The sequence below is a fragment of the Pollicipes pollicipes genome, unplaced genomic scaffold (assembly GCF_011947565.3).
Source record: "Pollicipes pollicipes isolate AB1234 unplaced genomic scaffold, Ppol_2.1 Scaffold_1600;HRSCAF=1878_pilon_pilon_pilon, whole genome shotgun sequence".
Lineage (NCBI taxonomy): Eukaryota > Metazoa > Arthropoda > Thecostraca > Pollicipedomorpha > Pollicipedidae > Pollicipes > Pollicipes pollicipes.
Window position 1 is genome coordinate 12,591,957 of NW_023595962.1, and position 71,907 is coordinate 12,663,863.

Sequence of the window (71,907 nt, forward strand, 5' to 3'; positions counted from 1 at the left end):
TTGCTGCGCCGTCCGAATGAGCGTGGTAGTTCTCCATTTCAGCGGCCGTTGGTGGTGGAACCCCTCAGCTGTGAAACGAGGCCAGTCAATGTTGAATGATTGAATCGATTGCTTGCAACATTTAAGCAAGCGACTATTCAGCTCGGCGTTCAATCTTTGACAAATTAAACACTGTTCGGTGGACACCTTGCATGCGAACTTCTTCCTGGTTCGGACGTCCAACCTTTAAAAACAGCCTGACCTGCCTTAGAGCGTGTGGCCAATTAGATACCGCAAATAATACTCATAACCCTAGCGTATAATAATTGCTTCCGTGTACCATGGCGATGAATGTCGGATCGACAGGAAACCCAAGGAGCATCAGCAAGCCGCATTCCTCCGTCAATGTAGGCTTTCAAGCAGCAGATGGCGGCACAATTGTATTGCTAGATGTCGCTAGGTGCGTAATATCAGTCCACCAGACAATCCTCTGCCGCATTGATCGAACTGCATCGCTCGAGAAGCGAAAGTTGCATGTCATGGATAACTGTAGAAATCTGCCATGGTAAGACTAGCCGCAATAGAACAAAAAGTCTAGTCTGCTTGGCCATAAACAGTCCTTGCCTTCACGCCACTGCAACGCGTCTTCACAGCTATTTGTTCCGGCAAATTTTCTTCTTTTTTAAGGATTTAATCCGAGCCTTTTGCATGGGTCGATTTCTGGGATGAGGGCTCACTTAAGCAGTGCTTGCTGCATGAGCCCTGACCCCTACCATTTGATCGCACAATGTCGGGCAACGGCAGAATTTAGTGGCGAAAGCTTAACATGCCGCAATGCTCGGCACGGTCCGTCCTGCCCTTTGACGTCACCTGACCTTTCGCGCGGCCGCTGCCACCGGCCGCAGGCCATATCTGTCAAAGATAACAGCGAGCGCCTAAAGCGACTCGAGCCCGCCCTGCCACGGATGGGTGGGTCGGAGTGCAGGCGCGCTGACCAACCGAGCCACCGGGACGGACAAATGACCATACAATCTGAAATCTGCTCCTCTATTCTCACTCACCGCCTCGTCCCAAATCCTCGTCAGGTCCGTCTCACCGGGCTGCCTGTGGTGGCAAGCTTCAAGCCACCCTCACGGATATCCTGGCGCAAGCCCCGCACCATGTATCTTTATGTCATAAGCATATCATGGCACATATCATCACGTATCATGTGTAGTGTATCTTATCATATCATATGTCGTGTGTCGTATCATCCCATGTATCGTGCATCCCATCACATCCGGCGTCGCTTAGCTCATCATATCACGTGTCGTGTGTCTCGCCGTATGTATGTAAACGAACATTATCATACTATCCGCAGACATAATCGTACTATATCCTATGATATTATCCACTCATTCACAATATCCCAGAGCATGGGCCCCATGCGGGGTAAGGCAACGTGGTGATCTCCCACCATGGCCAAAATCTTGTCCGATCACGCATCTCTGCTTAATCGGAAAACCACAAAATAGGAATTGCTAGTCGAAGGGGCTCACATCCAAACCAAGCCAAACCAGGCAGGCGCCCAGCTGTGTAATTCACTTTATCACGGCGTGGTGGTTGAATAACCGATCGAGAGATTAATTAGATAAACGCTAGCGGATCGTATCTTAGTTTCATAAAACGATCAGCTATCTTGACAAGCAGGCATATCAAGGTGGTAAAAACCTTAGGTGGCTGCCTTTTTCCCGTAAATGTCATAATTAGCACGCAATAAGGTTTCCGATGCGCTGTGATGCTAATGAGCACTTTTTGCACGGTAAGTCAACGCAATTCTAATAGAAATAGTTATCCAACTCTGACATACTAACACACATAGCTAGCGCAAAGTATCTGTGGTTCAAGGATATGATTCTTGGACTATTATATTGTAAGAATATAATGGTACCACGAGTGACGAAAGTTCAAATCGTACCCTAGAACGTGAGCTAGTATTTTCTCATTGCTGCACCTATTACTGTAACGCCAAACTGAACATTAAAATGCTTTTATTAAACACTCAGCAGTTCTGACTGGAAGCTATTGAGGTGAAGCACGTGGCTGCCGTGGTTCTAGAGACAGCATACAGTCCTCTACCTTCCGTATTCGGTGCCGCCGTCTCAACGCTGCACATCGTGATACCTTATCAGCCATTTATACATAGTTTATTGTACATTTGTACAGGTTATTGGCAGCCGTAATACAAAACACCAATGTCCTCCACTGGACAGAGATACAGACATTGGATAGATCACACTCAATAGGAAATGTATGGAAAATTATTACAGTATTCGAGGGCAAATAACATGTCCAACACAGGGTTTTAAATGCAGTCACAGCGACGAAACCATCATAGATAGGTACAGAATGCTATGCAGGTAAATCAGGAACCAAACAAACATCCCATCAGTTGGGACGGAAAAATGACATCAACACTCGAGGGACACTTGACTCCAAGAAGATAACACATTGGCCACTCTTAACACTATGCTTTCGTGTTCATGCTCCGCTCAAAGGATGACCTCGCTGTACATAAACGATGCATTCATTTCCATCAGCAAAAGCACATTTAGCGGGTACACATACCTGTACACTTCGTCTTCGCTCTTCCTTTTCTCCATCATTGCGTGCATGTGAACTACAACTCTCATACCCTGGTGAGACAACGTATATTCCTGCGTTGAGGGCGGCTGTGCCGCTGTTGACACCTCTCCCTCGCTCGTTTGGTTGTTCTAGGCATGCCTAGGTGAAGGCATGAGCCCCTTCTTGCTTCACCAGCCCAAAACAGCAGCAGAAGAGCTCGGTCTCAGCACGGAGCTCTTTACTGATGGCCTATTCAGTGGGCGAATCTGTGGAAAATAGATGCGTGAAAGAGGGATTAAAGGCGACATGCTAGGTACTCCTGTGCAGTGACACCATACAACAACGGTACAAATAAACTCGTTTTAATCCATTATTTTCCATTTAGGTCGGGCAAATTTTATGGTTGAAACTAATCTTGAGCACTGCCTACATTTGCCGTAGGCTCAAACTGTCACAAGCATTCATCGCAGAAGTACAACATTCCCAGCTATATGTACGGATCATGCTCCACTAGATGCCCCGGCACCACCACACACTAGCTCCTCCCCAAGCGTACATCGACACCAAACCGAACTGAACTCCGGCATGCCTTCTGGACAGGAGGCTACTCATCTCAACCATGCCCTAGCCGGGCTACAGCCGGATACGCATACCACTGCAACTGAGGGCAACGTCAGAAGGAAGCCGCAGATCCAGACCACGAAAAACGTGCTATTCACGGTGAAGGAGAACGCCCAGGCAGACGTCCACGAGGAAGCAAGCAAAAGTGCTGCAGCATGGACCCCGCCACTGGCCTGAGCCGTGCGTCGGTGTTCTGTGGTCCTGCCTTTGTACGGCAGCTTCGTCATGATCTTGATCTTGATAGTGCATCGAACTAACGCCGGCAGCTTCTCGACGTAACCATGGTTTCTTGATGCATGTTGACTTGCTTATGATTCAGCACCTTGTACATACCTGCACAGTGTGTCCATATGTGAATGGAGTCAAAACCCACCTTTGTCCCAAATTAGCCAAGGAACCATTCGGCATTTGAGTACTTGGACCATTCTTCTGACCACCGGCCATTCTGGGCGAAGGCGCGTAGGCGTCTCGTCTGTGTTCGCTCCGGTTCCGGTAAAACTAGACTAGTTTCCCTCTCAGGCCCATCCCAACGTCAGCACCGTCTCCGTTTCTATCCATGTCAAGTCTGTTGCCCGTCTGACGCCCGCGCGCAACCTGCTTTAACTGTTAACTGCGCAGAAACTGCGCAGAAACTGCGCAGAAACGATTTCACGCGTGGAAACGTGACAAAACACTCGTCATTTACCCCGCCTCCCTTAAGCATGAAACAGTTCAAATATCGTGCAGCCAGCCTCGCGAGGGCCTTTGCTAGTCTTTGGCGTTTGACGGTACGATCGGCGGCTGCAAAGATCAAGCTTTTCGAGTTTCCCTCACTTTTCAACAAGCCTTTTCAAAGCCTTTCCTTGTCGGCTCATCCGTAGCCTTACAACCACACAGATTTTCCACTTGCTGACGTTAAGACTAGCTCAGGCCGTTATGAGACTCGTAACTAGAGACATAGAGACTAGGATAACTAACCTCATAGTTCTAACTGACACAAAGCAGCTAGCTGAGCCCTCCCGACTCGAACTGATCCCAGTACCAGCGTTCCATCTATCCAGAGTATGGCATGCAGTCAACTTGACCTCAACCAACAACAACTGGTGACCCAGTATACCAGTACTGCGATCACGTCAGGCAGCATGGGTCTACTGAACTGCAATACATCGGTCATTCCAGCCACCGAATGAAAAAAAAAACATTCCGGCCACCTCTCAGCGGGTCATTCCAGCCTCCCCTAAAAATAGTTGCAGTCACCGTTCAGCAAGTCATTCCAGTCAGTCAGCTTTTGAGGATTCATTCCGTCATTCCAGTCACCTCACAGTCATTCCCGCATGTCGCAAGTCATTCGCATGTCCTCCCCGGCATGCCCAGCGTCTGCAGCGCGGTCACAGCCCACATCTTGAAATCTAGCATGGCGGCGTTGGCAGGGGACCATGGCCTACTAAATTTCGTGAAAGTTTCACGTTAACACTGGCGATGCATGCCGGGAATATCTTTCAACTGAAATTTGACCGGACTAGTTTGGGGACATGCCTAACCGCTGGACCTTTGTAAACGGTTCACAGCTTAAGTACAGGTTATATCAAGATCTGAGAAATCTTTGGACATCAAGATGGTTTTATCTACTTTTCGGCAATGCGCACTCTTCTTTTACCTGGCTTTGGGTTCCCCTGGCTGCGTCCCCGGCTGCACGAGTCCGTCCTCAGTCATCCCTCCCGGCCCCGCCTCAGGGCGCATGCGATACTCCTCCATCTAAGACTCTGCGCATGCGCAGTTACCTGCCTGGCAGCCAACGCGACCAGTAGACGTTTCGCTTGCGACTCTGTTTCGCTGGCTGCCCACCAGGTGGCAGGTAATTGCTGTCCAGCGCGGCCGACTCGAGCAGCGCCGACGCTGATTGATCATCGACCAGTGACGTCACCGTTGTCGTTCCACTGTCCTGTGACATCGCCTGTTGGGCGCGTCCCTCGGCGGCTGTGACTGACCTCTCCGGGTTCTGGTAGCTGTATCCAGCCGTCGAGGCCGCGGCAATAGCCTCGGGCGGCGGCTCGGTGCGAACCAGCTCCAGGGTGAGGAGGCCGTCCGGCGTGACAGTCATGCCGTCCACGAGGAAGGCGCCACCACGCAGCGCATCCAGCTCGGGGCTGTCGAGGTCGCCGGAGGGGCGCAGCGCCGCGCCGCCGGCCGTCGCCGCCTCGATGCTCGACTCGACCGACTCGCGGATCGAGGCGTCGTCGAAGCTGGCGCCGAGCAGACTCGCCAGTCCGGCGTCGGGCCCGCTCTGAGACTCGGAAACGCCAAACGCGCTGTCCAGCGCTCCTTGCACGCCGTCAGACGAGGTCGACGTCGGGGCGGCGTCGGTGGTCGTCAGGAAGTTGTTGGAAGTGGAGCTGGGGCCGGCACTGGAGCTGACACTGGACAGAGTGCTGGTGTGGAGGCTTGACTCGGAATTGGAACCTACGCTGAGCAAGCTAGAAGCGAAGCCTAAGTCTGAGTTCTCAGCCTGTCTGAAGGCGTTGTCCGAACTCAAACTGGGGATAGTGCTGGAACTAACGCCAGAGCTTGTACTGTACGCGGTACTGGACCCTGCGCTGCTGCCAGCGCTAGTGCCGAAGCCAGAACTCGTGGTGGATGCTATGCTGGTCCCCGCGCTGGATCCAGTGCTGGTGCTGAAGCTGGACTCAGTGCTGGACCTGGTACTCGACCCCACGGTCGAAGTCGAAGTTGAGCCCTGACTCGAGCCGACGCCCGTCGTTGAGTAGGAGACGGTCGTCCGGAAGCCGCCACCCTCCGTCGTCGACTCGGGCCGCGCGGAGGTCGTGGCCCCCGCGACGGACTGGACGGACACTGAGGTACTGCCGGAGGACGGCCGGGATCCGGGAGAAACGCCCGGAGAAGTTTGGGCGAATTCAGCGCCATCTGTGCTCGCTGTGCTCGTTGGAAGCGAATCTTGGCGGGTTGACTGGAAAGTTTTTGGGGACGAAGCACCTCCCGCCTTTTGTCCTTGATTCCGGGCTCCGAAGGCCAGCGCGTTCGTTCCGGAGCCCTGCCCCGGGGCTCCACCCGGGCCTCCGTAGGTCCTAAGGCTCTGCGCAGAGCTAAGCTCGCCTGCCGGCGCGCCGTACCCCTGGTCCGGGCTGTACGTCTGAGCGAACGCCGGCTGCGACGCGACGGGCTGCACCGGCCCTAGCCGGTCGCCGGTTTGCCCCGGGGCGCCGTAAGTTGACCCCGGCTGGCCACCGCCGAGCTGAGCACCTGCCGGTGATGAAGTGTAGCCCAAACCCGCCGAGCCGGCCTGTCCGGTACCGCTACCACTCAGGGATGCAAAGTTCTGACTGGTTGTTACAGGAGCCCCGTAGTCCTGATTGACTGTTGGCTGTGTGCCAAAATCCTGATTGGAGGTTGCCGGAGCCCCGTAGTTCTGAATGACTGCAGATGGTGCACCAAAGCTCTGACTGGATGTACCGAAGTTCTGACTGGTTGTAGCAGGAGCCCCGTAGTCTTGATTGGCTGTTGGTTGTGTACCAAAGTTCTGACTGGATGCTGCCGGAGCCCCATAGTTCTGATTGACTGCAGGTAGTGTACCAAAGTTCTGGCTGGATACTGCCGGTGCCCCGTAGTTCAGATTGGCTGTAGCTGGTGTACCAAAGCTCTGACTGGTTGTAGCAGGAGCCCCGTAGTTCTGATTGACTGCAGATAGTGTACCAAAGTTCTGACTGGATACTGCCGGAGCTCCGTAGTTCTGATTGGCTGTAGCTGGTGTACCGAAGCTCTGACTGGTTGTTACGGGAGCCCCGTAGTCCTGATTGACTGCTGGTTGTGTACCAAAGTTCTGACTGGAGGCTGCCGGAGCCCTGTAGTTCTGAATGCCTGCAGATGGTGCACCAAGGTTCTGACTAGATGTACCGAAGTTCTGAATGGTCGTTACAGGAGCCCCGTAGTTCTGATTGGCTGTAACTGGTGTACCAAAGTCCTGACTGGATGCTACAGGAGCTCCGTAGTCCTGATTGGCTGTTGGCTGTGTACCGAAGTTCTGACTGGATAGTACCGGAGCCCCGTAGTTCTGATTGGCTGTAGCTGGTGTACCGAAGCTCTGACTGGTTGTTACAGGGGCTCCGTAGTCCTGATTGGCTGTGGGTTGTGTACCGAAATTCTGAGTGGATACCGCCGGAACCCCGTAGTTCTGGTTGGCTGTAGCTGGTGTACCGAAGTTCTGACTGGATGTTGCCGGAGCCCCGTAGCTTTGGCTGGCTGCAAGCGGCACACCGTAGTTCTGGTTGGGTGGAGGTGATACGGAAATCCCCTGACCCTGGCTGAAACTTGTTGAATAGATAGGTTTGAAGGAGTTCGTTGTGAGTGCGGGTGCAATGAATGACGCGGGCTGGGTCATGGTGCGCATTGCCCTAAGGGTACTAGGGAACCGGGACGTTGGCGTGCCGTAGGAAATGGCCGGCTGCGCTGGCCCGCCAGATCCGAATGATTGTCCGGACCCGGCAAAGGATCCGCGGATTGATGACCCAGGGAGCGTCGCAAAGGACGAGTGCGAGACTGTGTTCGACTGTGAGTTTGAATTCGTACCATACGAGCTATAGCTGGAGATACCCGGACCTCCGCCGCCTCCGCCCGATGAGTGGCCGGATCCTCCGCCTCCGCCGGAGTATCCGGATCCTCCACCTCCACCGGAGTATCCGGATCCTCCACCGCCGCCCGACGAGTGGCCAGATCCTCCACCTCCGCCGGAGTACCCGGATCCTCCACTGCCGCCTGAGTATCCGGATCCTCCACCTCCACCGAAGTATCCGGATCCTCCACTGCCGCCTGACGAGTGCCCGGATCCTCCACCTCCACCAGAATATCCGGATCCTCCACCGCCGCCCGACGAGGGGCCGGATCCTCCACCTCCGCCGGAGTACCCGGATCCTCCACTGCCGCCTGAGTATCCGGATCCTCCACCTCCACCGGAGTATCCGGATCCTCCACCTCCACCGGAGTATCCGGATCCTCCACTGCCGCCCGAAAAGTGTCCAGATCCTCCGCCGCCACTGGAGTACCCGGATCCTCCACCTCCACTGGAGTGTCCGGATCCTCCTCCACCCCCGTGTCCTTGAAATAAGAAGACGAGATTTAAGCATGCATGTGAAGTCTGCTGCCTCCTGATTGACTTTCTTAAAAGAATGCAACGCATTAGCCCACAAATAAATGAATAAATTAAGGAATGAATGAAATGATGAATGAACTAATGAATGATATTGTACGATAAAGTTAGGAGTTGAATGCAGCCAAGTTCTTCACAATCCACGTGCTGCGACAGATGCGCGTGATCGGACACCTTAGACGAGATGTGACCAACATGGCTGCCATAGGCCATCAGCCCTAGCCTAGGCGTTGAAGGATATTTAAATTAACATAGATGACATCAAATGGTGCGAACGCATCAACGTGTCATCTCAGTAAAGTGCATTGAACAATCGAAAGGTCATTCCGGACAAACCTTCGGAGCCTCGGATCCCCAGTTCTGGGGAAATGACCTTCCCGCCAGGCGAAACATCTTTACACATTTGGACATAGAAGTTGAACTTATTTTGACAAGCATGCAGTTGTATCAGCTCAAGGAAATCTCTAAATTCTGGAGTGATTCGACCTTTTTCGCCACATGATAAAAAGAAGCAATGATAGCCTTACAACGAAACATGGCCCAACCCCGACCAAGAGCGCAGTCACTGGTGCTCGCAAGGGCCACTTTGGCCTGATGCAAATTTTTCTTCTTGATTTGTCAATCGTGCCTGTCAAGAGTTTTCATCATTTATCATCCTCATTCGGATGCTGATCATGAGTTATCATTTGTCATGTCATCACCTCCGCTGGATGGCGCGCCATATCCAGAGTTGGGTGTTGATGGCGCGCCGTATCCAGAGTTGGGTCTTGAAGGCGCCCCATATCCGGAACTGGGCCTCGATGGCGCTCCATATGAAGAACTCGGCTGTACAGAAATAAAGCCACCATCTGTGGAAGAAACACGAAATATGACAGCCGCACGACTTGCTTACTTCGAAGGAAAAAACACAACCCACGGATGATGTACGGTATCCTCACACCTACTTTCCCCAAATCATAACGGAAGGCACCCATGTCATCAATACAATGCTCCCCCTCCCCAAACACGCGTTTTGCCAGACCAGAGTTTCTCGACGTTTCAGAAACAGAGTTTCAGAGTTCCTGCTATGCAACCCGCGTCCCACAGCCGTGATGAAGCTCCGCCGTACACCCATGAACGGGCCCGCGAGCTGACGCCGACCGCATGTCTCGCTTGATTTAGCGGCCTGTTTTCAATTCCCTCCGCCCCTCTGCGCCGGATAGGCCGCCCGTTTGTTTGTCTCCCATGCCCGTGTGCCGCCCGGGCGCTTCCATAACTCAGCCGAACAGCAGGCGCGCGCGCTGCACAAAAGGCGGATGCGAGGAGATGGGCATAGGCAACTCCTGTACCGCCAGCCAGAGCCCTGCATCACGTGACAGATGCTCGTCCCAACAAAACCCTGCGTCTTGTGACAGATGCCCATCTCACCAAAACCCTGCGTCGCGTGACAGATGCCAGTCCCACCAAACCCCTGCGTCTCGTGACAGATGCCAGTCCCACCAAACGCCTGCGTCTCGTGACAGATGCCAGTCACACCAAACCCCTGCGTCTCGTGACAGATGCCAGTCCCACCAAACCCCTGCGTCTCGTGACAGATGCCAGTCCCACCAAACCCCTGCGTCTCGTGACAGAGGCGAGTGCAGAGCGAGGTTCATGTGACGGCTAAACGGCCCAAGGCGCCTCCTCCGTGGGGTTCAAAAACGTCAGCATGAAGAAGTATGCCCGCCTACTGCCGAGCCAATCAAGTATGAAAGCTAAACACATCCCCATGCCACCAGCCGAGCTGGTTTGCTCACCGCGTGCATAGTGAATGCTATTAACACGTGTGACTGTAAGCGATCCGACGAGAACCGATGTTCTTTCGCCTTCCGACTTACGACCGGTGCTTTAGCGATAAAGCGCTGCCACAGACGTAACGCAAAGCCGCGTGAACGGAGCGCCGAGCCTAGTTTCGTCCGGCGCGCATTTCCAAACTCTCTCACAATCTTATGCACGCGTACGCGGGTCGTCTGCATTGTCTGGCGCGCGGCCGGAGCGTAATGTCTGGACGCGCCGGCCCGGGGTCGGCGACCCCCGTAGTAATGAGGCGGCCCCCGCCCCCCGCCGCGGGCGCACGCGCAGCCGCCGCCGCCCGCACGCAGAAAGCGAAAGGGCGTTCGTCTCCGCAGTCGGCGGCGCTCCGGCGCGGGGGCAAAGGTCAATGTCGGCAACTGAAAGGCGACCGCCGCCGACCCGTGGTTAACGGGCTGGGGGGGGGGGGGGGGGGGGGGGGGGGGGGTAGGCGCACGCGCCGGTGTTTTCGTCGTGCGGCGAGGAACTGCCGCCGGCCATCGAGGCCGAGGTGGCGTGATGACCAGTGTCGGCCGCCCCTGGAGGCTGGGGTGGGAAGTGGAGCAGACCTGGGGCACTGGGGAGGTGCTACGCAATGGGACGATCAATGTGTCATGCATATTCTTCCGCTCATGGGCACGGCTTTGTCTTTCAGTGGGATCCAATTGAATGTCGCGGGCACTCTAATCATAGGCGCCCGGACGAGGGGATGGGGAGGGGAAGTTACGCAAGAAAGGCGCACCGCGCCAAACCGTCAAACGGGGTTTATATTGTCAAGGTGAAAGGTGATCTTCATGACGTAGCTGAAGCACCCGCCGATTGATTGAAGAATGGTTTGCAGGTCAAACCATGATGCACTTACTGCCGCCACCGTATCCTCCACCACCTCCTCCTCCGTGACCACCTCCGTGACCTCCCCCTCCTCCGTGACCTCCGTGACCTCCTCCATAGCCACCGCCGCCGCCGCCGCCCTTGTTAAACTTGCTCTTCAGCTGCTGGGCGAGGCTGATTAGCTTGTTGCCCTTGCTGGTCAGAATATTGCCTGCGATAAATCATAATTTGTAAGAACACTGGGTTCAGTGATGGCGAGGTGGTTGTGTGTCGGATGAGGAACTATCGGACAGTCGTCACCAGGCACTTTGACAGCAGCTGTCAATTGTACGGAGCTTGAATCCTAGACGATAGGAGTCCGCGCATTTCCGGCCCTGCTTCCCTTCTCCGACTGTTCTCAAAAGACGACCGTGACAGAAATGTGTTTAAGAAAAATGTTCCTTAGGGCACATGACTCATCCATGGGCGCGATGCATGTCAACTAAAGCGGCATTTCAAAGGCCAATGAACAACGTTAACATGCAGTACCGTGAACTTTTGCAATGCTGATGACACCTTAATTGGCATGTTGCAAACAAGCAATGTCCGGCCACGCTGTAGCTCATCTTTGAAGCCATGCCAACAACTTTTTGCCCCCAAAATTTACTAGCTGTTAATGGGCAAATAATATAACCTTTGAAGACGATATCAGGACATAATAATGGTTTACGACCGTGGCAGTTTTGATGCGGTAATTAAGTTTTCCGGGATTATAGACGTCAATGATGAGCAATGAGTGGTCAATCAGTGCTCGATCAGTGCCAGAGGCTGCGGAAAGATCGATTTAAATGCAACGTAGACCTTAGTCGGTAGAGAATGCTTCCAGCAATAAGTATAAAATCTCAGTTGAAGGCGTTGCAAATGAAAACCGTTTTCACGCTATTCTTACCGTACAATTCGAACAAAATCCTTTGAATTACGCAAAAAGTATCATAAGCAAAAGAGCAACCCTACTGTTTGTCGTCAGGCATATTAAAAGATGTCGTACATTTTGGATGTGTAATCGTTTTTAGGTCGTCATCATGTGTCTATCAATCATTTTACGTTTGCTAATTTGGTGCGGTGGCTATGGGACCGAATCAGAAACACCAAAAACATGAAATGTCGAAAAATATTTTTAAGGTGCGATAGAGACCAGATACAAAACATAGTCCGAATTCTGGTGACCCAGAAAAATAAATTTGGTCGGTAAAGGAGTAAAGTTGTGACACGCATATGACTGAAAGTTGAACACAATTCCTTCCTCCTCAAGACTCAGCAAAACCTGATGACGGCCGAATAATAAGCTGGCCGAAGCGTTGGATGCATAGTAATACACTGATGAGGACGATAATACGAACAATTATTTCATCCGTAGCAATGCAAAGTGTATGATGAAATACAAACGATAGAACACAAATATTTAAAAGTCAAATAATCAACTTAATGGAGCAGGGTTTACAGGTTACAGATTCGACCACATTTTCTGGAACTCCTGGGCTCTTGTTTATCCTGTTTTTTTTGGGGGGACGGGGCACTTCAGATTTGATACCAGATTAGGTTGCCGTTATATCAATCCTGCCATAAGAAGAGCTACAGTAAAACACACAAAACAAAAACATCCTTTTCACAGAGATCCAGGACAGCAATGAAATAATTTAGGATAAATACTCAAGTTTCACCATTAAAAGAGGAATGATACCAATTGTGGCGCGCCTTAGTCATCTCCCACGCGGACGACAGATAGCATGTCAGTCCACCTTTCAACAGAACCCACCTCCAGCCTTCAGCAACTGTCCCTTGATTCGGAGGAACGGCGCCTTGACCGAGGCGAGCACCCCGCCCAGCTTCTGCTTGATGCCGCTGAAGAGCCGCTTTTTCTTGGCGAAGATGGCCCCGATGTCGAAGCCCTTCTTGCCGCCACCGCCACCGCCGCCATAGCTGTGATGCCCGCCACCGCCACCTCCGCCGTGGCTGTGGTGTCCGCCGTGGCCACCGCCGCCACCACCACCGCCCTGAGAACACCCCCCGAGCGTCGTCAGAACGTGACCTGGATCCAGAGCGCTGTTAGGAAGTGATCTGGATTCAGAGCGCCGTCAGGAAGTAATCTGGATTCAGAACGATGTCAGGACGAGATTTGGACTCAAAACGCTGTCAGGACGTGATTTGAAATGAAAACGCTGTCAGGACGCGCTCTGAATTCAGAGCAATCAGGACGTGATCTGGATTCAGAGCGCTGTTGGCACGTGATCTGGACTCAGAGCCCTGTATAATGCTGATCTGGATCTGATAAAGAGATGGCTGTTGGTAGCCTCGCTGGTTTTCTAGTTTGCATGTCTGTATTTTTCTCCCCCGTCTTCGACATCAGCGATAGATCTGACAAAGACGGCCTATGGCCTATGTGGTCTATATGGCCTATATGGTCGTCCGTCGTACCGTATGGCATGTTATGGCCAGGTCCGTTTTGGTCACTCGGCTCGTTCGAAGCTCTAGAAACCCCCTGTATTTCTCTAGAGTGACGAGCCAAGCCACAACATGTGTTCGTGCACGCACGGACAAAACTCCAAAAACCCCCCGCATTTCTCCAGGGTGACGAGCCAAGCCGCAACATGTGTTCGTGCACGCACGGGCAAAACTCTAGAAAACCCCCGCATTTCTCTAGAGTGACGAGCCGAGCCACCCTGTGCTCGTGCACGGGCGGACAAAGGACTCCTAGCGCCTCCCGGTCCGGACTCTCCGGCGAGAGCCTACGCGCGGGGGGGGGGGGCACAACGACTTCCTGCACGCCAGAAGAATACCGCGGTCGTGAACACCCATGGTGCAATCGATGTCGTGTCGGACACCAGGGAAAGCAGTCTTAACAACGAACCAACAGAATACGGCGTTGCGTGCACGTGGCGACGACTCACGACAGTGTTCTTGTGTCGTAAGGCGTAAAAAGATGCCGCATGTTCCTGTGGTGATCAGACTTTTATGTCATCTTGCGATCAGCAAGTGGCGCTTCATGTTCAATGGGGCATTTGGTCACGTCTGGCGAATTAGGAGCCTGCAGTAAATACCGTAATTTATTGCCTAATGTTTCCCACTCTCGCGCTTGCTGCGGGGATTGCAAATGCTTGGAGCGGAGAAAGATGAGTCTTCACAGGTGGTGCACCAGAGCGTCTCTCTCTTTCTCACCCTTTGTCGATTCCCTCCATCGCCACCAACCACTTTCGTCCCTTCGCTTTCTCTTGTTTTTTTCTCTATCTCGCTCTCTACATGCCCACATTGAACAACTTAAATTTGATATATTTGTCTTCTTATATAACCTTCCTTCATTTTGAATCCAGTGCAGTCAACTAGCTATTTTCTGTACCTCCTAAAAATACCCTTGATACTTTGCCCGACCATAATCACCAACACACCAACTCGATGTCCGTGTGACACCAATCGGCACCATGGCGGTCATACAATGTCACCGCATATCCTCCACAACAGCCTGGGAGCAGCAGCTCTTCGAGAGCCTTCGATGCTAGAACAAGTCACCAGCAGCTGGGCAGCTGCTGTGAAGTTGCGCCCTCTCCACGCATGCTCCTACCGCAAACCGGCGCCTTCCGTGCGGCACGCATCCGGCTCTTTCACTGACGCTCACGCATCACTTTTGGGTTGTGCGCGTGTGTGTGTGTGTGTGTGTGTGTGTGTGTGTGTGTGTAAGTCGGCGCGTAACTCCGCTTAAGATCAAGGAAAACGCTTGTCGTGTAGCCACACCAGAGACGGCTCTAGTTTCAGACGGCACGGCGACAATAAGAGCCACATTAAATCCATGTTTTCGACATGCAGATGAGCCCACGATTCTCGGAAGATGGCCACATTGTTTGTTTATTATATCCTAGTTATCGGTCTGAACTGCGTGCCTCTTCTTTCATGTATCCTATCCAGAGGTAAACAAGGCTGTACAAATAATTAAATGAGACGTATATAGGTAGGCAGGAATTCAACAATTATGTCTAGTTCGCTTGAAACCTTTTTGTCATGCTGCTGAACATTTTGTGCTAATATTGACGCCTGGATCAAGTGGAGCATGAGTCCTACGTCCAAAACAAAACGCTACCCACGTGAGCTTGCAGAATCCTTTGGAAAACTCATTATGTGACAGGATACAGAATCTGGGTATATTTCATAATGGCGATAGAGCTTTAAAAACGCCGGTTTGGCCGAGCCCAAGGCGTAAAACGGAACAAGGGAGCTAGATGTGGCATACAGTGCTGGATTAAAAGCCACTCCCACACCATTTAACGAGACTGACGTTTCGTTTCTGTCGGCACTGGCATGCCTCCACATTTGAGTTGCGTCGTCTGGCATTCCGGCCAGGCCTTCGGTGCATGTACCAGCTGTCTACCAGCAACAATCATGCCAGATTCTGTAGTTTGCACTTGAAACTAGCTCACTGAGCGAGACTGAACTTGGCGAAGTTCTGGATACACCATCAGCACGGGACCCAAGTTAGTCACCCACAGTCAGTTAGGTTTAGTAACCATCGGTCAGTTTAATTCGGACCACGGTCAGTTAGGTCCGTCACTACTGTCTACCGCGTCGAGAAGGTTATTTGAAGGATGCTTTGAACCTATTATTGCAAGATTCTACTTGAGACTTTGCCATGACGACGGTGCCTTGATGCCTTGTCATGACAAAGTCAAAATTTTCTTTTGGATTATTTCAGCTAGATTCTTGATACCTATGGATTGGATCGTGCCTGGCTCCTATAAGTGCACGGCGAACGAACTTCCATATAACAGAAGGCTCTCCTGCAATCATTGACTATGACTCCATAATGGCCGTGTGAGCCACATACACCGGAGTGACCGCATGCGCAACAGCGCGTGCGCGACAGGCCCGTCACCTGTGAACGGTGACGGTGGCGTGGGGCGACCCTTGACCTCACGTGACCTCGGCCGACACTGTCCGGGAGGGCGCGCACGACCCTGACCCCGACGACCGGGCCCGGGACCGGCCACCACGACCGATGTAGCCGGGTCGGTGGTGATCTGCTCATTTATCGGACACGGGTCACAGCGCCCCGCCATCGGCCGCAAGCACCGGCACAATTAAACAATTATTTACAAGCGTTGTTGTCAGCTGAACGGTTGACCTCTCTCCGGTCATCAGCTGCGTGAGCCGATGACTTGCGGTCGCCACACGTGGAGAACGCCATGTATCTGAAGCTTGTCCCTTCCGGGACCACAAGAATAAAGCAAAGGTCATCTTTATCTGTTCTAATCTAAGTGTTTTTACCTGCAGTCCAGCGGAATGTTGTTTAACAATGCAGTCCAAGGACGTGCTGCTTTCTTACGTTTCTGTTTGTCGGCGTCGGAAATTGGCCTCATGGTCACGCCCTCCGGCCGGGTGACATACTACGGCGCGTCCTCGTCAGCCAAGGGTGGCTCGTCAAGAAGGGGTCACGCAGCGACGTGTCCGAGACACGGAGCACTCCGCTGGACACCGCGACACTCCTGGACGCTCCGCTGGCCGCGCCCACGCCGCGCCGTCCTGCGAGTGCCCGGCGGCATTGTCAAGCATGACTGATGACGTAATCGTCCCGAGGGGAGCGGACGCCATTGGCCCACCAGCGCCTCCGCCCCAATGCGGTCTATGAAACGGCGAGCGTATGTCGGCGCGACACCTCCACCTACAGTGTTGCGGTGGTGATCTGTATTCAGGGCTCCGGCTAATTAACGGCAGCGCCGGTTGGCCTCCTCGCGAGGGTGGCGGACCAGCACCGGTCGGCAGAGGAGGGCGGCAGGACCGACCTCGAGACGGTGGCGACGGGGACGGCGCGGGTCGCCGGCGGACGGCTTCACCAGCCCGTGACGGCAAGGCCGCTGCTCTGATGATGACGTCAGTGAACGGCAGGCGCGGCTGGCCGTCACGTCCGCGGAAGGATCGCGGCTCAAGAGGCGCGCTCCTTAAGGAACGTTCCTCGGGGAGAGCGTTCCTCAGGGAGAGCATGAGGCACGCTGGCTACTCTGTCCTGGCTTTCGGTGACTTTCGGTGGTTTTGGACGGTATGGTGTGGGATATCATCAGCTGGCAAACGTTGACTGGCGTCTGTCATGGATGACTAATCGTCTTGTTGATGGCTGATGACCGATGACTGATGTTACGTGAGAAAGAAGTGTCGATATGGTCGAACTGTTCATGATGGAAGTCAGTAATACAATATCAGCGCTGGAAAATTACCTCCGCAAGTCACTTATTTTGAGCTAATCACTAAAGCTACCATGTCGAATACTATCTCGAGCACCAACAAGACAGAAAAAAACTGCTTCCCAATGGAGGCTCCAGATAAAATCCTGCTCCATGTGCTTTACCTTTTAGTCGTTGGATGCTGAATTTCCTCGTCTCAAGGGTCCATCCGTTCATCGTTCAGCGCGGAAAAGAGGAGAGCCCGGATTGCGCGCGTGACCTCTTCACCCAACCGCACATCACTACCCATGGACAGTACGAAAGGAAGAAGGAGCGCGACGGATTGCAGGCCATTGCAGGTGATGCAGCACTCTAGGAATCAGATGATTGCAGGTGACGCTGTACTCCAGGAATCAGGTGATTGCAGGTGGTGCAGCGCTCCAGGAATCGGATGATTGCAGGTGACGCGGTACTCCAGGAATCAGGTGATTGCAGGTGATGCGGTACTCTAGGAATCAAGTGATTGAAGGCGATGCAGCACTCTGGTAGCCAGGCGTATGGAGGTGATTTGAGATCATGCTTACAAGAGGATCATACCCATATATAGGTCTCATGGTGAATATTAAGATGCGTCTCATATGTAGGTCTCGTGGTGAATATCAAAATGGGCCAGAAACAGGGCAAACGCTTCACCTTGACAGCTTTCTCAGCTTCAGTTGCGACACGGAGACAAATCCGTCACTAAAAAAGCCGTGAAGGTGGAACATTTGTCCTGTTCTGAGTCCTTTTAGTACATACCGCGAGACTCATGATTATTGCTTCGTTTACAATCTTGATCGCTAAATTGATTCGCTTACAATCGATTTCACTGAATTGCAATCAATTCAGTGGAATCGATTCAGCTTCGGCCCGCAGCCACGTGACTAATCCCGACTCCAAGCAGACAACACTGCTTGGAATTGTGCCGTTCCTTGAGGGTATCGGCTCGGATTCCGATTCAAGAGAAGTAGGGCTCGATTCCGGAATCGATTTGGATAGCAATGATTCCAGCGGCTACAGTTTGGGCAATAACCCGCTCCATGGATCTTATAAAAGCTCAGATGGAACGTTTACGTACGTAACCACACGGCTGTGCACACTGATATCCCGCTTGGTCCACATAAATTTGTCTGTCATGATAGTAATATTTGTTTTACTTACAGTGATGCTCTAGTTAACTCAGCGATGACTTAATCGTCATAAATTTGGCTGGGAATCACGAGAAGTATTATAGGGAACCAATCCCATCACAAACCAGTCGAAGTTTGCTTGATTCCGTGATCGATTAGACTCCATAAACGAGCTAATCGCATTTCTATTTTGCGTGAGGGCCGCCTGTTTAACACGAATTTCTGCCTTTCAAAGGGTCGCCGCTTCAGGGTGACAAACATATATTTGAAAATAAAACAAAACGAGCAGGAGGAGGAGTACCTTAACGTGCTGTCTATCCAACGTCTGGCCCAGCCACCACCTGCGGCCCAAGTACCACGTCGGGAGCAGCGAAATCAATGAATAATTAAATGGGTCCGAATCGTCATTACTCCCACGCAGTTCATGCATATGCTGGCAGGCGTCGCAGTGGGACACGCCGGGCGTCGAAGGGGCTGGTAGGGTCACGTCACTGTCACGCCTGCTCGGACATGGGTACGCCTGGTGCTTTCACTCAGTCGTTGAGGGTCGGACGTATGGAGATGGGTGAGGACGGGTGCCGAGTGTCGATACGTCGCATCGACACGGCGCGTCGGGCGGCGTCGAGGCATTCGCTGTTCCGTCGAGTAGACACACGCCTCGGAATCGGTCACTCCTCGGAATCAGTCACTCCTTGGAATCGGCCATCATTGGAATCTATCACTACTTGAAATCAATCACTCCTTGGAATCAGCCAATTCTTGAAATTGGCCATCCCTGAAATCGACCAATATTTGGAATCAATCACTCCTTGGAATCAGTCACCTCTTGGAATCAGCAACCCATTGGAATAACTCACTGCTTGGAATATATCACTCCTTGAAATTGGTTACTCCTTGAAATCGGTCAATACTTGGCATTGGCCACTCATTAGAATCGGACACTCCTTGGAATCACCCACTCATCGAAATCGGCCACTACTTAGAATCAAACGCTTTCCTGAAGATCTCTGCGCGAAACGGACTCCTGTGTCGCTTGGTTTACACATAAAGCCTCTGGTACATTTTTTTCTGGCTTTGAACAAACGTGTCTCTCGAACGTCTTCGCCTTCGCCTTCATGCATATTCAAATGTCATTGTTCAGCATTTCACGTCTTACACCGGGAGAAGAATCGACCCGTACGCAGAGGGCTATGCATTCAGGTGCCCCCGCGCCGGGTCTGTGTTGAAAACAAGTCAAAGGCCGATAAATCATGGGAAGAATGCCGGCGGCCCCATCAAGCTGGCCAGTTGCGGAGAGTGGACGGGGCGGGAGCTACTCACCGAGCCGTAACCTTTGGCGGTCGCCAGGGCAGCAATGGCCGCCAAGACAAGCAGAACCCCGACCTGGAACAGAGACATGGCAGCCGTCAGCACAACCGGGTCCGCGCGCATTCAACGGAGACACATCGAGACCTGGTGCAGTCCGTGTTTCACGAAGACTGCAGTCGTCAGTGTCAGTGTCAGTGTCAGTCTATCAGTGGCAGTGGCAGTCCATCAGTGTCAGTGTCAGTGAAAGTGTCAGTCCATCAGTGTTAGTGTCATTCTGTTAGAGTCAGAAGTCAGTGTCAGTGCCATTCCACCAATGTCAGTATCAGTCCGTCAGTGTCAGTGTCCATATCAGTGTCAGTATCAGCCTGTCAGTCAGTGTAGGTGTCAGTGTCAGTGTCGGTCAGTGTCAATGTCAGCCCTCAAGGCCAGTGTCAGTCCACCAGTGTCAGTGTCAGTGTCAGGTCAGAAGTCAGTGGCGAAGCGGTGCGCCGCGAACGCTGTGATGATGCTGAGAGTAGTGTGGTGCCGATATCCCCGACGCTACAGCCAGCCATGTGACCAGCGCACTGACGAAGGGGAGCGAGGAGGGGAGCGAAGTGGCGGGGAGCGGGAGAGATGCACGCTCCAAGCGTGCACGAGGAGTCACCAGGACACGCCATACATGACATGGAGTTTACGTTCGAGAGGGTGCGAGGTCGAGACTTAATGTCAAACGCGTGTCTGCATCCCGGCACAGTTGGCTTGATATAGATCGCTACGGTGGGTCACCATGACAACCACCGGCGTCACAAAACAGGCAAAGACGATTGGCCGTGACTGGTCGGGGACGGCTCCTCTTATCTACCATATTATCGTTCCACCCCGTATAATCTTAATAGAGAGTTCATCTATAATAATATATAATGGGTACATCAAAATATATATGGCATTATGTCTACAACATTTTGCAGAGTCGACATCCATCGACAGATCGGCAGAGTGGTTGTTCAGTTAAATATCCGTTCCGTCATATCTGTGGTCAGTACGGGTCAGTGAACGGGCCGCCGGAAGAGTGAAAGGATGGTCAACGGCAGGTGAGAAAGGCCAAAAGTGGTAAAGAATAGATGAACGCACATGTTTCCGTTTAATACGGTAAAAATATAGGTACAGACCCATTTCAGTATATTATCTGCAAGTTAATAACGAAAAACATACATAAGCCACTTCCATGTTCAGGACGATAACCTGTCTGCCATGTGGCACGTTCATTTTCATGTTCAGTACGATAGCCTGTGAGTCATGTAGTACGTAATGTGGTGAGCTGCTCCTGACATCACTTGAGTGCCCGCACCGTTCGCTTCGACGCGGCGCACGGTGTCCAACTCCCACCCCCGCACCTTTCTACACCATGCGGATGCAAGCTGGCGACTGCGACCCCTGCCGACCCTGCTGACCCCTGCTGACCCGTGCTGACCCCCGCTGGCCCTCCAGCACCACTCTGTATGTGTGCGGCCGGTCTGGGTCGCTGCCAGCCTCGCCAGCAGCAGCGGCTCTACCACTGTCGTGAGGGAGAGGCTTGGAGGCAACACGATACGTTGCAGGGAGACGCAGCTGTTCCGCGTTCGGTACGAGACAAAGTGGCGTATTTCCTTCGAGAATGACAAAGTTTCACGACAGCTTTTTGCTCATTCCGTATGAGCCATGCAAAACAAAAATTCGACTACCATTTGGAAGAGGAAAAGTGGTTAGGCTAGACAGTCCAGGTCATTCCACTGCTGCTGCCTTTGATTTATAGTGGTTGTCACAAAGTAGAGGTCTGTGCTACGAATAGCTTGGAGTTATTCTACCCCACATGAATCGAGTTGATTCTGATAAAAGCATTTGTAGCCGCATTAAGATTTGAATGAAGCTTCATTCTAAAACTGGTCTGGACACAGGCGTCTGAGTTTGTGCATAAAATGACGAGATGGGAAGGAAATCAATTTTCTCTTCATTTGCTACTTTGACATGCGTTTCATTTGCTTTACGCTGCCGTTTATAAGGCTTAGACCGTACCGTATATTTCACTAAAGGAATCCAAGGGCTGAGGAAAATGAATAGCAGTGCGCAATACGGCCAGATATGATGCCGAGGTTCCCGCTAATGTGCATGGTTGGCATATCAAAAATCATAACGGGAGAACAAAAAATGGTGTGGGCTATTTGAGTCGGAAATCTGTGGGGACGTGTTGTTGATATATCTGCTAAAGGCCAAGCACTTCAGCAGATTTTTCGAGGAGGTTTGATTTAGCTACAGGAGTTTGTGCGGTCTATGATTGTGCAATAGCGTTAAACACGGGAAAGACGGTAGTAAGGTAAGTGAGGAATTGCACTATCATAAAAACAGAGCGCACGAATCACCCGAATGGTATCTAAATCAGTGCATGTGTATGTTTACGTACGTGTACGTGTGCGCACGTTAATATCGATATTATTTGATTCGCAAACGCGAACGGTTGCAAATATACAACTAAATTGAACACAATCACCACCGTATATGACCATCATTGGCAACGAGATAAAGGGACGTTTGCTTGTTTAATAAATCAACAAATTTTTTGTGGTCGTCCTCATCTTTGTGCATCCGCGGCGCCTGAGATAAGAGACATCTACAACCTTTGCCGAGCCGTGAATACGGCACCGAGCTAATTAAATTACCAGTGAAATCCAGATGAAACATGGCTTGACGCCTCGGTACATTTTCGAGCCTGTCTCAATGGCTCTAAAAGTCTACCAAGACAGACGCCCCAGCGTAACCATGACAACCATCCAAGGCGAGCGGGCGGTCAGGTTTAGACGGAATATCAAATGGGACGTCTCGCTTGGAGCTCAGGAAAGAGAATGGTAAAAAACGCACACAAACAGGCACATTTCGAAACACAGGCGTCTGATGCAAGCAGGGATCAAAGGGGTGGTCATGTGACCTAGGGTCAACTGAGCGCGCGCGGCCGGCATGATCAAAGGCGACGTTAGACGCGGCAGTGGGTCCCGCAAGGTCAAGGCAGAGGTCAGCGCTCGAGTGTAGCTCATATGCGCGTGCGAGTACGACTCGGTTCGGTTTGCGGCTGAAACGCAACTACATGCTGATACTCGGAACAAACTATCCTCAGTCTTTCGTTGCAACCCGTGAGACGGCGTTCACTGACAGTAAAGCTGTTTAGGTGGCATTTTCTGTCTGAGGTAAAAACACTCCGCCAAGAGTGCCAGCGACCTTGGTACATTGTGTTATATCATAGCTGGTGGACTTGTGATCTCCGCTGATAGCAAAAGAACGCACGCGATATGGTGGGTGAACTCGATGTTCATCTCTTCCCGAAAAAGCCGACCTCTGCGATTTGACCCACATTGCTCAAAGTCAAGGGTGACTTTAAACCAAACAGCCAGGAGCCATCGCAATCCCCAGGTGCACATGCACATGCAGCTGCGACTGACAGCTTGTCCAGGCGCTGGTCATGGCCAGGTTTCATATCTGTCTAGGTGCGTCTGCTGACAGGAATGCCGCGACTCGTTTCTGATGCGCTGAACAAATCAGCAAGCGTTGAAGCAGTTTCTGCGTGGGCCGCGTTGAATACCTTTTCGTGTCTTCGTTGACTTACCCAAGAACTTTGTATTTAGTGCTAGATATGTTCGCATACGCTTGATGTGGCTGTTGGAGACATGCATTTGGCATGCTGGTTGAACCGCACGACCACGTTCATTTCGTCGATAAATTGTTTGAAGTATAACCATGAAAACGGTCGCGACGAATGGCACCACACCAAGCGGGTTTAAAACAATCTTTCTCGATGCTTTTAGAAAACGCACCACGAGAACGTTGCTCGTGTTTTTTTGTACGTGTCGGGCAGATGTGGGTCACCTCTTCACGTGATCATTCCTGTCCGACTGCTAAAGGCTGAAATGCCAAAAGAGTTGGCGCCCACGTCAGTTCTTAACGGATACTGCAATGACATGCTGTATGCTACCTACCCACCACCCCATAGCTGAACAGGCGTAAAATAGTACATCAAATCCGATAGAACTCTGCCCAGTGCACGAAAAAAACAACAACGCGTACTAGTCTCCTGCGAAATGTAGTTGCAAGTCTGACGCTATCAAATGCTTGATTTTTTACCTTTTTGGTCGGAACTTGCTGACAGCGCAGTCCGGCATTTTTTCATTCAGTCCACAAGCTTGCCACATCTAAAACCAGCGATGTTTCACCGCCTCTTAGTTACAGCCTGGGGTATTGTTGCTTTTTAGTTGACTGCAACTTAGGCTCCAGCCCCTCCCAAACTTTGCGAAGAAAGTGGGCAAAATGCATAGAAAATCCGTTTGGTGCCATATTTTTTGGGTAAGAATTTTCACTGATCAGCCCCTGACATTCGAACGACATCTCCGGTTCAAACTTTTTAGTTGTATGTTCAGGCTTTCAATTCAAAACATACGCGTGTTTCTTCGGTAAGTCTCCAGTACGATCAAAAAAATAGTCAGTTTTGTTTTTGTCAAAGCAGCCTACAAAACTTACTCGGGGTCTCCACTCACGGGCCGGGAGGGCTGACGGAAATGGCTGCAGATGATTGATAATGTTTCTCCCAAAACGCAGTTGAGTTTTTTGGAGTTCAGTCTGAGTGGTCACGTCAAAGCACTTCTGTGTGAAATCGACTCTCTGACTCCTGGACCTTGGCGTCTCATCGCCTGACTCGACAAACGGACCCGTGGTGGGTCAGAGCCCATTTCCTCACTGACTCGTGGCCCGAGCTCCATCCACTGAAGTGACGTCATAGCTACACGTCAATAGAAAACAACTTAACTTCAAAATAAGGATACAAGTAAAATCAGCTGATCCAACCCATGGAGACATCCAGCGCTCGGGGCTGGCACCCTTGAATATAATTCGAATGATAGTCATTTGCACGTGATCTGTCGCTGCAGCTGGCAAGTGACGTCATCGCCGATCGCAATTTCCACATGAGATCGAGACCTGCCTTTTCGCCGGGTATACAAGATCGTCGACAGCGCACCGACCGGTGCTAGGCGTTGCTATGTCAGCACCGACGAATTACTTGTGAACAAACGCACCTATTTCGCCTCTCGGACGAACAGGGAATGGGCTTGGTCGTGACGTCATAGCTGAGGAATGGGCTAACCCGAAAAAAGGAATGGGCTTCCATTGGCTTAAACAGAATACGACCCGGAGCTCCAATGTCACCAGACGTCACTGGCAGACAGGCGTGTGGCCAGCCAACGGCCTACCGCCAGCTGTTGCGCTCTCGGAGCCTGCGGTTTCCGGCCGAGACTGGACCAGAGGCGTACTGCCGTAGCTGTGCTGAAACCGGGCGCGGCTGCGGCGTGGGCTGAGAGCTGCGCAACACCGGACACCAGCTGGCCAGGGACGGAGCTGCGGCCGGCGGCGCGGGAGCGGCCGTCCGGAGGCCGGGAGCCGGAGCCGGAGGCATCGATCCACAGGGGCAGGAGCCAAAGCCAGGGGCGACCGTCCGGAGGACAGGAGTCGGAGCCAGCGGTGTCGCTCCACAGGGCAGGAGCCAGAGCCAGAGGAAGCTGTCCAGAGGGCAGGAACCAGAGCCGGAGGCGCTGCTCCGCAGAGCAGTAACCAGAGCCGGAAGCGACCGTCCGGAGATAAGGAGCCAAAGCCGGAGGCGCTGCTCCGCAGGGCAAGAGCCAAAGCCGGAGGCGGCCATCTGGAGGGCATGAGCCAGACATTTCTCTGAAATCATTCCAATTACTCTAGATAAGCGAGACTCCGCCGTCAGTCGTCTCATTACTGCCAAATATCGCCAGCGCCAGCAGAAGATCGCCAGACGCCAGCGCGTGAACGATGCGTTAACGCCTCAGCGAAGACAGCAAGCCGTCGGCTGACAGAGCCACTCACGAAGACAATGCCGACCGCGTGACGGCACCACTCGGAGACAATGCCATTGGTCAAGCGATATGACGTCCATGGGGACGACGGATTGGCCTCTGTTGAGGAAACTGGACGGCCATAACGAGGCGACGCGGTGGAGGGTTTCGTGTGGCGGCGCTCCGATGCCCAGATGCGTTGCAATAGTGATGGTGATGCCCAGCTATTGTTGCTTTTCCCAGTGACCTCGAGGACAAGGTCCGTATCCCCGAATTTGGCCGCGTTTGTTACAGCAGAGGTGGGCCAAGCCCGAGCGGTGTCTGGAAAAGCCCGCGAGGAAAATGACAGTGTTTGTAGATGTGAGCACAACGGAAGCCTGTCGATGAAAGCCAGTGACGTCATTTGTAGGGGGCAGGCGAAATTCAGACACGCTTATTATTTAATTATAATTATGGCAATCGACATGACGTAAAAATAGCCGCTTGGTCACCTTGGTAAACAAAAACCAACTAATGACAGATGGAGTTGAGGTCCAGCATAGAACCCATTATGTACAAATGTACATTCGCAGCTGATGGCTCTTGTGTCATAAACATTAGAACTTGTCTAGCATTGACAAATTACACCTATGCTCATTGACAACTTTCACCTGCTGTTAGGATCTCATATTTAATGGCTAGACACCAGGGCGATTTTAATGCACAAAGGAATAGGCAGCCATGTGATGGAAGCCTGCATCACGCAAGACACTGTATTGCAGCCTGATTTAACCCCCTCCAGACTGACGGCTCGCTCTTCCACTGAACCTGCCTTAAATACCAAGATCACAGCGAGACGGAAGCCATTTTAAAATATTGAGCTGTGTGGAGGGATTGAGCGTAATTACAAACTGGTACATGTCAACAAAGCCCCGAGCTACGTTTTAAGCCTGTATTGCCTTAATTTCAATCGCAATGAAGGTGATAGTACAGAAGGTAAATGGCAGCATTTCTTTTTCTCCGAGGAATAAGGGTGTTATTACTACGTTATCTATGTCAATAATGTTCCTCGCGAATATACTGAACAACTAACATAATCTTGAACCGAAGAGGCATTTTAGTCAAAGGCATTTTATTCAGTTGACATGCTTTTTTTACTACACCCGTATAGCAATCGTACTTCAGTCTGGACCACATCTTTATGTAAGTGACTTCATGAAAATGAACCGAGGAGTTGCTGAGCTATAACAATAGCTAAAGTGGGTATTATCTCTGCATGCGCCGTTCAAAATTAACATTTAATTTCAAACCTTTTGGCGTTACGTGTGTGAACTTTTGGCGACGTGGCATAACGTACTTGATCTTGACTTTTTACCTTGCATGGGCTTTGAAGGGCCCTGGAAATAGCCGATGTCAAGTAATTTTGCACAATGTGTGCGACAATAGTAACAACATAGTAAGATCTGGTCAGGCTTTTGCCAGCTCCCAATGTTTAACTGAGACATGGCCAGCAAACTGCGTCTGTGATGACTTGCTTTCTATATATTTAACTATATATTTCAATGATGCAGAATCGTAATGTCCAGCCTTGAAATGTTACATCTGGACACGATTTTGATAATGTCTGAATGTATTACAAGCCTCACACCAGTGACACCGCTAACAGCATCGATAAGGAAACTTTTTGGCTGCTTTGGAATTTAGTCGCTTCAGTTGCTTCCCGTCCCGCTTGTGGGCTTGGGATATATGTCTAGGTTGCGTAAGTAACCTAGTAATAGTAACTAGTAATAGTAACTAAGTAAGTAAGATTTCATTTGATTGAAAAATCTTGATTTCCTCGAAAAAGGAAATGCTCCGCTTGGCCGATGGATATTTCAACATGGCAGAAAGCGATCAGGATCATTGCGGACATTAGCTAACGGAGCCGATGACCAGCTCGACTGTAAGATATCACAGGCACGCATCTCACACAAAGGGAATAAGTGTTTCTGCATAGCAAAGTAAATGTCTTATTACGTGCCGTTTTTATACAAATAACCTGCTCACATTGGAATGCGTCGTTAAATCCTGAGATTCAAGAAGTGAAGCTACCAATGCATTTTCACAAATGTATTCCAGGTTATTACAATCTTTGCCGCGTCATGTGTTGCTACGTTCCAGCTGAATAAACTGAACCGAGAAAAACAATCGCACCCCTTTCGTTTCATGCTCTCTGCTCGCTCGACTGTTCAGTGGACTGCACCACCTCCAGACACCACGCCGTTCACAGGCACGGGACGTGCAGACAAAGGGTGTCACCTTTCACAGAAGGCCGCGCCGCCACGCCGCAGGCTCACACCCGTGCAGACCACTGCCTTGTTAGCAGTTGCTGAATAGCGCTGGCGCGGAAGAGCCGTTTGCGCCGCGGTTGTGCCGTTGTCTGTTTGCGGGCTGAGCAATAATTCACGCTAACCGTGGAGAGAGGGCGGATATCAGGCGACGCGATCCCAGCATCGTCCGCAGGTGACGGCGTCACAAATCAAGCGCAACTTTAGTGGTGAACGTGACACCGTTATCCGTCTTTGTAATCCTCTGCAAGGGTCGCGTGAACATGTGGTTTTTCCGGTCTGTGTTGGCGTTCGGAGCCAACAACGCGCGGTGAGCGTCAGAATGATGACACTGGTCCGTGCTGCCTTTTGGAACATAAACACAGGGAGGCCGACAGGTGCCGCCTAACGACCCGCGCTAATGACCGAAAGATGCGCGGAGATTCGGCCAACACAAGGCCATCGATGCATGCATTTATCCATGTTTGATACTTTCAGAATGTCGCTCCAATTTAGTGCGTGTAAGCGGTGGCTATGATAAGTGGGCCAACGGTATGAACAGCAGCTGAAAACAGCCTTTGCCCATGCTGCTGCATCCACCGACATGGGGAACAGTTAACAGCGCGTCGCTTGCTGCAGCCCGTTAGCGCTCGAAAATGGACGGAGCAAAGACGAAATGGACCAAGATTCGTAAGCATGCCACCTAACTCCAGATATACCAGGCGGTGACCTAGCAGGGAACGGGGTTTGCCAGGCAGCAGATTGGATTACAAAACAGACGGGGTACGGCGATATTCCTCGCGTGGGTGGGAGGGCCGCGCGCCTGGAGCTTTGTGCCGCCGGTCGCCGGGTCACAAGGTCAGCCGCCGAGGCGGGGCGGGGTCACAGATGTCAGCCGTTGGTTGTCTGGGGCTGCGGCGCAGCGCCGGCAGAGATGACGTCACATCCCCAGGCCGCGCGCGCGCTGTCGCCCGCTGGGTCAAACGGTTGTCAAGGGGATGTTGAACACGGAGCCCAGTTATGTTGACTCTGCCTGAGACAGACTGAAGTCTACTGCACCATTTCGCCGTTGAAACAGAGGAATACACTTTCACTCTGGGCGGAAGCTCTGGGGTGCTCATAAAACCACTAATATAGTTTGCGACTGGCTTTTTGAGCCTGGCGCCACTAATCGCATTGCACCGAAGCGTCCCTAGACAACCGACGACTCAGCGTACTACGACCAGCGCAGCGCAACAGTATGTGGCAGTCATTAGCGAGGTGCTAGTTAGCGTACGTTGGCTGACGGCCATTTGGCACGCACGGGCGCCGACTTTTAACAGCCTGTCGTCTCACAAGTAGTGCAGGGCCACCCGGTGACAGAGGGTCAGTGCAGGGTAACCGATGAAAGGGGCGGATGTCCCTTTCACAATGTAACCTATGAAAGGGACGGATGCTCCTTTCACAGGGTAACCTATGAAAGGGACGGATGCCCCTTTCACAGTGTAACCTCTTTCACAGGGTAACCTTTGAAAGGGACGGATGCCCCTTTCACAGGGTAACCGATGAAAGGGGTGGATGCCCCTTTGTTCTTCTTCCGCGGTTCATCCCGCATCCTCGCGACGCCCGCTTGTCCAGGGCAGGTTGCATGCACCAACCATGAGTGGGCCCAAGAGTATCTTTGTGGGGATGCCACCCGAGCGCTGAGCACACACTCAGCAGAGGGGTCCCTGAGCACGCAAAGCCTTGGCAGATGGGTCCCCCAGGTACATGTAGTTTGTCGCACCGTTATCCATTCCCCTTCATCCAAAGGCCCCTGGAATGGAGATCGCTGGCTGAAAGGGCTCTAATCCAAATAACCAACCCCGACGACTCACTGGGCTGTCTAATAACTGCAAACGTCATAAATTCTCACACCCACCACGTTCTTTAATTGCCCAAGAATAGACTTTGTGTCAGTTAGCAGAACAAGCAAATGCAATGTTTGTTTTCCTTTGCCACTTCCATAATCTGGGGAAAAAAATATTGAACTCGTTATCCAGCGGCACTGGGTATGAGCTTCAGAGCGGGCGCATTGTTTCGCCCGACTGACATGAAAAGGTCAGCTGGCAACTGGCCAACAAGGGTCAAAACGGGCCCGAGGCGGCCGTGCCGGAGCATTGTGCGGCACGTTAACTATGCACTCTTGCCTGGCGAAAGGACGAAAGCAGCATTATCTGTTTAATTGGATGGCGCCATTTAAGCGAGGGGTTCAGGGTGTATGTAAGTAAGTTTCGTCCAGTCGGTACTCATAAAAGTTGCTAGGAATGAACTGATAACACAGCAAGTTTGATTCCAGGCTAAACGCGAAGGGACGGGTTGCCACATCAGGTTTTGAGCTCTGTATGCTGGGGCAGCGTCTTCGCCGCAGGAGGAAGTGTGCAGGGTCAGTCCTCCCAAGGCCTCACGAAAGTAACATGAATCGCATTGGCATTGCAAGGAAAGAGACCCCTAAAACCCTTTATCACACGCATCCCCCCGTTGTTTTTGTGAAGAAGCCTCGGCCTGCAGCGGCTGTGTAGGACAGTCTCCAGCCACCGGCATACACAGCTGGCGTTCCTTTGCACCCGTCTGAAAGCTACTACAGACGCCCCCAACAGCCGGCTGACCCCACGGCCTTTCGCATTCGTGAGGCGTGTGAGCTACTCAGGATGCGCAAACCACGCCCCAGGCCGGTCTTCCTCCGCGGAAGATTTCAAACGAGCTGGGTACTTTCACTGGCACTGGCATGAGGACCCGCGATTGTCTTGGCGCGCAGTGCGTTCTCCAAACCGCCGTTTACGGATTCAATTTGGCGTAATGAAGGGCGACGGTGGAGATTGATGTGTCGAAGGGCGACGTTTAGAGTGATTGGAACGGATATTAAGCATAACTGACCGGCACGGCCGTCTTGTTGGGGACCGCGCGGCCTGATTGGAGCTGCTGGATTGGCAGCGCAGGCCTGGCCGGAGCGCCTACTGGCCAGGGAAAGGGCAGTTGAGACTAGTGACACTTTAACGAGATCTTTTTTGACAATTTTTTTTCACAAGGTCTGTTACTGACAAAGTCTTTGTGACGAGATCCTTGTTGGCAATTGTTTTTCGGCAAGACCTTTTCTGACAAGATTGTTTTTGGACAAAATTGTTTTTGACGAGATCATTTTGACGAGACCATTTTAACAAGATATTTTTGACATAATTATTTTTTGACGAAACGCTTCACAACATCCGAAGCGGTCCGAATCTTGCGAGAACGAGCTGCCATCAGGGCGGAGACTTCGTAATGTGTCATGCGAGTACTGACAAGACTCAAGATGAGTCCAGCAGTATCCCAGCAAAGATGTGCGACGGAGTGGTCGGATGCCTGTCTTGATGAGGTGCTTCTACGACAAGGTTGTGGCGCAGCTAGGATTCTTAATGGGATGGGAAGGGGGGGGAGGGGGGTTGAGAATGGGGGAGCAGAGCTTGCTGGATGCGCATCACGTGGATTTTAACTTTCTGTCATGAACCATCCATGGTGAAAAACGAAAAAAATCCGGGCCAAATGAGATCCCTGAACGCGTAGTAAGTCTGAAAATGACCCGCAGATTGGCCAGCCGTTGCGGCAGGACGTTGCATTGCAAGCGCTCGTATGTAGTGCAACCATCATGCATGATTCTATTCGTGGCACTAGCATTGTCCCAATCTATCCATAAAACTGCAACCACCATTTTTAGTCATTATTGTCCCACGTGTTCAAATGGGCTCATCCTTCCTGTTTCCCTTGACGAGTGGGACTTTCCACATGCGTATTTCTGGGTCACGAGCCCCGAGTGATCCTTAACTTAAGCATGGACCTCGTTTAGAAATATGTGACCTTAGATTCTGACCTTGAAATGCCTTTAAAGCTTTCCACGCCGAGACCGAACACGGGAGTGCTGCCGCCGCCAGCCGAGGCCGAGAGAGACGGGGGATACGGTGGCCGCCACTCGAGGCCGGGGGGGGGGGGGGGGGGCAATGGCGGTCAGCAGCCGCCGTCCGGTGTGAAGATGGCGGCCAGGTTGCCAGCTGTCCGGCTGAACCATGCTCCGATCCGATCCCTGGCCCGATCCCAAATCTGATCCCCGACCCGATCCGCGATACGATCCGCGATCTGGTCCCCGATCTGATCCCCGATCCGACTCCCGATCTGATTCCGATCCGACTCCCGATCCGACTCCTGATCCGATCCCCAATACGATCCCCGACTCGATCCCGGACCCGCCGGTCTGTGGCGGAGCACGCGCCGCCGACGCTCGGACACGCCCGCGCGCCTCTCTGCTGCCCCCCTGCGCTTCTCTGTTGCCTCTGTTGCCTCACAGCCTGCATAAAACGGCCGGCGCAGATGAGCGCGCCACACGCCCCTGAGCATCGCCCGGTGCTTCGTGCTGCGGAGATGCGCCAGACCGGAAGCTGCAATGCAGTGTGATGACAGCGTTACAACATCTATGCTGCTGCCGGGCTCGGAGCGGCGGTGACGCGCGCCTGTGGGAGATTATTTGACGACGAAGAGCGGCCAGAGATGACATGGTCGGTGATGCAACACGCTAGGGTGTGCGTTATGAGGCTTTTTATCGGCGCCCATCAGCACGGGATGTTTTAATAACGTTTCGCGAGGATGACGAAACACATGCCTCGCGGTAGTTTGTTGTCGCATGGTAGTGGTTCTGATTGCTGGTGGGAAGTGAACTGAATCATGGGTTTGAAGCCCGCGAGTCGGTCACGCGGCTTCCCGCGCTTGAAACGAACCGGAGTTCGTTATTTTCATAATGCTGGTTAAGTTTCAGCTATGAGAAGACGAGGGTGGTGGAAGGCCAACTGTAGCATGATTTGTCTGGTTCGGCTCCATCTCCACGATATAATGTAATCATTCACACATCACGTGATATCCGATCCGATATCCGATGACACTGTTCACTGACACTGTTCACACTGTTCCAAAATTCGCGGTGATGCCACTGCGGAAACATACGCAAAGTGTGGAACAAATGGAGCATACCAGGGAGGCTGGGAGACCAAACAATGACGTCATGAAAAATCTTCCGCAAGAAATGCACACATGAAGAGTAAGGAAACACACCAGTGTGAGACATGTGTATGAAAGTGTTGAAAAATGCTAAATATATGATGGAGTCCTGCAGCCACGTCCTACTACGTCCTACTACGTCCAGCTTCAACTACGTCTGCAGCTGCGCTCCGAACTGAGTTCGTGCGAAGCGTAATTTTAAAGTGTATTAGTTTAGAATTTGGCGGCTTTGCCTGTCAATCCTCTGACGTGCACGAAGCCGCCGAGTCACGTGATCACATCCGGCTCCGGAAAGCCTACAAGTTTCAACTGTCATTTGCTCGGCGCGTCTCGGTTGCCATGGTTGCGCGCTGTGACAACCAATGAGGGACTTATTCACGGGCGGCGATGGGGTGCCATACTCTTTTTAAGGTAGAGTAGCGGCTGCTGGGGTAAAGTCGCGGCGAATCTTGGATGGCGATATCGACGTAAACGCATGCCGCGGGTGCAGAAACGCTGCAGAACACGTGCGAAGGTTGGAAAACTGAAGCCCGGTTCCGCCATGGATGAACGCGAATACGTATTGAAAGCATGGGCATGGCATATCGATCGAGTCAGTCTTTCGGTTTCAACGCATTGAATGAGCTTGATTTCGGCAGAAACCGCCCTGCGGAAGCCACCGCGCGCCGCGCCGCACTTTTGCTGTCGTTTCGTCGGCGCGTCGGCTGGCCAGCACGCGCGCCTGTTTTTGTTGCCGGTCAGCTGAAGGAGGGAGCAGGGGCGTTCCCAGCATTATGGCTCCAGGTGGACGGAAGAGCGGGATCCCCGATCAGCTGGGCCTACAACCGGCGTTGGCGGGCAGGGAAGGGAGGGGGAGGGACGAATGGGTCCCCGCGTGTGTTTTGTCTACCGCGGACGCTTGGTACTTGATGACCAATATTAAAGCGGCATGTTTGAGTGAAAAAACTTAATTACAATGATGATGATGGCGATTATGATAATGACGACGAAACTAAATGGTGAAATCCGGAAAACTCTTGACGGGACATGCAATTGGAAACTGTGCAAAATATGGAAAAATATCAGCGCGTGAAGAAGTTCAAGCGCATGACTTGGATGCAAATACTCCGATAGGTAGCATTAAAACAAGGCACTCAGTGCACTAATGTGTCCAACAGCAGCATCATTCGAAATCAAATAAATTAATGCGTTTTGCCTTGATGCCATCAAAATGATATGCTGGCTTGCCAAATTATTTGTTATACTTTTCACGCTGCACCATTTACACACAGTTTTTGATAATGAATGAATAAAACATAATAATTCACTCTCAACCTATTAAGCCGGCATCCCACACGCACGTGGGCCTCTAACCAAGTAACATCTGCAAGGTGTGCTCTTGTTCCTTTGTCCGCATACATGTGTGCAACAACAGGTGAAATTTCCATTTAACACTATATCATATTTCCTTCGTCTTCCGTTGGTTGGTGCCTTTTCATAATTTCTATCTTTTCCAAGCGGCCATTGGACGCTCGGCCTTCAGCTGCTCACCACGTCTGCGCGGTCATCCATTTTTGTAGTCGCTATTACGCTATCGTCGGAAAAGCATCTACAAAAGTCAGGATGTGCCAGTACGCGGAGATTAATGTGAATGTCGCTGCGGAGGACATGTATTATAATGGTGTAACGGTGAGTGTACTAAATATTGTAAAGGTAATTGTGAAAAACATTGCAATTGTAATGGTAGGAAGTATTTTGATTGTAAGAAGTATTGCAATTGTAATGGTAAGAAGCCTTGTGACTGCAGTTATAATATGACAACAAAATCGCATTATTCGAAGCGTGCCTGATGCCAGCGCTGCGCTGTGTTCCACTGCGTCATACCGCGTTTCTCCCCGTCTCTCACTCCGCCTGCCGCTACTGAGCCCAGCGATGTCTGCCACCTCCGCGCCCCCCGACAGCCGCGCCTGGACGCGCCCGTGGCGCGGGCCTGACGCCTGGTTACCGCACCACCGTGGACAGAGAGATTAGAGGCGTGGCGACAGATGGTGCGGGAGGCGACCGGAAACAGCGCTCCGCGGTCGTGCAGGGAAACCATGCGCCGTGGACGGGCCGCCAACGCGGCACGCTCCCGTGGTGCCCGCCCACGGCGCGTGCGCACCGGGTCTAGCGCAACGCCGCTCATCGCTTGAAGTGTGCGCGCACAGCGCGCCGGTCACGGGCGTGCAAGCAGAAGAGAGCGGAGGGGGGGGGGGGGGTGGCCTTCACCTAGCTGAGATCTCGGTGATGCATGGAGAGACACTGACCGCCGTCAACGTCATTGGGGCTTTACGACGCACTCAGCTGGTGAAACTATGAGGCGTCACCCGCCTCTCACCCTGGCAGGAGGAGCGGGCCCGCGGGGAATCGGACCCCGTACCTCCTGTTAAAGGACACTGATCAAAACCCGTTCCCGCCGGCTGCGGTTTTTGGTAGTCCGTGTGCACCCAGCGTGGGATACTCCCCACGGAAGTGGTCTGAAGCCGAAAGGGCTGATTTCCACGCCTTCACAAACAGGGTACCAATCGCTGTTACCCGACATATGCAGCTGCCATTTCGAGCCCAAAAGGCGAGTCAAAACTGTTACCAGCGTTGTATCAGCTCCAGTATGACCGCTCATGGTGTACTTTCCTATGTCGTTGGGGCGGGGGGGGGGGGGGGCGCAGCCCTTTCCCAGCTTTGAAAAGAAAGTGAGTCAAATGTGGCGAGAACCCCGTTTCTGTACCGTTATTAGATATAGTCACTTATCTCTTCAAAATATCTTGCTTAACTACACGTCTGTTGCCATACTCAGCTGGCAGGTAGCCAGTCACGGCAAAAAAACATTTAAGCAGTTCTTGCTTACCAATTTGAAGCATCTTATAATATATCTTACCAAATATATTTCATGCCAAGACTGGACAACAAATATTTGGTATCGCCAATAAACACCACTAACGTAAATGCTGATGAACAAAAAGGGCTTTTTAAAGTGATAGATAATGAGTCCGATGCAAATGATCAACAACGTCACAATATGGAAAAGCAGTATTGAGGCCTTCAGGACGAATTCTATGACGTTATTTTACAATCCTGATCGCACACGTCTACCTGGTCTGCGCCAGTGTGCAATGCATCCCAAAGGGTTACAGTCTCCGTTGAAAAAGCTGTCAGAAAAACTGTAAAACTTCAGCTGCCCGCTGATTCTGTGATGACTAATAACAGAGCGCACTGGCATCTGTCAAAAATAGAAATATTCTACGTCAGTGATGGGTGCCAAGCTCAAGAGGCGGAAAGCACTGTCGGATGTATCATGTGGTGATGATGATGGAGAATCTTCCTCTTTTTACGGTTGTGTTTGACCCATGGTCTTTTCTCACCTGGGCTCCGTCATCTCAGATCGAACGCGTTTAAGACTATGTTACTTCTGGCAGTGAATAACTGCCGCGCTGTAGTGACATGTCCAAGTGCGGGTGGGCTTTGCAAGTAATCTGCCATTTTGTATGCATGAGCTAGCACTGGAGCTTAAAAGCTGCATATGAAAACGACTTTGTAAGATAACACCAACTAACTTCTCTGAAAAACAATGTCTTTTAAAGATAATTTTAATCTCAACCAACGTGCTACTAAAAGAACATCCGCCAAATTGATAATTTAAGCACGCGAAAAAGACATATTTGTCCTGTATGAAAGGTGTTGCAGAGCACAGCAGCGAAATCCAACACAATGGATATCCCATCAATCCATTTCAGTATTACGTTTGATGGTCTCCGTTTCGTACAGTCGTTCCCTGCACAGTCAGTCTGTGTTCTACCCTTCCCTCACCCCCCCCCCCCCTCTCCAATTTAACGGTGCTGTCGTTCTTTCCAAACTCCCGCATTGGAGATCGCTTTTGATCGCTTTTAGATATCATCTGTTATTTAACTAATTATTTGGTATGTGTGAAAGTAGAGCAGTAAATGAATGTGAACACAGCCATGTTGGATTATTGTCGACGTCGGCCTTTCTGACGAGATCTGCTGCTTTCGGACGAGATCTGGGCTGGCTTCATCACGGCATAGTCTACAGCAGGCATATATATCTGCTTAATATGTGCCTGCCAATTTTAATGCGCTGGTACATAGATGCTCCACATGGCGCTTCAGAACCTTATTTGGACCATCAGCCAATCATCAGTGAAGCGCACGTGATATTGTCCATTGTTATGGCACGGCACACGCTGGCATGAAAAACGTATAACCGCAATAAGTTTCATGTTACGACAGAGGGCTAAGAAGGGCTTGAATATAACTGCAGCCATAGCAAGCATGCCGCTGTTGCACTGCTCATTTCCAGTTGTTCAGTCACTGGCTGAGATACAAGCCGGCGCATAGGTGGAATTTAACAACACCAACAAATACAAAAATACTGAGCACGCAAGTGAGCTTCGTATCCCAGTCCTAAATTTCACTTTCCAAAATGCTGGGCACGGGGGTGCTTCACCTATGACATCTTACCCTGGATCCGTGAGTCCAGGTCCGTGTCAGTACTCCAAAGCAAGCCAAAGCCAAAATAGCAACACGTGCTCTCCAGCACATATTTCGAGCTATCCCGAAATGCTTGACGGTCGTCACGGTTTGCAATGCTTGTGCGCGTGTCCTGGTGGTCCGGTGATCAGTATTTGCTAGCGGCAGTGCCGAGACCAGAGGGATCGTTCTTCCGGGAGTCTACTTTGCGTTAATGCACGTGGCTGACCTAACCAGTGGCTGCAACATCCTTGCGCTCAGATTTCGGAGGCAGCAAATCAGAGATTACACCAGGAGAGCAGCACACTTCAGCTGAGCTTGTCCGCAATTGTGAGGGCAGATGCGCAAATAATTCGATTTGCTTTGCCGCGGGTATAACGAAATGTGTTGTGTGTACGTCAGATGCTGAGCCCGCACAGGTACAGTCGGTCTGTCTGGGTGCAGACTGGGTGTGACTGTCGGGCGCGGGCTGGAAGTCTGGACTCACCTTCATGGCTGATCCTCTCTGGGGACGGGTGCTGCTACGAATGCGTTGTCAACGGCACTTACTATCACTTTTGTTGAGCGGCGCCTTGTGCGTGCGACACCGGTGGCGCCTGGCGGCAGCTTAGCGAAACACCGTCATGACTCGAGCCATCGCACGAGCCGGTGAGGAAAAAGGTGATTTCATGACCGCCGCCTCAGTACCCGATTTACCAAACAACCCTCTACATATCTTCATATAGCCTTCAGGAAAGAACACAAGTGGGAAATCAGTTCGCCGCTCAACTCAAACGACCTCGAAAGTACTTTTCAATAATGGGGAAATTTGCGTCTTCCAGAATTGCAAGATGTTGTTCGGATTGCGCGATACCATGATTTGCGCAACATGATTGGCCGCGTGATGTGGTCGGGACGTGTAACAACCTCTCACCTTCCTCACCTTGCACAACATATTGTGCCGAGGAAGCAAGGCTATTTGCATTTTTGCCCATTTCGCCAAGTTGCTGAGGCGTCTAAAAGCCTGTTAGACCAAAGGGCTGACGGGCAGCGATAGGGATGATTCTGACGTCAGCCTTTGGGGGTTTCGATGGGTAAATGCGCGTTTTTCACTTACTATCGTATCCTTCGCAACTGTCTGAACATCTCGCTGCTGTGAAGTGCACGTAACAGCGAGCGAGAAGAACCAACGAGGAGCGTGGTCACACGTCCACAAACGCCGTTCGTTTCAGACGTGTCGTGTGTCAGTGTCTCCGTCGTCGTCCTCGGGTCGCCGCAGAGGCATGACCCGAAGGCGAAAGAGACACCGAGCCATCATCCGACCAGGATGAGTGCCCAATTAATTCGTGGCCGCCGACGCAACCTGATAAGAGGGCTGGTGTATGAAGTGAGGGGCGGCCTGCTGATGGATGACGTTGCCAGTAAACGGCCCTGGCCTGTCCGCCAGGCCCGGTCTCTCTGAACCGTCTGCGCACACCAAGAGGCGTTTGTCCAGAATCGGAACTTTACACCAGGGGTCAGGCAAAAGTTAGACGTTTGGGAGTATATTTGATAGGATACAATAGGCTACACCCGCCGATAGAATACAATAGGATACGCCCGCCGATAGGATATAGTAGCATATGCCGTATCATGATCATCCACGAATAAGCAAGTGCGAGCGACAGCAGTATGGGAAGGGAGAGAGAGTCGATTATTTGACCAAAAATGTAACTAGACCAAGCGCAGGATACATCAAATTATGATGAGTTGGGATTAAGGGGGTCTCGACGGCAAACGGTCATGCAGCGTCCATCAGGATACGTTAAAAGAGCCGTACCATGCCAGTTTTATATATTGCAAAGCCTAAGAAAAAACAACAATCTAAATAGCTACTCAAAATCAAATACCGGAAAATCTCATAGCTCGATTTTCCAAGCAAGTGCCACAAGTGATAAACCACCCATGACAGGTACGATGCACTGGCAAAACGGGTTGGTAAAATGGACAATTTTGCTCACACAAGGCCCACAGAAATTAACAGAAATATACATCTGAGCAGTCGAAGCGTAATCTGATTTTATTGGGCAGCAGTCGGATGAGAGCTTGACATCATACACTGCTGATATTAATGAGAGACCAAAAATCAGTCAAATGCGAACTAGGCCGGCAACGCTTCGTTCACGATGTCAGGATGCAAACAGCTATTGGTTCAGATCTTTTGAAAGTTCTTGAATCTGACATGTTAGTATGCACAAGGCGGCCATGCCGTGGCATGCTTAGGTCCACGTGCTCTGTGTGTGGGCGAAAACATAAATGCCTTGCCCATACGCAGTTATTGTCATGAGTGTCGTGGGCATGCAAAAAGAAAACATGCCAGGCCACGAACGCATCCGCAAACATTCTTGAAAAATCTTGGTACGCTGCGATCATGCATCTTGGTATATTTAAGCCTGCACTAATCGATGCATTTGATACAGGCAGCCGTGATAACAAAATCCCCTACCTCAGATCCTTTTTTATTTTCAATGCGTCTGACATTTTTTCCAAAACGTAAATGGTCAACAAAGCATGTTAGTTCGTTTTACTTCATCTCTATCCGTTTGGACGATCTGGGTATTACGATCACGGCTTGTCACCTAGACGGCAGCCTGTCGCAATGATTCCGGTTTAGAATGTAACGTCATTAATCTTTGGATGTCTGTCTCAGAGCTGCAGCAAACCGACACACGATCTACACACCTGACCACATGTGTCCATTTTTCGTTTCGGATAGCTTTGCAATTGTATTGGTCCAAGTAACTGCTGGTTGGTGCAACATACCTAGGATTTTTGAGACTTCGACAGAGACGAATAACGACACGTGAGTGGAACAGCAGGATCTACAGAAAATATATTTCATTGCTATCCCTGAGTTCTTGGCGTTACTTGTGTAACTGTCGCAGTTAGGGTGGCTGTGGATGTCCTAGCGGTAAAATGGAATTGTTGATCTATTCGCAGCTGTCATGTCGCCTCTCCTGCATGCAGTTTTATTCACTTAATCTACTTTATTAATTTCACCAATCCACTTTCCTGTGTGCGCTGTATGCACTTCAAAACCCCCCAAATCGTGCAATCCGACTTTTTTGTGAAATCGGACCCCCGTATGTGATCCAGAATGCATGAGCAATTACCGCATGAGATCATGAGATTATTTCAACCTATTTGCTTTTTCTGGGGTGGATAGAATGATGTACGGTGTTAGCATATCTATTAGCATATCTGTTAGCGGATACATGATATCTACAAATGGTTCCACCCCCGGCCTGGGTATCATGTATGCAGTATTGTGGCCTTCTGAAAGTGACCACGTGTTGAAGATACTTAACATCTCCGTACGATTCCTCCATGCAGCCCACTCAGTCAACGCAGCCAGTTTAAGAACGCATAGCCTATTGCGTGCCGGGCTGAGAAACATTTCTGCTAAATTTGGATGACAGACCCGGCTAAGAATATTTCCTTCTTGTTCTTACTTCCAGGTGTAACCTGCCATCGTAATGTTTAGGCATACCGAGATTTTACAGAAATTTCACGATTCAGGCATTTTCTATTACTTCCGTGTCCATCCCGTCACTTGCATTTGGTGAAATCTTCTGCGCGCTAGGTCGCACTGAAAATATATTTGTTATGCATCTGATGTGCTAAACGTAAGCCAGAACCACATTCTAATATCGCGGTTTATTGCCGTGTGAGCGAACTAGCTCACACGGCAGTGGAAAGCAAAGCTAGCAAAGCTAACTGTGAGCTAGCTTGATCGCCAACTGCTTGCGGACTGATATGTTTGAGAAACTGCGTCTCTAAGGCGTATCTCCTCCCCTCCTTGCACCATCACCGTATTTGGGATTGATGCGCTTATCTTATTTACTGCCAAGCGCTTCAGTGCGTGGATACGAATCCTGCATTCAAGACTGGTGCACAATAACATTAAGGCCGGTAGGACCCCACAGGAGAGAAGCCATCCGCAGCACTGGAACGGCAGAGCTACGTCCATCTCAATGATGATGATGATGATGATGATGATGATGATGATGATGATGATGATGATGATGATGATGATGATGATGATATTAAGGCTTAAGGCACGCCGACGGCCAAGGTCAGCTTGCACCCACAACGAGGCAAACTTCTGCCGTGGCGCGTACACAGCGGAAAATCCTACAGTCTTTAAGAAATAAAGAAGCCTCCCATGTGAATGACATTGGAGTCGTCGCCTAGGCATTCGCTCAAGTTCAGAGTTTCCTCAGGCCGTCTAAATTGGCGCATGCGCTCGTCGCCAAAATAGGGACCCAAAAGTGATATATGGCGCGCGTTTCGGACGCGTGCCCAAAGCCCTTGACACACTGAGCAGTATGCACTGAATGACCCTGTGACTGTTAGCATGCCACCCGTCCTGCCCGCTCCAGCGTCTCCCGAATGAGAAGTGCCAACAAGCGGAGGCGCACACCGCTGCCGCCGATGAACGCGGGCTGGTGTGAGCAGTGGCGCACACAGGTGCGTAGTATGTGGGGGTCACCGAAGGCGCTGTCCGTTCCAATTGACACGATGAAAAGCCGCGAACAGTTTTCATTGGAGCATTCCGAATTTTATCACAAGCCGCGGCGCCATGCAAGTGTCCCCATCCAAGAAGACTGAGCACGCTATTGTGCGCACGTTCTCCCATTCTTCGCGAGGCACCAGCGCTCTGCCAGGCGACGCCGGGCTCTAATTGGCTGGCGTTTGCTCGCGGTGGTCCGTGCCGTCTGTGTTTGCACGCGCATTTACCAATCAATTTCGAGGCCGTCTTTGATACCGGTGTTGCGATGTTATGTCCCAAACCATTGTTCATACCGACGCACTCATTCGCCAGGCTCATTTGCGGGCGAGTGTAGATGTGGAGTTTTTTGTAATCAATAGGAGTGCAAGGGCGAGCGGACTTTGTCTAACCTATTTTCACGCACCCATGAACTCACTGGTCTCCTGTCACAAGCTGCATCTGTTAGGGAATCACTAGACATTCCGTCGGTAACCTGCAATCCAGCATGGCCTGCATCACAGAACGAGAACCAATCATAATGCATGAGGCATGCGTAACCATACATGCTGTGGCCTTTGTCATGTATTTGGGAACCAAAGAAGAAGCTATCATCTGTCAAGGCCTCCAGTTCGATGACACGGGCGATAGCCTGTCCGAGATGTCCAAAAAAAGGCGTTGCTGCAGGAGGAAGTTTCGTACTCAGCTGGGGGCTTCAGATTTCTTCCCAACTTTGGAGCTTCTTCCATCTTTGAGAAGAAAGTGGGCCAAATCCGGGGGCATCTGTTTATTCACGTGTGTGGGGGTACGTTTCACCATTTTCCGCTGTTTTCCAACCCCCCCCCCCCGAACTCATATACCGAAACTATGCCCCTCGGTGACTTCCATTCATGAGGAAACACTGGGTCTGCGTAACTGTTCCATACCGATTAAATATGGAATCATTCTCCCTTTTCATAGGCGCCAATGAAAATTTGGACAGAATACGATAGTCCAAGCGAACGATGGTGCGATAGTCCAACCCGTCAACATCAGTCCGTGAATTTTTGACTCACCCGAGTGGTTTCGTGGGCGTTGGCTAGTTGGCAGAGCCCTGGCTTTGTTCGCCAAATTATTAAAATATATATTGCATTATATTATACCTGCAGTCGCACAACCGACACGGATTCACATCTAGCGGAAGTTTCTGCTTCGACGACAGCTTCTTTGCGACGCTGATGCCACCGCCGAGGCGCTTGTGATTTTTGTCAACACTTTTCGTTTGCGCTGTCACTTGTGTTTTTTTTTTCAAGCTAAGTGTGAAACCTGGCGCCGAGGAAGTACGAAGTCACGTTCTAGTGTGCATCGCGTCATGGATCACCAATATGGCAGCCCTCCGCTTTTCACTGGGAAAATGTTTAAATAGTGTGTATTGTCAAACAATACACTCCGCCGTATGTCAAAACAACAATGTCACACCATCGCACAGTCAGGCCTGCAACACGCCCTATGCCATTTGGAGCGACGACGATAAGGCTTAAAGAGTAAAAATCTTACCTCCAACACCACCTGAAGAATAAAGCATCCGGAGTATGCCTCCATTTTAAGCATCACTTGTTACTGATTGCCAGAATCCTTCCGACGGAGGGATCGCGTACAATGGTACTGATGCGATGAGGTGATAACCTTGCAATTTTGCATCGTTGCTGTGACGCCTAAGCAAGTACGTAGGACCATCTCAAAAGCTGACTGTCAAACATATCGCAAAAGCCGAATATTGCCATGCATCGTCATGGGGCTGATGTTAAAACGAGGTAGCTTTACTACGATACAATGCCCGCCAAAATTGATGAGCCACGTTGCCATTTCCAATCCGCCATCGCCGAGTATTACGTCTCTACCTGAGACCTGGTGCAGCGACACAGTTGTCGCATGGATGTTTTGCGACTTTCACCCTTACGGTCACGACTACCACGCGGATCTCCGCACCGCGGTCGGACGGCAGCCAGGAACTGGTGAGTAACAGCTCCGCGCTCTTAGGTCTAACGCCGCGATGAATGTTGTGTGCTTTACAATTTGGCGGTTCATCCGAGTTTTGTGTTGAGTTTCTGTGCGTGTGTGGAGCTTGCGGTGGCTGCAGCAGAAGCCGTGGCTATTTCTGTGCACAGCGGCTGTGTGCAGCACAGTGCGGTTACACAGCACTGCACCTGACTGTGCACAGCACAGTCAGGTGCAGGGGACGATGGCTGGATGGCTGTTGTAACTTGGATGGCTGAGCGTATATGTTAGGTTTGATGCCGCTGTCATGACCTTTTATTGGATAGGTGCGACGAAAAATGTTATGCAGGGGTTTCTCATTAGTCTGCACCGAGTGGCATCCTGTTTTGCATCATGTTTTTATGCATCAGTTTGCATGCGTTCTGGTTTTCCGTCTGTGGTTTTGGGGTTTTCGGTAACGAGACAGCTTGGTGGATTCGCTCCTCCATATCAAACCCACAAGTCGCAGTCGTGGTGGGCTAAGCTTTGCTGGGCTCACTGAACTCCTGGTGTATGAGGAGGCACGGCGAGCTACGCTTGCAGGCAACGCCACGATAGGCGTAAGCTCACACTTCTGACTGCTCTCCGCGAAGTGAATTTAAGTCTGATCCATGTTCTGGTGCGGTTTTCCGCGAGCTTGGGACGATATTATTCACCACAATGTAATCAACATGCCAGACGCATATGTATAGTCGACCTTCACTTTACGAGGTGTTCGCCCCCGTCAAAGCTGTTTTCGCAAGATTTTCCGAGCGGTTTGGAGCACGGTGATGAAATTTGAGTCAACTCAGTTTGGATAATGTTTACACATACTGCGAGAAAACAGCATTTCTGACCTCGACTGTTCTCTTTTTCAAGTCATGCCAGTAACGGATTTGTTAGTGTGTTGGTGATTTGCTCAAAAGTGACCAATAACATTTTCAAGTTATTGGGGTTTTACGACGCACCCAGTTGCTCTGGCTGAATGGCGTCACCAGTCTCTCACCCTGGCGGGAAGGGCGGGCACTGTGGGGAATCGAACACCGTACCTCCGATCTTCTGGACGCGCAACGAGGCACTAACCACTACACTGCCGGAACCCCAACGCTTAATTCTCACAGGAAATGGACTGCTCAAAGGTTTTCTAAACTTCTTTGCGTACTTGCATCACTCTGGAGTGCACTGTGATCGCTTTGGTGTTTTAAGTGTCATACAAGGTTACTAGGGTCAACTTTGGACATTTGTGATTCGATTTTACCTTTTAAAAGTTTATTTAAGAAACTTTAGTTTAAACATTTATGACACACAGCTTATGGCATTGGGAGCTATTTCTAACATTCTTATCCACAGTTATTGAGATCAATGAATTCTTGGCATGACCGGGCGGGCAAATGCAATAACGACCTTTCCCGTTAGATGAATTTTCACCCGCTTGCCTGGCATGACCTACTACGACCTTCCCTGTGATGAATTTTCCCCCGCTTGCCTGGCATGACCGATTACGACCATCCCTCTTTGATAAGTTTTCACCCGCTTGCCTGGCATGACCTACTACGACCTTGCCCCTTCGATGAATTTCCACCCGTTTGCCTGGCATGACCTACTACGACCTTCCCCCTTGATGAATTTCCACCCGCTTGCCTGGCATGACCTACCACGGTCTTCCCTTTGATGAATTTTTACCGCCTTGCCTGGCATGACACATTGCAAGTCACATGTGTCGATGTTTACTTGTACCTATCTGATCGATAATTCTAAAACTTCTACAGCACTGCTGTCGGCTCTGTCTTAGGATGTTCGGTTCGTGTGATAACCAGAGGAGTTTGCGAAGTGGTAATTGATCCTTATGACCTGAATTAATCTGTCACAGGCGACATTTATCACTGGTCACTCACAACTCGTCTGATGTAGTTTAACGAGAGCGTTCCATTGGCGCTTTCGTTGTGTATCTAGTCTGCTTAGTATTCGAGGTCTTCGGGAGCCCTGTGAGCTCCTCCCTCTCGTGGGACGATGGCTAACGGCGCAGGGCGAAGGTTATTGGTGTGAAAAGACGCCCTTCTCAACCGAGGCATACTCGTGAGGTCACTGCAATGTCTTCTGTTTGTAATCGTGAGGTCACTGCGATGCCTTCTGTTTGTAATCGTGAGATCACTGCGATGTGTTCTGTTTGTAATCGTGAGATCACTGCGATGTGTTCTGTTTGTGAAACATGTGGAATATCATATGTACTTATATATATATATATATATATATATATATATATATATATATATATGATTTGTTGGACTTGTGAACTTACACATTGCGGTATAAATATCTCGACTTGCACTCTTCTGTGACTCATTCCATGTCGTAGTTGGCTGTGTACTTGTTAGCGGCAACAACAAGGTCGTTTGCTTGTCTTTTGAGTTGCGTGATGGGGTTCTTGTAGCCTTCACAACTTTTGCCTAATCGTGAGGAATGACATCTGTTTCTGCTTCGTAGTTGGCGGTATCTAGGATCACGAGACTGCGATATTCCGGCTTACCGTACTAAACTGTCTTCGTTTTCCTGCGGTTCAGTTGCAGTTGTCCGTTTAATACTGGAATTTACTGCAATTTCCTTTTGGGATTGACACCGGTGTGTATCCTGGTAAATCAACTCCTTCTGGGCCTTCTTTGATTGCGATGAAATCCGTGGCAATGGTTGTCAGCCAGCGCCCAGGCTCAAACATTATTTTCGTCAACAGAAAGCATAACCTTCGAGGGATTCACAAAGCCATTTGGCATTACCAGCATACTCTATTTATATGTTGTTCAGTGCATTTGCGAGGAACATTATTCACATAGATAAGGCAGTAGTAACAGCCTTATTCCTCGGAGAAAAAGCAGGAGAATGGAGATATAGATGGGTTGATATTTTAGCACATGCCTTTATCGAGACGGTAACAGAAGTGCGATACTGAATTCACTTCTGCTGTTGTCTCGAGAAAGGCGTGTGCTGAAATATCAACCCATTTATACCTCCATTCTCCTGGTTTTTCTCCGAGGAATAAAACTGTTACTTCTGTTACTTATTTTACTTACAATACTCTATTCAACTTAATTGTGTTGCCTTACACTTATGATTGAGGATATTGCTCTTCATAACTGAAAGAGTATTGCCGAGTAAATAAAATTCCCTTCCACCGTATGTTAAAAAAGCTCAGACAGCCCTTACCGACTGAAGTGAATTCTGGACGCAAACGCAAGTTTGCAAACAAATGACCAGTTCCGCCTTTTCACCATATCTTTTACCTCCGTCGCATGTGCCGTGCATTCCAAACGTACGGCAACCAACGCACGACACATAGGACATGGTGAAGGCATAACACGGTAAAAAAGATGAACCTGTTATGCCAGACTTATTCCAAACAGCATGCTCGGGATCAGATTCAGCCGGCAGGTTGTGTTTTGGCGCTATTCTAACCTGTGATTAAAGACAGTGTGTTGCTTGACAAGTGCTTTTCTATGCTCGCAAAGTAATGCTATTTACTTAAATAATTTTAGCTAGTCAAATTACCCATTTTGACAAAGAAATGCTAGTTTATAGTATATTTGGTCATTTATGTCATATTGAAGTGGATGTATGGTTCTAAAATAAATGTGTATTGTATATTAGCATAATACATGTATATTTTATTATAATATAATGAATGTATGTTGCATCCTGATATAATAAACGTATCTTGCTATAATTGTAATGTAAATCTAATTAGTTATTAGTTTCATCAAAGTTTATAAGTAATTTCCTATATGGTGCGACAAATACTGACCAAAATATCTTGATTTATAATCAGAAGACGACCAGGTAAACATAGACGAAGTGAGCTGTTGATGGTTGGCCAATAGCTCCCTAAACGAAGCCTATCACAGCATGTGCGCCGAAGTATGCATACCGCCATGAACGGCGGCGAGCCCAAGACCTTGCTAAGAAGGGGGCCTAAGCCATTGAGTCCTCGTCCTGGGAGACGTTGTTTCCAGCGGCAAGTTATGTCCTTACTTAAGAAGCACAAGGCTGTAAAACTGGGTATGTGCATACGCGTGTCATCACTAGACGCCTCCAAGGGTAAGATGCCCTTTACCAAATCCACTCCCTGCCCATGCTTCCCATGGACGCGTACTGATACCCACCCGGTACCCATTCTTGGCCTTGCCTTTTGAGTGGTTTTACTAAGCGCAAGATGCTCTCTTAAAAATTGCATAAAACTTAAAAATATGTAGCATTTTCTTTTATCTTTCATGGCCTTTAGGTCATCAACTGTTGCAGGAAGCACTCGTAGTCGTGTCAAACTCATCAAGTGCACAGCCGGCTGTCTCTCTTCCGCCGCTGTCACCTTCCCCTCCTTCTCCCGCCGCCTCACTATCTCCCACCGCTCGTCCCTCTCTCCCACCGCCCAACCTTCCCTCAGCCTCCGCCCGACGCTCTCTCACGCCGCCCGACCCTCTCTCTCTGACGCCACCCGACCCTCTCTCCCACGCGGCCAACCCTCTCTCACTCTCTCTCTCCCGCCACCAGATCGTCTCTCGCTTCCCGCTCACCATCCGCTCTCTCTCTCTCTCTCTCTCTCTCTCTCTCATCTCTCTCTCGCTCTCGTCATCTCTCTCTCTCTCTCTCTCTCTCCCTCCTCTCGTCACATCTCTCTCTCGTTCGTCTCTCTGCTCTCCGTCTCTCTCGTCTCTTCGATCGTCTCTCCACGCCGCTCTCGACTCTGCTCTCTTACCGCCTGACGATACCCGATCATATTCCCCTAGCATTCATTCAAATAAAAGTTCCATCCCGCTTGTTCAAAGCCCTGAGTCGGATTCGTTCTCCTGTACTGTTATCATTGCTTGCAGTCGAGTGAGCCAACACTCATTGCCAGACAGAAATCACAACTATGTCTTCATGGTCGAGAACATCCTAGTTACGTGTGAGAGCGTCAGATAAAGGCGCAGCCAGACTGTTGGTGCGATCGAGAAGTTCTGCTGAATGTTGCTTTCCTTGAACGCATTGGGAGAGGGGGGGGGGGGGGGCTATCGATCGAGTCCGTTCCTGACATCCTTTTCTTGTTTGCGCTGGTGTTCATGGTCTTCTCAGTTATTTTTACGAATAACACCTAGCTTACCATTGACGAATTCCCTTCAAATTATTTCATCTCAGCAACTCGTTGAAAAGCGGCAGTGCATACTTGTTTGATAGCTAATAATTTACCACCAGCAATGGCTTATCCCACGACATGAAGAGTAAAAATCGCCACGTGGAGATTTCCGCCAGGTCTGGTAACCCTAGTTTTTGCCGAGAGAGGTCGCGCGGCTCCTGTCGCCACCTGACCTTGAGGACGGTCGTCCTACAACAGCGCAGGCGCGGGACTGCGGTCCGTGTGGCCCGAAACGGGCCCCTAAAGCGCGAGAACGACAGTCTGCAGCGCGTGAGGTAAGCTGGGGGCACGTGGAACGCAGCCGACCTCCAGTGCTGAGCAGAAGACAGCGGCAGCCGCGCAGCCGACGGTGACGCGACGCTGCCGTGCGCGGCGACGACCTGACTATGGCCGGGGCGGCGGCCGCGACGCAGCCCGCCTGCCCGCCGCAGCAGCGGCACGCCGAGGTCAGCCATCTGCTGCGCGTCTGCGGGGACCGTGCTGACCTCGCCCTCGACTGTGCCCTCAGCCAGGCGCACGACTTCCACCCGAACGTGGTGTTCTCCCGGATGGTGCGCGACCAGCACAGCCCGCGGAATATGGCACTGTGGGAGGCGCCACTGGTGCGGTTGCTGCAGAGGGGCTGGCAGCGGTGCCGTTGCTCGCCGCTGGGAGAGCTGACCGTGCTGAATGTCTCGCTGTCCGGCAGCAGCGTGGAGGGGCTCTCCTTCGGGCAGAGGGTGGGTAGTCTGCATTCGGACTTCGACAACATGCTCGAGCTGGGTCCGCTGCGCTGGGCGAGGCCCGGCGCGGCGGCTGCGGACGCTGACGGAGAGCCGGCGACGTCGCGCCCGGCGGGCCCCTCCGAGCCGGGCTCCCCAGCCGCCCCGCCAGACTCATCAGCGGCACCTCAGCTGACGCTCGTGAACACCGACAATCCGGGATTCGTGCTTGTGCAGCAGGTGCGGCAGGAGGACTGCCCGCACCAGGAGCCGCTGACGTTCTCGGCGGAGCGCGCGCGCCAGCTGGTCGCGGACTTCATGCACGTGCTGGACAAGCCCAACTGCAGACTGGAAGAGAGCGGCCCGGCGGTCGCCGTCACCCTCGCCCGCGACGGCAGCCGCTTCCCCGACGTCAACGACTACGACGCGGTGCCCTGTCTGCACGTGCCGTGGTGGCCCTCGGACGAGTTCTTCGAGCGCAGTCGCGTTCGTGACTGGCCACCGCCGGCTGTGCGGGAGGATATCCGTCGCTTCGGCGTGCATCTCGTGGCGAAGGGGTGCCGCGGCAGCGCCACGGAGCTCTCCGAGTGGCGGCTGTCGCTGTCGCGCGCCGAGGTCGTGGCCGCCTGGCACCTGACGGAGGTGCAACGGTGTGCGCTCATCGCCATCAAGGTCTGCAAGAGGCGGCTGGGTGCGCACGGCCAGGGTCTGAAGTCGTACTTCTTGAAGACGGCGCTGTTGTGGGTGTGTCAGGACACGCCGGGAGATCACTGGCCGAGTGTCACGGAGGGTGCGCGCGCGATACTGACGTACCTGGAGGCGGCCATCGACGACCGTCGCCTGCCCTGCTTCTTCTGGGCGGAAATCAACCTGCTGCGGTTCCTCACCGAGGACGAGTTGGCCGCGATGAAGCGAACGGTCGTCCTCATTCGACGGGAGCTGACGCTGCTGCTCATGGTCGAGTGCAACGAAGTGCACGGCAGCGTGCTCACGCCCGTGCTGTTGCAGCCGCCTGAATTGCTCGCCGCGCGCCAGCTGCGCCTCTGTCTGGCACGGGGTGTGATGCTGAAGGCGCTGGCGCTGGCTTTCTTCCCGCAGACGCGTGTTGTCCCGCTGATCGACGGCATCGTGATCCCGCAGATGCTGCGCCTGTCCGCGGCGGCCGAGCTGCGGCGGTCCGTGCGCCACTGGACGTCTCCCGCCCGTCTGCACGTGCAGCTATTCCGGGCGCTGGTCGTGGCGCCGGACGACGTGGCCGTGCGCGCCCGCCTCACGCCGCTCGGCGAGAACGCCTGGGCCTGGGACGCGGCGCCGCTCCTGGCGCTGCTCACCGACGACGACCTGCAGGGTCTGCTGTTCGACGCCGACGCCGTGTTCGCCTGGTGTCGGCGCCAGCGCGAGCTGCCGCCGGCCGAGCGGCCGGCTGGCCTGCCCGTGGACCCCAGCTCACCTCGCGGGCTAGCCGAGCTACTGCTGAATACGCCGCTGCTGGTGCGCGCCCTCCGCCAGAGCTCGCCTGTCTGGTGCGCCGTCATGGACAAAGAGGAAAAGTCCAGCGAACGCCACGGACACGAGCCGGGCTGCGAGGTCAGGAGGCGCCTGCCTCCGTTTCCAGCCATGCAACGGCACGTGCTGACGAAGGGCAGGCACGTGTTCCTGGACGTCGCCGGGCTGGTCAAGCAGCGGCTGGACGGCCGGGGGGAGACGTCCGCCGACGGCTGCGACGAGAGCGAGCTCGCCAGGCTGCTCCGACAGGGTGTGGTCGACTTCTGGAGCGACCCCAGCACCCAAGCCGCGTACGAGAGACACCGCACGGCCGTCAGCGATCCCTGGCGGCTTCGGCAGTACGCCGGCGGGCACTCGGCGTGACTGTTCAAATGTGCGGCGAGGTTTTGGGTGGCAGCGACGTATGCGACGTATAAAAGTATGATATTGGATCATACTTTTACACCCCGGCTTGAGGCTCGCTGCCTGCTGCCCATCACCTTGCTCAAGGTCGGCCATGGGTCGCTTGGATGCGCATACACTGTAGGGTATGCTGATATGTTGACACGCTGTATTTCGATGCTGATACACTGTAGTGTATGTTGATATACTGACACACTGTACTTCGATGCTGATACACTTTAGTGCATCAGCGTCGAACAGGACAGCGGTCAGCCCAGCACCCAAGCGCCTCAGGCTTGACAAATGGGCCGGGTAGGTCAAATGTGAGGGTTCGGGGTCAAAGGGCACCCGATTGGCGCCAGCGGATTACATACGGAGGCCGCTGGAGAGCCGGGAATCTGGCAGCATGAGTTTGTATGCACATCATGCACGCCGTGCCAGATTTATGTTGGAAAAGTGCAAGACCTCATGCGGCTACAAGACTGGGCACGTTACAGCCTACTGTGGTGTATGCTGGAGTCTGTGTGCCTAACAACCCAATATGGTGTATGCTGGGGGGAGGGGGGGGGTCTGTGTAACTCACAGCCTACTGTGATGTATGCTGTGAGTCTGTGTACCTCACACCTCACTGCGGTGTATGCTGGGGGTCTGCGTACCTAACAACCCACTGTGGTGTATGCTGGAGGTCTGTGTACCTCACAGCCCACTGTAGTGTATGCTGGGGGTCTGTGGGGCTGGGGGTCTGTGACCCTGTGTGGGGTCTTCACAGCCCACTTTGGTGTGTGCTGGGGGTCTGCGTACTTCACAGCCCACTTTGCTGTTTGCTGAGGGGGAGTCTGCTTAACTCACAGCCCACGGTGGTGTATGCTGGGGTCTGCGTTCCTCACAGTCCACTGTGGTGTATGCTGGAGGTCTGTGTACCTCACAGCCCACTGCACAGTATGCTGGGGGGGGGGGGGGGAGGGGATTTTTGTAACTCACAGCCCACTGTGATGTATGCTGGGGTCTGTGTACCTCACAGTCCACTGCAGTGTATGCTGGGGTCTGTGTACCTCACAGTCCACTGCAGTGTATGCTGGGGTCTGTGTTCCTCACGGCTCACTGTGGTGTATGCTGGGGTCTGTGTACCTCACAGCCTACTGTTGTGTATGCTGGGGGGTCTGTGTACCTCACAGCCCACTGCAGTGTATGCCGGGCCAGCATAGGCTCTCATGTATCCCATATCTCATGAGTTGTGTGTGTACCACGCAGCGGCGTCTGCAATGGTGACGTTTGTTGGTGCGATGTACTCGACATATTTTTACTAAGAGCACTGACCAGGTTGAGGGTTAATGTCTACATGAGTTTGTTTCTATAGTACCACTGTTGCGACTACTGCAACGTCTGCTCTGGAGTGTAACATTCTGCACTTGGTCCAGTAATAATTCTCGATTACGATGGTTTTTGCACTAGAAATTACTAACGCAACTAAAAGGAGCCCGGACATCGAGCCAGGCAACATTCCCCTCTAGTGGTGTTGTCACAGCCCGCTGTCTTCCACTGCGGTCCTGCGCATGCAGCGTCTAACTACTATTTGGGCTGGAAGATTGCTACACAGATGGTGTCTCCTGCATCGCAGCTTACTGTTATGTCTGGTGAGCATCTACGTTTGCCTTAACTCACGCGTGTATTTGCTGCGAGTAGATTGTGTCACGGCCGGGAACTGTGGCTCGCCTCTCATCGAGACGTGGAGCCCGTGACCGCAGCGCCGCCGGTGACGCCACCTCGTCAAGCTATGGTGGCGCCATCGCATGGCTGATGGAACAAACCGGTACTCGGTCGGCAACGATGACTGAAACAAGCAGCCATTACAAACTAGGGCAGTTTATGTGACGTTAATCTACTCAGCTTGTGTTGAATTCACCTATGTGAACCGACGTCATCTGGTTAAAAAATATACGTGAGTTATCTTTGTGAAAGACCTGACCAGGCCACAGACCACAGGCCACAGACCACGCACCCTGACGCGCGTAACGCGACGCATCATGACGTGTACCTCACGTGCTTTTTATTGTATGCATCTTACACAGAAAGAGCGCGCATCGCACGCAGCGTTTATTCACGCAGAATGGGCATGCAGTGAGCTGTGTTAAAACAGCATGAACGTTACAGCGTAGAAGGTTTTCTGGGGTGCTTCACCTGCCAGGGAAGTCGGTCCGAGTAGCACTCACAACTAAGTGGCACAAAAACTCTGGTCACGTCCCGCCTGCCACCTGAGCCGTATTAACAGATTTAGTGGCCTTCCACCGTCAGCCGACAAATGGGGCCCGGCATGATGGGCTACTGAAGTAACTTACGCCATGTCATAACTGACATCGTTAAAATAATTGCAAAATTATATCTCTATTGCCGGGTAGTCGCGAATAATGTAGGGACGCTAGCAAATCTAAGAGGAGGCGCGACAGAGGCATGTCTTTCGCAGAGCGTTTACGAGGCCATAGCAACGGTGCCTGGTTAGCGCCGAATTGACATAGGTGCCTATGGTTCACTACTCGGCTACTTCGGTGCACAATGAAACTTCTTTTTGTAAATGAGTAATGCATTCCATATTTTCTTATATGGCAGACGTACTGACTTTCGCTACTTCCACTATCCGTTACTCCGCCACAATTTGACCCTGACGCAGTTGTAGATGCAGGAAAAAATGACGGCGACATTGAAACAGAACACTTCTTGACATGTTTTGTGCGTCCAGTTAAGAAATCTCCCAATATATTTTAATGGAAGGATTTCTGGGATGAAAGCTTACGTCAATCAGTGCTTGTTGTGTGAGCCCCGCCCCTAACATCCGATTGCGCAACACCAGCTCAACGGCATGATTTCGCAGCGGAGTCCCACGTGCCGCGTTGGTCGGCACGGCTCGTGCCGCCCTCTGACGTCACCTGACTCTTAGCGTGGCGACTGCCACCGACCGCAGGCCGTGACAGTCAAGGGCAAATAGCGAACGCCCTAAGCGCCTCGAGCCCAGCCAGCCGCGAGTGGGTAGGTCGGACGGTAGGTCGGACGGATAGGTCGGACGGCGGGAGTTCTTACCAATCAGGCTATTGGGGCGGACAATCAGAGCGGGAAGGACTTTTCGAAGCAATTAAGTGTGACTAGTTGTGTATCTAAATATACGAATCTGAATTGGAGGAAAAGGCTTCGTTTTGACTATGCGAATTTACAGGAGCAACAGAAAAATGCAATTCTGCACTTGTGCAGAATTGCAAGTGCAGTGTTCCCAGCTTTTTGCGGTTCGTTTCTCCGCAAGGGTGGTTCAAATTATGATTTCTCCCCGGACCAAGCGGTGAAATTCTCTTAACATTTGCCCTGCATATTCTTTTCTCGTACTGTGGACTGGGTTGTGCAAACAGCTGATTGGTGCAAATAAGTGTTCAACCCAGCGATCGCATTCGGGCGATAAAGTGTGGATTTTAACTCTAAGCATCCCGCTCGTGCTCAAACACCACATGACAGTGAACACGCTGCCGCTGTTTTTAGCTACTGCAGCAGATATTTTCCGGCTCTGAACACGTGTTGGCGCCATCGGAAGGTGGATGCTCCGTGTTAGACGCGCGCGGATGCCTAGATACAGAGAGGCTGCCACTTTTGCTACAGCAGCTGTTACCTTTGCACTTTTTTCGGGTCTCCACGAGGGTGGAGTGATCTGTGACCTTACAAATAATACTCGTCCGTAAAAGTAATGTCCTTTAAAAACAGCTGACTTTTCAATCGCGAGCCTGGCGACCTGCTAAGAGCACGCGCTTTGCGGGGCTGTGGGCTCAACAGAGACAGCTCGTTTGAAGAAGTAGGAAGCAGGTTCAAGTGTTCTTAGCCATGGCCTAAAAGGCATGATGTTTTATTTACATACATTGTCAATGCTATTCAAAGTCAACATAATTCAAGGCCGAAGGCTGTCACCTTCCCAGGCACAATGAAGACACCAACAGGCGTCACAACACCAGCTTACAAGGAATGTTTCACATTTGAAAATATTGAAGCAAGCATCAGCTATGGTGAAACAAGCTCACTTATAACTATTGGTGTACTTTTGAAGTGAAAAAGATCGTTCTAGGCAGCACAATTCTTCCTTCAGTAAGTATGCTCCTCAGCGCACTATGGTTTAATTACGTCATGGTATCCAGCATTGATTGAGAGCCAAATGACGGCCGTTATATCTTGAAATCGCGCTCACAGACGCTAGATATGAACGCCTCGATAATTATATCTTTTGGCCTTGGTCGTCGCATGCTTCATGAAATGACAAGATTTAAATAGCGTTATTATGACGTCATGAATGTCGCGGTGACTTTAAATACTCTCCCTGATTTACCTTTCCTTATTTTCGCGGGCGTGTAGTTCAGAGACCAGACGGGTTTAGGTCTCAAGAAGGACAGGAACGTGAACCGCACCGAAATGTCTTAAGACGGGCTATGTCAGTTCACAGCCTCTCGTCAATGTAGACCACTCCTTTTAACTAAAAGACATGTGCACAACGAGCAAAACAAACCAAACCAGTTCTCACGATTGCCATGCGACATATACCCACCAACAATCAGAAACCAAATTAATTACCTTATAAATTACAGCGGTCGTGGAGCCAGCGCCCACGGAGAGAGGGTCAGCGGTAGCCTGGAGCGCTGGCTGCACCGGGGCAGCGGATCCGTTCCAGCGGGCCGCCATTTGGCGGCTTCCCACCGATGGGGCCGCGGAGCTGCGGCCGCGCCACCGGTGACGAGACCATGGCGATACCCGCCGATGGAGCCGCGGAGCTGCGGCCGCGCCACCGGTGACGAGACCATGGCGATACCCGCCGATGGAGCCGCGGAGCTGCGGCCGCGCCACCGGTGACGAGACCATGGCGATACCCGCCGATGGAGCCGCGGAGCTGCGGCCGCGCCACCGGTGACGAGACAATGGCGATACCCGCCGATGGGGCCGCGGAGCTGCGGCCGCGCTACCGGTGACGAGACAATGGCGATAGCGCAGGGGAGGGGGGACGTTGGTTACTCCGATGAAGCCGCCCGCTGCCAAACTGACCGGACTCAACTGAGGCGTCGAACGTCCCCGCAATCAATGCAATCGCCGCTGAACGCTCTGGCGAGCATCGGGGCAGGGAACTGCTGGGCGACGTCTCTACACGCACTATAATATTTTCAAATATCCCTCGACAAAGATCACAGGATCTAGCTCGCGTCACCACTCCACGGGGCTGCTTTAAGCGGAATCAAGCGCCGCAGGGAAGCATCTCCTCCGGCCATTGCTACAACGTGTGGACCAGACGCCTGGCGACATCCCCAATGCGCGCAGAACTGTGGGTGGTCTGCTGGTGCACGACTCCACCGACAGGGCACAACTGGCGTCATCACTATAGTGCAGTGGTACGGGAAGTGTGACATCTTCCTGGATGCGCTGAAGGTTAAGTTCGCTCAGTAGGGAGGTGGGGGTGGGGTGGGGTGGGGTGGTTGCAGCATGGCGGCCGATCGGTTAGGGCGTTGGACTCCCACGTGGGGGTGGGGGGCGGGCTCGGGATCCAGCGGTGCCATGGTCCGGCACAGGCGGCTGACGTGGCCAGTGCGGTCGCTGGTGCTCCATAGAATGGGCGTGGCAACGTGACTCGCACTCCCTTCCCCCCCTCCCAAAAAAAGTTCGATCAGCAGGAAATCCACGACGCCCGACGGATCGAGGATGGAGGCTACCACTGGGTTTCCGAGACTAAATAGGGTCACCATCTGCATTTGTGCGGCCATCTGTGGGACTGCCCATCTCATCGGCGGTCTCTCATCCAAGGTTGTCAGCGCAGCACAACCGCGACCAGGCTCGTTTGGTGACAAATATGTCATGTACAACACGGCGCGGGGCAGTATTTCTTTACGCAAAGACTGCACTAGCCTGCTCCACCGGCTCTGCCGCTCTTGGGTCGCAGCCGGGTCACCACGCTCCAGACGGATACAGCTCGCCGTGGGGACTGCGCTGCACAAACGGCACGACAGCCTCTGGCGGCTGGTGCGATGAGGCTCCAGACTGGCCACCCGTGTCAAGCTCGGTGCGCAGTGGTGGAGCTTCAGATGGCTGCTTGCCTGCAGACGTGCCAGAAGTGTCATGTGTGTCATGATGACACGTTCAGAAGTGTCATCTGAGCCAGTCTGCCTTACTTTGATCTACTGGTCTATCATCCAGACTTGCGTTCGACTTAAATTTTTTGAGTCGGCTCTGAACCGGCTCACTGATTTTGGGATCCGATTCCGCTCGTGACTCAAAACCATTGGTTCAGCTCAGCTCAGACTCATGGCCTGCTTTGAATCATTCGGCTTATGACTCACGCGACTGGCGAGGTCAAAGGTCCGGTTCAGTTCCAGCTCGTTGCCTTATGACTCGTGAGCCATATGACTGCGTGACCTGACTAACCTTGCTGACCTGATGCGACTCATTCATATATATATATATATATATATATATATATATATATATATATATATATATATATATATATATATATATGTGTGTGTGTGTGTGTGTGTGTGTGTGTGTGTGTGTGTGTGTGTGGGTGTGTGTGTTTGTAAACCCTCCTAAGTGGGGACCGAAGTCCGCTACACTCACGCAAGGTGAGGACCGTTTTCAAGGTGGGGGCCGAAAATCGGTCCTCATTTTGCAAACCATTGGAAAACGCTAATTTCGTCCAGATATTGGTCTGGTATCAATCCCTTAGAGGTCCCGACATGGTAGGTTTTGTCCGCCAAGTGTATGTTTCATAGTCACGTGACTTAGGTTGACTTACACAAATCCGCCGGAGAAGTTTCTCGCCTTTCGACTGAAATGTGTGACGTCATCTTGGAATAGAGATGTGCTAATCTTGTTGTCACCTTGAACGCACCATGTACTGTTGATTTCACAAGACAGAATTGACTGAAGTAACTAAATGATAAACAATAGTTATTTTTATATGCCTTAAGACGTTTAATAATGACCAAACATTAACAATCATATAGTTTGGCGGGGCACATGCGTAGTACCCATCACTACTGATTGTTATGGCAGACCTTGGCCGCGAGTTGGAATGCCGTGGAGGTGTCGCGTCGCTCGGTTGGCGTCTTGTCACGCGATCAAGGGACGTGGGATGTTACTGCGTGGTACTTAGTGGTGTTCCTGTGGGCTGGCACGATATGGTAAGTGCTGATAACTGCATGATGTTCTGTACTGGAAGCTCTGTTTTTTAAGTGCACGAAGTTTCTCGTACTCGGGTGCACCGCAGTATCAGGGACAAGGGAAATTCTTCCAACTTGATGGCGGTGCGGCAGTTTTACCGTTGAAACCTCTGTAGATATGAAGGAGGAAGGGGGCAAGCATTAGGTGCGCAGCGTTATGTGGGGTAATGCAAATTCTTCCAACTTGGTGGTTGTGTGGCCGTCTTAGCGTTGCATCCCATGTAATTGTCGACGGGAAGAGGGGGGGGGGGGGGGGGGGGGGGGGCATCAGCGTGCTTTTCACCTCATGTTCCCATTTACCCCTCAGTGGGGTGCACCATTCTCACCTTACCCGCATGCACTGAGTGGGGGCGTAGGTACATCAAGTGAGTAGGGGGGGGGGGCTTTGGGGGGGGGGGGGGTTGCCAAAACTTGTGAAATGATGGAGTCTAACTCAAAGATCATCAACAAACCAATTTCTCTCTGAATTTGGCGCCATTTCATTTCTTAGTTGACAGCTGTAGCTTGATTTCGGAGGGGGGGGGCCTAGAACCCCCCCCCCTCCCTAACGGAATAGGAAATGCGAACCCTGATATCGAGTAGTGATGGCAGGAAACCTTAAAGCCTTTCAACCAGCAGATCAACCCACGAGATGTGAACAGCCATGCTTTTTGGAAACTGCAATTGATGCGTGCTTGATCACTTCAGAATGAATGCAACTTTGACCAGCATGGCCCTAAAAGCATAGTGATCTGCAGACTAATCTGCTTGTGGCCCTCCACGTCATGGGGAGCAAATAGCTTTTCCTGCCTGCTCACACCACGTCATGTCAGAATGATATGTCAGTTAATAAAACATCAAAACTCAACTTTTCGACCAATGCATTCCTTGGACCCTTCCACAGCTGCTTGATGTAGCAGTCTTTTGTAACCTGGAGGTGCAATTCTTTTGTTTTTGCTTCAGTTTCCATGAGATAACACAGAATACACCAGGTACCTGGCCCAACTCATTAATCTTTTGAAAATGTGCATATTGCATATGCTTCCCACCCTCTGTGTTCTCAATTTCAGGCAAAACATAGTTTAACCTACCATAATGTGTGGACTGTAGTGATTTGTGGTAGTGCTGGAAAGCAGCTAAATCAAGGGCGTAGCCTGCAAAGGAAGTAGCAAAATCAGACGAAAATTTGTCCACTCTGTTAGATAAATCACAAACTAAAAGCTTAACGTGTACCTTTTGACCAATAGAGAGCAGCAGGGGGCGCAGCCAGAGGTTTTGTAAGGGGGGGGGGGGCACAGGATTGACAGAGGACACCCTGATAGTAAAATCCCCCCCCCCCAAATCACCTCATATGACCCATTTGTTATTGAAGACATGTTTTTTCTTATTAAGCTCAGACCAACACGGAGATGACTGTTCGTTGTTTGCGATCTCTGACCGAAATAGAGGAGTTTTCTGTCTCAGGGGTCTCCATCGGTGCCAAAGATCATTTTACTGACATTTGAGATCACGGCCCTACGAGCTCACGGCTCCTTAATGTGACCTACAGCCAGCCCTTCGGACTCTTCTAATCTTATATTAGTATTTGGTCTCTTATATTAGTCTTTGGTCCATATTTGGTCTCGAGAGACCCTTCGGCCCCTCTTTGGGCCCCCTCAAAATCGCTCTGACTCGGGGCCACTTGCCGCCACAGTTCGAGACGGTGGCCCCTAACCGACACAGAAGCCCTTCATTGTGCCAGGGACCCCGAACATTACAAATCGCGAGCCCCGGCCTTGTTTCTGCTTGGGAAATGGGTCTCAAGGGCTCAGACGGACATGGAGCCGACTGTTCGGTGTTCGTGGTCTCGGACCGATTGTCTCAGGGGGGGGGGGGGGGAGGGGATGATCCTAAAACGATGCAGGGGGACCTCTGAGTAGTATTTTAGGTCACGACCCTGCGGGCCGCGATTCTTTACGTGACCTACAGTCAGTTCTTTAGACCCTTATACCCCCCCAAACAGGCCTTTGATCGTCGGTTCCGGTGTGCTGTTCAAAAGTGCTGTTCAAAAGTTGAAGAATGATGTACATTTAATCTTGGGTGTTTTTGGTTCATCCTTAGCACGCATTAGCAGTTATGAAATTTCAACAGCCAGATGCAAGTATTTCACCACCTTGCCAATAATTATTGATGCTTTGAATGGTCATTCTTTCCGCATGTCAATTTACAAAATTGTAAGATAAACGGCCTAGACTGCTTAGCAAGCGCGCGGGCTGAACGAGTAAAACATTTTAAAACGCCTTCCGTTTCATACGCAAGCGCGCGGGTTGATCGAGTGAAACATTTTAAAACGCCTTCTGTTTCATACTTAGTAAGCCTTTGGCTTTCGTTCGGGCTGGTCAGGTGTTACCGATATGACATAACCGGTGTACTGGCTCTAAACACTAGGGTCAGTGGGTCTGATTGGCATGAAAACAAACATGACGCTATTTTGGTGGTGGGTTCAGGGTATACGCGACACACAATACTTAGCAAGTACAAGCAATGTGGGATTCGTCTCATCATTTTATTACCGTCTCCTACCCATCTTTACGAAAGCCATTCATTTGCCATTCCTCTTAAATCTGTATTATTTGCCCTTGCGATTTGGAGACCTGCGATGAATAAAGTGTTCGCTTCTAACAACGTCCCTTGACCAAGTGATGTAATGCTAGCTTGTGATGGAAAGTGACATTCACTTCATGAAAGAAAGCATGGCGGCCAAAAAGGTGGCACTCCAGGAACTGATAGATTTTTGGTACATAGACTTGATGACATCGTATTCATGCATTTTATGTGTGAACAGACACGTGAACAGGGTTGACGGGTTTTGCGTGATTGATCTTTGGTAATCTTGACGCGCGTCTCGCATATGTCTGGATTACGTGTTTTTGCAGGGGGTTGGTTTCCTTTACCGGTGGACGACTTTAGCTCCCCACCGACTTGTGATGCAGGCAATCCCAATTCAGTGGTCAGCCTTCTCTTCCCAGTTTATGGCGTCTGCCGTGGCAGGAAGGCTGGACCAGGCAGCAAATCGGACCCCGTACGTCTGGTTTCCTATACGCGCGGCTTAACGTATGTTTCTCTACCTGTTTGGTACAGTCAGAAGGCAACCAACAAGTGTTGTGTTTTACAAATGCTCGTGCTCACTGTTACAGGCATAAATCATACCGTTTGAAGTTATTCAGCATGCCACTAGCAAAGATGGCATGTTTATACTGGTGAAGTTTAGTGGCTTCAGGTAAGAGCATACAGTGTCCCAATCTCATCGAGCTAACAAGTGATCCTTGTTGGTAGGACCCCAGTGAATGACACTCGTGCATTGCGTTTCGTTTGAACAGCCGTGAGCCGATTTTTAAGACATTCAATGAAAGACTGAATGACTTGAGTGCTTCGTCTGTGCGTTTCTTGGCATAGCTGTTCAGAGCATGAATAAACCGATATATACATTGTTATACTTACCTGAAAATGAGCATGGGCGGTGCCGAGATGGGAGACAAACGGGCTGTCCGATCCCCTTTTCTCCAAAGACCTCGACAAAACCCATGACCAATGTGCGTGCCGTGGAAAACCCTACGACCCATGCGCCCAGCGGCCCATTACCCAACCAAGCAAAAGATGGTAGTCAATGGACTATTTTTGCAGTGAGCGCTCAAAGGACCAACGCTAAATTTTCAGAAACATGCAGGTTTTAGCCCCTGCCCCTATTCATCCCCGGTTCTCTTACCCATGTCTTGCAGTGGTGCAACCAAAGACACGTGAGCTGTCTATACCTATGAGCGTGCCCTGGGAAAGCGTGGCTTTTCGGCGATGCTAGCAACCAGCCCTGACGTCTTCCATGCTGATGTGTTATGATCGTTAGGCGAGGGTATGATTGTACGATAAAAATAGCGTCATGAAATGTAATGAAACGGGTCTCCAGGGTGACTCCAGGGTCTCCTAAATGCTTTCTTTCCGCGCGCATGAGAAAATGGTCGTATAGAATAACAGCCAACGTTTCTTTGCTTGATTTTACAAATACAAAATTTTCTGACCATTCTTAAGGCCCGTTCTGGCCACTCCAGGGCCCCCTAAGTTTTTCCGTGTGCCACTCCTGGTCACTAGTTGTCTTCTGCTTGCCTAATTGGCGTGCATTCTCACGTTTTTCTACTTATTTCAGAGTTCCTACATGGGTTTCGAGAGAAAGAGTGCCTCTGAGCCTAATCCGGTCATATTTTGAGAAAGGCTGGTGCATGGTTAAAAAAATGTTTCTTAAAGCATTGAGTGAAGCGTGAGCAGCAGCATAAGCTGAGAGCATCAGATCGCACAGAGCCCTTTGAAAGTAGGTGTAGCAACCAAGGGTGATTGTGCTCTGTTTTGGGTTTAAAACTGATCAGTGGTAGATACCACCTAACAAAATAATGTGTCATGGCATAGACTGTCTGTCATTGCTGCAAATCCCAACTGCTCTGCGCGGGAAATTTGCTCATTGTTTTGTTTCGTAACGTTTTGCAGCTTGTGTGTCTTCATTGTTTTTTGCTTGCTTTTAGTTGGATATAAAGTGGTTCTTTTGTACTTGCCAAGATACCAGTCATCACGAACATTTTTGTTCCGTCCATGAAAGAAACTGTTCATAGAATTTGAACATACGCATGGACACACGCACCAACGTGATCCCATGTAGTAGGCATCACAGAGTAACTGTGGCCAACCATACACTTGCCCGTACCCTAGCACCGAGCGGGGTCAGTAGACCGACGCCCCATAAATCGATGTCCCCTTGGTTAAACAGCCACTTGGCCATGTGGCTTAGTTGGCTAAGGCGTTGGCTTCGGAGCCCAAAGTACCCTGGTTCGCCTCTGACCACCGGCGCATTGTGTCTCGGTCTCCTCGGCATAAGAATCGCAACTCCGATAGGTCTGGCACTGTAGCGCATCGTTGAGTAACTCGAACGATCCTTCTTCCGACGTACTGGTTTTTTGTTTTCGTTTTTGCTTAATACTCGTCATTAGGTAACCAATGGCGATCGGTCTGTCCGCAGATCATGATAATGATGCTTCTGGCCTCATTCCTGATGACGATGAAGATGAAGATCGTACGTACCTTCCCGACCCACGGCCAGCAGCGGACACGGACGAGGACGAGGACCAGGACATGGACGAGGACATGGACGAGGACGAGGACAAGGGCAAGTCCAAGGATATGGACGAGAACCAGGATATGGAGGAAGCCAAAGACGAGAACGAGGACGAGGACCAGGATGAGGCCCAGGTAGTGGCCAAGAACAGTAGTAGGGCTTCCGGCGAACACAGTGTCTCTGTTGAAAAATCTCCTAAAGCAAGAAAGCCATCCCTAAAGCGGAACGTTTGCCCCTATTGTGATGCCCTGCACACAAAATTTACACGCCATCTTTTCCGGAAGCATAAACGAGAACCCGACGTACTTGACGCGCTCGCCTTTCCAAAAGGATCAAGGGAGAGGAGAATCACTCTGGAAGGTATCATTCATAAAGGCAACTTCAAACATAACTGCTGTTTTCCGAGATGGGCGAGGAACGATCGTCCCCAAGAGGCGTCCACCCCAAGATATGAATTTCAACGTGAAAGATATGCTGCCATGTGGGAAATTTCACGATGTCTTTTCTAGACGCGGCCTCTTTCGGCATCGGTGCCACGCCCATGGGAAAACTGCCTCTGGGGGCCGAGTCCAGTCCCAGGGAAGATCCTTGCTGCCGTGCCACAGAGATGCCGCGGCTGGTTTAGAAAACCTGATGGCGAAGATGCGAGACGATAGTATTTCGTCCACTTGCAGGCATGATGCCTTTATCATGGAGTTCGGGGCCCGTCTATACACAAGATTGGGCCACGAGCACCACTAACATGCACACATCAGAGAAAAAAATGCGGCAGCTAGGACGACTGCTGCTGGAGCTGAATGCATCAAGCCCAGGATCAGGTCTAGATGTGTTTATTCACCCCGCGAAGTTCATGGAAGTGGTAGGCGCGGTCAAGAACATGGCCGGTGTGAAGGAGGGCAAATATCATAGCCTATCGCTTGCTCTCGAGCTTGGTTATGGCCTCAGCGAATGCGCGCGCATGCTGAAAACGCGCGGGATCACCAACGAAGACGCCACCCCGAGGACGGCTGCGGACGATTTCCTCCTGCTCTACCAACGAGATTGGAAGCTACACGTGTCTTCTCGTGCGCTTACCACTCTCTAGGAAAGGAAGTGGAATAAGCCCGTCGACCTTCCCCTCAATGCGGATGTTCAGAGTGTAACGAAGGAGGTGCGGGATGAGTTGGTGCAGGCTCAGCGGCTGTTGGAAGAGGAACGCTCTATCAAGAACTATGTTAAATTGTCGGAGACTGCGTTGGCATCCATCATTTTGTTTAACCGGCGAAGGCCGGGAGAAGCGTCGAGGCCTACGGTCAGATCATACACTGAAAGGGACCAAACTCTCAATGAAGATGTCCTGCAGCACCTGTCTCCCTTAGAGCGAGAGCTATGCCATTCGCTGGGAGATGTGGTTCGGAGCAAAAAAGGAGGCGATGTGCCCATCATGCTGACAGCCACAATGCGAGGGGCGCTTGATCAGCTGATCGCAGCGAGGAAAGACGTTGGGATCCCTCTCGACTGTCCACACATTTTCTTCAACAGCGCAGCCCCAGTTGCGAGCACGCTCAGAGGCAGCGACTGCGCGCGGACATTCGCGCGGAGGGCACGTGTCAACAACATCACAGTCACGAAGTACAGAAAGCATGTGGCTACTATGCTGCAACTGCTGCAACTGAGCGAGATTGAAATGGATATCGTGGCCCGCTTTATGGGCCATGACATACGGGTCCACAGGCAGTTCTATAGACTTCCCGAAAAGACGGTGCATGCTGCCAAAGTGAGTAAAATACTACTCGCGATGGCCAAAGGGATCGGCGGATTCGCAGGGAAGACCCTGTATGACCTGACCCCAGCAGTTACGATGTCGTCGAAGGTGGTTCCGCTCCCAGTGTCGACATAAACGACAGCGCTAGCATTATTGCCCCTGACGACATGGGAGTGGAGATGGGGGTGAAGAACGCTAAAGAGATGGCTTCCGATCCCCAAGCTGAAGCAGAAAACGGACCACCCAGGTGTCCAAGGATTAATGAAAGAAGGCCCAAAGCCAAAAGGAGGGGCGTGCTGTGGACTGAAAGAGAAAAGAGGCTATACAGAGGCGCATGAAGCCATTTATCGGTTCTCTGAAGTGCCCAGGAATGGCAGACTGCCTAGCGGCACTGAAGGAGAAGTCTGCACTGTGCCGGCGTTCCTGGAAGGATGTTAAGTTCTGTACATACGATGTGATCCAGAAGCACAAGTGTACCATGGAAATGTAGTTTCAGCTGAAAGCTTGGAATGTTCCATGTCTAGATCCCCTGCTGCGTTGTGTGCAATCGCTGCCTTGCGGTGGCAATGTTCTTTTACCTGCAAGCTCGGGAGGCTCCGGACGTTAGATCCTCTGTTGTGTTATGTTGCAACCCCTGCTTTGCGGTGTGGTTGTTTGACCCTTGCAAACAAACTAAGAAACCTTTTACGCAAGAGTGTGTTTGTGGTGGACTGTGATCGGAACTGATGGATTTGCTGTCTCATGCCGCCCTCCCCACATGGAAATAACACAAAAACTTAAAACGAATAGCAGAAAGCCCGCGTCGGGAGACCTCAACATTGCCTCACAGATTGCAGTAGTGACCTATGTCAAGAAGTTTGAAACCGATTTTGTGACCTGCATAGCTGACTGACCTGACCTGCCCCAGATCGTCGTCGATCTGGACTCGTCGATCATCGTCGATCAGGACTATCGATTGATCGTGGTTGTCGTCGTCATCATTGGGGCTTTACGACGCACTCACCTGCTGAGGTCATATGACGTCGCCTGACTAACCAAGGCAGTGGTTTGTTATTGTGATTGTTCTTCATCTATGCCGTGGGCTGGTCAGACAGGTACCGGCCAGGTACCGAAGACAGGGATCATCAAAAGACAGCGGAAGAACTCGGAATGTTGAAAAATGCATGGAGGTTCAGATTTTTGTACTGTTCTCATTTTACGCATTATTCATGCTTCGAAATCAACCGCCTTAATGTGATGTAATACCACATAGTTTGGCAGCTTTTAATTCGCACACAATGTCATGCGTTCCGTCTTGACAAAGTTTTGGCGTCAACTTGTTGGAAAAAGTTTCGAACGCAGACGAAGAGACATAATTTTGGACTGTAATGGACAAGGCATAACATGTAGCATGAAAGTAGGCATAAGAAGTGAAAATCATCTGTTGCAAACCGAAAAATTGCGTGTAGCTTTTGCCATGCGTCAAATATAACATAATATAATACAATATAATCAAATATAACTATAATGCAACATAATGGGAACATCACAAAACATTACAATAAGCTACAAATATAGCAGTATATACTGCAATATAATGCAGGTATAACAATATAATACAATATAATACAAATATGACATGATATAGCACAGATCGACATAAATATCATAAATAGGAATGGTCGGCTCGCGATTCAACCCATGACATTTACGAAGAATGCGATTTAGCTCAAGGCTCAAAGCATCATTTTTTCCTAACGAGCCGACTCAGCTCGCGACTCACCAAACACGATTGGCTCGTGAGCCAGTTCACGACTCAGCTCGATTAAACAGTGACGATTCCTAACAGCAGAAAGCTGAGTGAAACCTGCAAACCATGTCTCCAGCGGATGCGAAAGGGGACACGCTATGGCTTCACGGCTCGCTGACAGCGCAGGAACGATTACCGGATCCCGGACATTCCCACGCGCGCTCCCGTCTGCCGTCCGGTCGCTGGGGACGAGGTGGCACAAGACGTCGCTGATGATCCTGTTGACCCACTGCACGGGACGGTGACCGCAAGCCTGCCCGCCACGTGTGCCGCACAGGATGGACGGGGCACGTGCGCCGCCTAGGATCTGGCTGGGCTGGCGATGAATCTCAGCCTGGAGAAGTTGCGCGCCGCCACAGCACTTGATGCTGAATTCGGCTGTCATGTCATGTCGTGCTGTCACTTGTATGTTATTGTCATGTTTATGTCATGCAATGCCAATGCCATGTCAATGTCATGTCAATGTCATGTCAATGTCAGTCAATGTCATGTCAATGTCATGTCAATGTCATGTCAATGTCATGTCAATGTCATGTCAATGTCATGTCAATGTCATGTCAATGTCAGTGACATGTCAGTGTCATGTCATGTCATGTCAATGTCATGTCAAGTCAATGTCAAGTCAATGTCAAGTCAATGTCAAGCCAATGTCAAGTCAATGTCATGCCAATGTCGATGTCAATGTCGATGCCATTGTTATGTCATGCCATGTCATGTCATGCCACGTCATGCCAAGTCCTTCCATGTCATGTCAATGTGATGGGCACCGACATGCGAGGCTTTCCAGAGCACCGACACTCTCCCGCCCGCGGTCTCCCGTTCTGGGAGCGGTGGGGAGTGGGGGAGGTCCGCGACATGCTGACGATGGACACCGGTCCGCCTGCTCACGCTGCGCGACTGGCCGTTCCTGCCGAGATGCGCTGCCGGGAGACGGGGGCGCAGCCAGGTGTCGATCAGGATGTTAGCACCATGGTCCGATGCGCTCACAGCGCTACCACCTGTTGCCCTGTCCGAGCCATGTGCCGCGGCAGCAGCGACGAACCGCGTATTTGAATATGCCCGCAGGCTGTTTTCATCGCGCGGTCAGAACCGAAGTCGTCTGGTCGTCCCGACCCTCGGGCCGGCCTTATGCCACCGCGTCACCTGACATCTTGACATGACGTCGTCATGACGTGGCGCGTCACGTGACGTGACGTCATCAGCAGCGCGTCAGCTACGCGTGTGACGCCAACAGCTACGGCTACGTCATCGCTCAGAGCGGCGCTCCCGCAGCGCTTGGAGTAGTCAGCGGACCGCAGTTCACTTTTTAGCGTTCCACCGCCTCCTGGAACGGTGGAGGCGCGCCCGCATCTGTCGTCACCGCACCGCAACCGCTCGAACGGACATGCCGAGGCGGCGGGGAGGGGCGGTGAAGAGCTCGTTCGGTAGAAGTTTGGTAGTTCGGTGGTTCGCAGTCTGGACGACACGGAGCGGGAGCGCTGTCTCCCGCGGATCTGCTATGCCATTCTCACTGACCGCCGATCGCCCGCTCAAGGTAGGGCTGTTCGGCCACCCCCTGCGGCCTGGTGTGCCCGCGCACCGTCAAGCTTGCGCGCCCAAATGGCAGCACGCCATCGGGGAATGTGACCCGAGGCCACCGCATCCGCCCCGCACGGTACGACACCTCCGGTTGCACGATGGCTGACGTGTTGACATGCAGGATGCGGCCGTCCGCCGATGGAAGCGCGACGGTGTGGTGGTGGGCATCTGACGGGACGCACGCACCCAGGACGGTGTGGTGGCGGACATCTGACGGGACGCACGTACCCAGGCAACCCCGGCATCTGACGGGACGCACGTGCCCAGGCAACCCCGGCAGCGGGCGGTTTTTTGGAGGCGTCAGCGTTTCCTGTGTCATCATCATGGCCACCATCATGCGGGGCGTGATCCGCAATCGGCAGTCGGCCGCAGCTGCCTGCTGGTCAGTACGTCATTTACTTGTTAAATCGACCTATAGAGTAGTGTATGCAAATGAAGTGAAGAATTGCAAAGGGCTCGTTCGTTAAAAACGTTCTGCTTTTGCAACCCAAGGAAAAACTAGTCTAATTCTTCAACTGTGTTGGGGTCTACGTCATCCAGTGTAAAGTCCGACTACTCTCGCTTCCAAGTAGTGCAGAAATATCGTCGTCACACCTTTCAAACTCGTTTCGTGCGAGTTGATTCATATCCGCCTTGATTTACGTTCAGTTTATTATCTTGAAACTGATAGAACTGTTCCCATCTCCGCATTGAAAGCAATGTCACCATAATGCATGAAAGGCGTCACAGCTCACGTCTATGCTGCACAGCGCACGTCTATTCAAGTTTCCGGAAAAGGCCTCGTTAGCTGCGTTATCAACCGGCAACAGCGTTCGATAAACAAAGCACCGAGTAGTCACGTCACCCGGGAGCGTAGTTTCACCCTGGGCAGCGGCCATGTTAATTAATGACCGGATCGCCAACGGTTCGCCGGGGGTCCTACACATCGATCACGGTATCTGCCAGACGTACCGGAGCCCGGTCTGGCTAGAGAAGGGATGAGGCGCCGTGTTGACCGTACTGTCACTTCCGTTGGCGCGTGGCCAGGCCTCGTGACTGTAACGGTCGTTAAAATGAGAGCACGCTGGCTTATGGCGCAAGCAGCCACTTCTGCATGGGATGCGAGTTACGGCGCGTTGCAAATGCTGCGGTCGGTAGGTGAGGGATCGAATCCTGGGAGTCAGCTGAGTGATAAGCTGGTTCGTCTATTGATAAACCAACTCATAAATGAAGAAATAAATGATCTTGCGCTAGTGACCGCATGTCTATGGGAGTTCAATGCCAATTTTCAACACACGCGAGATGTTTTTGAATACCCTGCTTCGGATGAGAGCAGAGCCATATGCTCGAACACTGCAGAGTGTTCGAGCACACGGAGCACCGCGTGTTCCGATTTTGACAGCTGGGCAACTGCATTGGTTTATTCTTCCTTTTTCTGAACGATATTCAAGTTCATCCCGCGTCGTGCCAAAGGAGCGGTTCAAGGACGAGGTGGAGATTCTGTCAAGGGTACTCCTAGATCTGTATGCTTGAGTGCCACTGGTGGGAAGGGAATACGAAGCGCACAGGTTATCAATTTTCTTTCGTCCATTGAGTAAGCTCTTGATATCAGAAATTGCTGGCAGTTGTTCCTGACTACGCACAGAGGCTACCAGACGGGTCAGTGCACGATGGCATGATGGTGCAGGAGAGGCATAATACATTACATTACAGAAGAGGCATAATACGTTACAGCGTTAGATGGCTTTGAAAATGCCTTTGAAATTTATGCATGTACAGAAAAAATGGCACTGGTTACTCAGAAGACACATGGATGTAACCGTAGTAGCTTCAGGGGACTCATTCCTCCAACGTTTTTAGAATGTTTAACGCGAACACTACGGCAATACCTGAAAAGCTTCGAAACGGGAAAATGCATGAAAAAGCTTCAAAGCCTCGAAACCGGCAATGGTCCCCTCCACGCCCCCCCCCCCCCCCCTCCCCCTCTGAGTCGTTTATACGCACGTGAGGAAAACATGCCCAGTTTAAGGTTAACAGGTCAGCTTAAATTGGGGGGGCTTTTGATAATAACCACCGGGTTTATTTGGTGTGAACCTTGCACGGGTTTATTTGGTGTGAACGGGTTCATTTGGTGTGAACCGGGTTTATTTGGGGGAAAATCTTGATGTACTGGTCCTGAGCGTTACTAAGTCTGGTGTTGGAAAATCAAACAATGCATTTGTGCACTACTGCAACCGTTGCAAGAAGTCGCAACGAATTGGTAATTCTTTTGAGAAAACTCAGCTCGATTCAAGGCACTGCCCATGGTCACAAACAAGCAGCTTTATGCAAAAAATCACCTCGTAAATTGATTCTTGATGGTAGTTTTTGGCAGAAGCCTAAAAGGTAAGACAGAGGTGAATTCGGTTTTCTCACAACCAGACTAAGTTTATATCTGTTGGCACGTTTAAGTTGTCCTTTTGGTATATGCACTGCTAGAGACCTGTCTAAACACCATTTCATTTATCTCAAATCACCATCTGATGCAATTGCCACCTAAGCTAATGGTTGGGAGAGGGGGGGGGGGGGGGGGAGTCCAGAGCCTAGACCCACACCGCACCGGGTCCAGTGAGGCGTTTTTGGATCCAGACTGATCCTCACTGGTCCATCCTGACCATGTGCATGGTGCAAGGCTTGCCACGACCTGCCCCGGTCATCCCTTAGAGTGTGTTTTAACTGTAATATTTCATGCTGAATCGCACGTGCCACACCACGCCACACCAATCTGTATGTGCGAAACGCGACAACTTTTTGCCTTGCCCGTTTTTGCCGCCCCGACAGTTCAGCAGTTCAAAGCGTCTAACAGTTTCGATTCACCCACCCATAGAGAAGTTGGTTCTAGTCGATTTGGGCGTCCGTCATTTGCCCTTGACTG

General features: G+C 51.4%; 2 protein-coding genes and 1 long non-coding RNA gene across 3 annotated transcripts; 1 reads left to right on the plus strand and 2 right to left on the minus strand.

Moving 5' to 3' along the window:
- Window positions 1–2,155: 2,155 nt before the first annotated feature.
- LOC119093987 (trophinin) lies at window positions 2,156–7,737 on the minus strand. The gene is made up of 2 exons (XM_037217034.1): window positions 4,965–7,737; window positions 2,156–2,849 (listed from the first exon to the last, which is right to left on the minus strand). The coding sequence occupies exons 1-2, from the start codon at window positions 7,583–7,585 to the stop codon at window positions 2,837–2,839; spliced, it is 2,634 nt and encodes an 877-aa protein (XP_037072929.1). The 5' UTR covers window positions 7,586–7,737; the 3' UTR covers window positions 2,156–2,836.
- A 1,301-nt stretch (window positions 7,738–9,038) lies between these two features.
- Window positions 9,039–37,834, minus strand: LOC119104027 (cold and drought-regulated protein CORA). Its single transcript, XM_037227753.1, has 5 exons — window positions 37,807–37,834; window positions 19,650–19,712; window positions 12,777–13,014; window positions 11,013–11,192; window positions 9,039–9,166 (listed from the first exon to the last, which is right to left on the minus strand). The coding sequence occupies exons 1-5, from the start codon at window positions 37,810–37,812 to the stop codon at window positions 9,039–9,041; spliced, it is 615 nt and encodes a 204-aa protein (XP_037083648.1). The 5' UTR covers window positions 37,813–37,834.
- Window positions 37,835–58,642: 20,808 nt separating this feature from the next.
- LOC119100769 (uncharacterized) lies at window positions 58,643–63,011 on the plus strand. The gene is made up of 3 exons (XR_005094465.1): window positions 58,643–58,751; window positions 61,946–62,028; window positions 62,947–63,011. It is a non-coding gene; the product is annotated as an uncharacterized LOC119100769 (long non-coding RNA).
- The last annotated feature ends 8,896 nt before the right edge of the window (window positions 63,012–71,907 follow it).

Excerpts from the sequence above, each read along its gene's own strand:
- LOC119104027 (XM_037227753.1), bottom strand. Across the intron at positions 13,015-19,649 it reads CCGCCAAAGGTTACGGCTCG|GGCGGTGGTGGTGGCGGCGG; the intron begins GTGAGTAGCTCC and ends GGGTGTTCTCAG. Across the intron at positions 11,193-12,776 it reads ACAGTTGCTGAAGGCTGGAG|GCAATATTCTGACCAGCAAG; the intron begins GTGGGTTCTGTT and ends GATTTATCGCAG.
- LOC119093987 (XM_037217034.1), bottom strand. The coding sequence starts at position 7,585 with ATGCGCACCATGACCCAGCCCGCGTCATTCATTGCACCCGCACTCACA.